Raw genomic sequence first — 65,058 nt, 5'->3', positions numbered from 1 at the left:
ATAGAAGGCCTCTCTTTAAGTCAGGCCGGAGATAGTTAGTCCACCGGAGACGGCAGCTCTTTCCACAACGGCGGAGACCGGCCAGCTTCGGCAAAGCACGCCAGCAACAATGGCCGTTGGTGAGTATGAAGTTTATGAGCTTCTTGTCTTCCTCCGCCGTCCACGGCCCTTTCTTCACCCCTAGCTTGTCACAGCATGGCTGCCTCCCCATTAAATACTAAATGATATGTGTGATTGTATATTATGTTATATGGGGATGTGAAATAAAGAGTATAGAGAGATGGAAAACTAAAGTTATTGAGGATGGAAAATCTCAACTGCTTGCAAGTTATGTCAAAAGCCTACCAAAGCTCACCCACCTATATATAACCTTCTCACACCTTTCCCCCACAATTGTTTTCAGAAGAAAAAAAAAATTTACATCTCTATATTTTCAAAAGAGTTTAAATAATTCTTATTAAAAATGTAGTTGCATTATATTATGGCAAGACATTTTTACTAGTAGCGGTTGTAAAGGTATTATATATGGTCGGATTGGTTACACAAAACAATACAAAATATTTAGTGGTTAGTGGTATGTGAAAAGTTAAAAACAGTAAAAATAGCGAATAAAATCAATACAAAAAGCTAAAACTATTTTTTTGTATCCTTTTTGGTATTGTATATGTGAATGATAACAATGAAAGCTGTAAGAGATTATCAATCATACTCAAAATATTGCCACTTGTTGATCTCTTGATGTAGTGGTTGAATTCTAACTAGTTTAATTTATCGACGGAAATACAATTAATAAATATTTTTAAATAGTTTAAAATTTATTCAAATTTTTTTTAACAAAGTACTCCCTCTGTCCCAATATACAAGATATTTTACACCTTTTCATTTGTTCCATTATATAAGATTTTCTCTAATTTCAATGCATGATTTATATTAATTTAATAATTTTTCAGTATTTTAATTATGCAGTATCTTCTTCTATTAGTTGAATTTAAATAAATGAGAAAAAATTTATTGTTTTTTAATCTATATATTTTTAGTCCAAACATCTAATAAAATGGAACAGAATGAGTATTTTAGTATATATACCCGTATTCACTACTTTATCATTGATTATAGAAGAAGAATATATGATCTAAATAAGTATTATGGATTACTCGTTCATACAAAAGTACATATAGATCAGAATTATTTTTAAGGTACCTATACAGATGTCATGATGGGGAAATGACAACAGTTTCAAAGAAGATCTTTTGTATCTGACTTTATACATACTACGGTTTATTTACTTTTATATTGAATGGTTCATTTTAATTAGGAGTTATAGTCAGCTAAAGAATTAAGGTTTCTGTAAAATAAGGTTACTTTAATAAATAATGATTCAGGTTTTTTTTGGTCAGAAATGATTAGGGTTAAGAAATATAATTTTTCCTACTTTGTCAAATCTGTCACTAATATGATCATAGAAAGGAGTATTGGAGATGTTGCATTTGTTTTGTGAAAATGACTTTGGAACTAATGTGAAAGGATAGGATGCGTGCAAAGGTACGCAATCACACGTGCGACTCATACATCTTTTACCCAAATATACTTGTTAAGTTTCAAATAAATATATAGTTTGTATTTTTACCATGAATGCTATAAAGTATAAGCTTATAGATTTATACAAATATCATATCAGTAAAATTAAATAGAAAAGAAAGTTGACCAGCAGTTCTCTCCAAAATCACATCAATAAATTAAAGTAATGTATCAATTTTAACATTAAAAGGATTTTGATAACTATAAGACTAGTGCAATTTTAAATTGTTAGTCACTTAAATTTGTCACCAAAACTGTTGATAAATCACCGACTCTAAAACGAACAAACAATAGTTGTTGTCACTATCGCTATCTATTGTGATATAAACACGAATAAAAATCATGATCCAGTCTTCACAAAACCGATTTTACATAGATTAGTCAGAATTTGTCCAATATTCTTTTTTTTTTCAAAATCTCAAATAATCGGCTTGGTCCGGTTTAAAATGTATGGCAAATTAGTTTGAGATCTTCAGTCCATACTCCATTGCGAATTTGCGATAAACCATTTTTTTGGCAACCGTAACAAACCTAATAAGTATATACGTGTCTCTATTTTTGGTAAGATTTTTTTTTACATAACATAGAAGAAACTTAAAAGCTTCAATAATGAATTGCCGCAAAAAAATTGTTGTCGCCGATACGAAAATTAAGTATAGACGAATATCCATTTGACACATAGGTGTACACGTAAAGACCACTGTATCAATATATTTTTGATGATTCTAATCTTTGCGACTTGTGGGTGACTTGCAATTTTGGTTCATGGTTTGGTTACAAACTAGTCTATCTTTCAATATTAATTTAAAATTCTTCGTCTTATCATAGTATAGTATATACATTTTTTTCAGAATGTGATTTTGTGACACGATCAGTTCTTTGTTTAATCGGATCAGGAATGTTTCAAAAATCTTCCATGAAAGAATGTATGCTAAGATATGATATTAATGCTGGTAATTGTTATTATATATATATATATATATATATATATATATATATATTTGGTAAAATTGGAATTAATTACGGATTTTGTCCTTTTTATAATGACATTTGTGGATTTTGTACTTTTTGAATAGTTTATGGATTTTGCTCCTTTTCATGTTCCAAAAATATGATTTCACATACGTTCCACTCGTTATGTTTGGGTTTAGTCGGTTCCATTTGTTCTTAGGGTTTAGTATTTGATATAAAGTACGTATTTTTACCAAAAAATCATAAATACGTATACTTTCAAGTGTTAAAAAAGGGAAAATCCGTAAACTATTAAAAAAATGATATTTTTATAAGTTTTTTTTTTTAAATGGCATTTTAGGTAATAATCCCGTAAAATTGTTATTGTAAATATTGATATCCTAAATGATGAAATAGGCGGATATAGTAGCGAGAAAGTCTTTAGCATACCGAAATAAGGGATGTGACCAGATTCTAAATATGTACACATTTTTAGGTTTTGGGAGTTTATATGTTACATTTTAAAACTCAATTCGGGACATTCAAGAGAAATGCCATTTTTTAAAAAGAAAGTTTGTTGACTTTCATTCGAATGGATTCGGATAATCAAAATGGATATTTTACACTATTATTTCTTTTAAAACCTCTCTATGTTCATATGGTATGGAATCAGAAGTTTTGTTTTTCTGCTCAATGATGAATTTCGGTTCAACGAAATTAGTTTGTAATTAATGCTTTAGCATTATTTTTCTTGATTCCGATTTCTTTGACTTGTGTTTTAGTACTACTACTCTACTGCTCAAAATAAAACAATATTTTTTCTAATTACGATTTGTCCACCCCAAATATATATGTTCCCACTTCTTGGCCACGAAAATTTTCCTGGCCCCAGACACAATGTGATTCTTTGTCTCTTGTCTTCTTTGTTAATCATGGCGCTAGAAAAAATGTAACACACACAAGTCGCAAGTGTATGTTTGCGTGTGATTAAGACTAATCCATAAGGCCATAAGACAGAGAAAATAAGATAAAATAGGAGAAAATATTTCACAGAGTATTTAATGTGATAACAAAAATATTCTAAACAAGATTAAAACAAATTGGACTATGGGAGGTCGTCCTCCCCTCATCTACATAAAAAAGATCTCGAAATGAGAATATATATTGTATTAAATGTCTAAAACTCAATAAACACAATTATAAAAATCTAAAACTCAATAAACACAATTATAAAAGTGACATTTCAACACCTTAGGAATCGAGACTTCCGCTCTAAACCCCACCACTTTCTTCTATTTCTCTACAACTCTCATTTGCTAATTATTGATTAATTAAGATTCAAGACTCTAAATCATCGCTTGTTCCCTTAATCAAAAGTATAAATCAACGTCTTGCTTTAATCCCATTTTCAAGTCACCACTTACGTAACTTACGAGTAATGCCATCGTCATTATACTATGCATGCATATATATAATAAATTCGTCTGGCCGTCTGGGTATGTATGTACGGAACTGTAAATATAAAGATATGGCACTATTGTTAGTCAAGTCACTTTTGTTCCCTTTATGTAGACTACTTATTTATTTAAATACTACTCCCCTTTTTTTATAACTTTTGTTCCCTTTTTTTATAGATGATATTTTAGGAAAATACACACAAATTTAAAAATTATTTAATTTTTATTTATTTTTAAATAAAAATATCATTTATTATCTAATCAACCAATAAAAAAATAATCTACATAATATAAATCATCAAAACTACTAAAAAAACTAATTAATATTACATTAAAAATAAAAAACATCATCTATTTTAGAACAAAAATATAAGCTTAAAAGATCATTTATAAAAGAACAGAGGTAATAACTAACTAAAACCCTAATATTTACATCTTCTGTAATTATTCTTAAGAAATGTTATAATCTTTATCTGTTTAACATAATTATCTATTGTTCATATTCACATAAAAACTATATTTGTTTTTTTTAGCTATGTTACATGTTATAGAAAGTGTTAATATTGGTAACAGTCGTACATATTATATCCTTTGTCACTACATAGTTTGCAATTTGCATAAGATGTTGCATGCTCAAAAAGTCAAAATATTAGTCTAGTTTTGTGTTTAGAAAAATCGGTTATAAACCAAAATAAAATTAAAAATCCGGTTATAAATTAAACAACACATATACTATAGATTTGTTATAATGATATTTTTAAATCATAATTCAAATATACTTTTGTACTTAATTAATTGGCTGTATAAACGTTGAAACGAATAGCAAGTAATTAACTATTTTTAGATATTTGAAATAAAACATTGATGAGAATTTTTTTTAGTTATTACTGTTACAGTATTACTTAGATACTATTTGAGTATTTGAATCGAAATGATTTAAATATCTAACCGGACCTACTCAAGAAAATGTTTTCCAATGGGTTTGGCCTTTCTCGCTGGGCGAGCGCATCCGATTCAAAAGTCCTTTCCTAAACCACTTCCCGTTCAGTTGCTGAAAAATAAATGGGGATCTTCTTGTTGGGTCTTGTACGTACCGCGATGATCAAATGTTTTAGGGCCGAATTTATGAAATTATATTTAGGCCCATAATAGTTTCACTTAGTGCAATCAAGCCCACACCCGTGTTGATCAACGACATTTGAACCATCGTCGCTGCTTTTGACTTAAACAATTAACAACAAAAAATAGTGGTTTTGGACATTTGAACCAACCATCGTCGCTGCTTCGCCAATCAAGTTCCATTTTTCTTCACTAACTTGAATTTTATTTTTCTTCACTAACTTGAATTTTATTTTTCTTCAGGTTTTTTTTTTCAATTTGAAAATTCTCGGATTGTTTGATGTTTAATGTAAGATCCAATGGTTATAGCTTTCTAGTAAGAGCTATTAGGACATAATGTTCCACATCGGAAGTTGAAAGGGATCCTAAGTAATATATAAGGGATATATGCCTCTCCACTCATTGCCAATTGGTTTTGAGTTGGAAGCTCATATTCTAATATGGTAGCAGAGCCCGATCCACACATGTCCAACCCGATCCGACCCAAAGATGGTCTAATCATCGACAAGGCCCAAAATTGATGCCGTCGATCTAAGCCCGAACATTCCGAGATTAATGGCCAAAGAGCCATCATCTCGAGGGGGCGTATTAGGACATAATGTCCCACATCGGAAGTTGGAAGAGATCCTAAGTAATATATAAGGGATATGGACCTCTCCACTCATTGCCAATTGGTTTTGAGTTGGAAGTCCATATTCTAATAAGAGCATGATTATCAAGGGTCTCTTAATATTGGCTCTTAAGAGTATTTAATTATTAAATTTGTAAAAGTTATAGTTAAGATATTGTATTTTTGTTTTAAGATTTATGTGTCTCCAATGGTAGGCTCTTAACATGTGGTTCTTAGAAGAAAAAAATTAATATAAAAATTAATTTTGTAATTTTAGAAAACTTAATAATTGTTGCAAATTAAAAAATTTAAAACATACATGAGATACAATTTATAAGATACATAACATAAAGCACAAATGTTTTAAACTTGATTTCTAGAAAATTTTGTCTATATATGCTCGACCAAATCCTTCTTCAATTGTTGATGCATAGCTCGATCACGAAGTCGAGTTCTAGTGACCATTACGAAGTTGAATTTTTGGATTAAGTGGCAAAAATGAAATTTGGGATTAAGTAGAAAATATAAAACTTTTTGGATGAAGTAGAAAAGATTTGAATGTTTGGATTAAGTAGAAAAGATCAATTTTCTAATGAGTATAAACGTGTGTGGTATGAGTTTGTGAGAACAAGTGAATAAGTGACAAGAGTCAAAATCTATTAAAAGAGTTTTTGGAATCCCAAACATCATGCAAGAGTTGGGATCAAAGCTCAAAATAAACACAAATAATAGATTTCAACAAAATCAATCCCTACAATGTATCATGAGAAATGCAGAGATGGCATCACGTTCATTCTTATCTTTGACGTCAAGATACGTATCATGAATTCTTCTATCTTTCTTCTCTCAGTAAGTCAACATCGTTGCTTGCTATTTTCTTTTCAAGCAGCCATCCATCAACTGTTAAAAGTAACCGACTCCAATAACCCCAAGGCATATCATTCACCGGTAATTTTTAACACTGTCAAGTTCTGACTTAAGCGACTGAAAAATGATTTACAACAATGATCAAAAGAAGGCCTAATTTCAGAAGTGGAGAGTCACAATATACCACTAATACAAATGAAACCCATACCAAAGCTTTTACAACCTCAGGCACAGTTATATTACTTAAATTCTGCCCATCATTATGCCCAATATCAACCGTGGCATGAACATTCTCCTCCTTCTTCTTTGCAGGTTTATTTTTGCGCCGAGTTAAGAATGGCCGCCTTTTCCTGGAGTGTTCAGCTTTCTTTGTTTCCCCAAGTACTAGTTTCTTTTCTTCTAAAGCTCCCTGTCTCCACAACAAACATTTAAACTAGTGTATACACAAATTTTGATCTTAGCACTAGTGCTAGTAGGAACAAAAATATACCAGGGATTGAACAATTTGTGACGAACGTTTGCATTTTCTTGGACAGTTTGCACAAGGTCAAACTTTGCTTTGGAAATCTGTAGAGAGAAATACACATGTCATGAGCAGAAAACGTCTCCCAAATTCAAGCATATGCAGATCACCTAGTTGACAAACGGGATTTGTTTCTTCACCAACTCGATCAAGGTAACTTCATAATAAATTATATCACATAATCCAATTTAGTTTCATGAAGGAGCTTGACACCATATCATGTGGTTCCTTACCTCGTTATCCATCTGCTCATTATTTAGTGCCAAATTCAGTTCTTCAATGTTTACTTCTACCTCTTGGAAAAAAGGTTAATCCCTTGTAAATTGCAAAGGCTTCATCAAATTCTCCAATCTCTGCATTCAACTGCATGTATAGCTTTTAGAAAAAAGAGCACTTGATTCAAAGCTGCAAAATTTACAATGAAATTGAAAAAGATAACGATTTCCAGATTCAATTGAGAAAGACGAAGAATTGAGGAAAAAGTCGTCGGAGTAAGGATTACCTGAGAAGCGAATTGGATTGAGAAGAGCCGCCATCCGTTGAGATGATGAAGATGCCATCCTCCGATCACCAACTTAAACAATCAACGGAGGAGACGAAGATTTGAGACTGAGAAGATTTCTCTTTGGTTTCTCAGTCACAGAGAAAAGAGAGAGAGAGAAAAACGCGAAACAATTTTTTTCCTTCCTCGGGTTTTACCAAGCCCCATTCTGTGAACGATACTTGTCCGTCTCTTAGGTGAATAAACATTTCTTAACTAAGGAACGTTTTTTAAGTTTAACTCTCATTTTCCATTTAATTTTAATTATATAATCTCTAAGATTTATGTTAAGGAACTACCGTTAGTGGAAGCCCCCTTGCCCCATTGGTTGACTAAGGGTTGATTAATGCTTCTACACCAAGAGGTCTGGGGTTCGAGTCCCAGATATTGCGATTTATTAACAAATTTGCAGATTAATGAAGGCAAATGTGCAGGGGATCTCCAGCGATGTACAATTATAGCCGTTCGCCAGGATTCTACGCAGAGAAGGAAGTGTCGCCAGGTCGTGGATCATTGAAGGTATTCATCAAGATCATAAAGAAGGAAGTGTAGTCTATCGTAGATCTAGTAAGGGTCGGAAGGAATTGTCAGTTGTAGAATCGTCTATATAACAGTTCTCATAATTTGCAATTAATAATAAATCTAAACGACAAAAAAAAAACTACCGTTAATGATGCTCTAACCGTCATACACTAAGTTAATAGATATATACAAAAGAAAGACTTTAAATAGGAGAAGAATAAGTAATGAATGATCAGAATATGTCCACGAAAGCTTTGTGTTCTTGGTCTCACTCTCATAATCGTGTTAAGGTCTCACGCACGTAACTTTCACAAGAGTAATTACACCACTCCAACGATTTGAAAAGTCTTTAAAGAAATATCAAAGTGGCACTTTCGTAATTATGTAGATTTCACAATTTGGCTTTAGCTTTACCTAACCAAAATGCCATGGCATTATGAGAGCTCGTAAATAGCCTTTTAGCCTTTTCAGCATTTTTGTTAACTCATGCATTCAATCTTAAACACTCACATCTACCTAACTACACTATTTCAAGTAAAACACAACCAAGCCGATCTCTAATAAAAACTAAGCAAGTTTTAATGAAACGCGAATTTTGCAAAAACTCGAACCTAACAAAACCAAATTCGAACCATACTAACTGAAATATCGACCCCTAATTAATTCTGCTTTTTGTCCAAAAAAAAAATAAATTAATTCTGCTAAAGTTGGCTGCATAATGGTGTTTTGTAGTTCTTGTATTAGAAAATTAGAATCAGTTGCTTTTGTAATTTAAAATAGTTGTTATGTTGGAATGAAATTGAGCTAGATCCGGTAGATTATAGCCGCCGGTCTTCACAAGTAACAACCGACATAAGAAAATAAATATTTGGACAAAAGAGTTGCAAATATTGAAGTCTTGTTTTTTTTTCTTTTAACGTACTTAAAAATTACCTAAAGTAAACGTATAAAATCAGCACATGCAATAAAATAAGTCAAATTCAACGTATTACGACTACTGTTGATTAAAATGGATAATAAGGTTTTGAATATCGACAAGTGGAGTGATGTGTTAGTACACTTTTTTTTCGCGGCTGCGTTAGATTCATGGTCCATCACTTACTTCTGAATTTATTTTGTCTCATTTCCTCTCTTTTAATAATTGAATGAGATTTCAACACTGGTGGCGACTTGGTCAAGATTGGCGTTGTATTTTTACATGTTTTATTATATTATTTTTTTGTCCAATAATGTTATCACATATTTATGTTAGTATATGGTACTAGTACAAAATAAGAGATATAGTTTTAAACAAATCCTTCATTACGACGCTCTACTATCATTTGTCTTTAGCTTATGAACTTCAAATTTTTTTTTTTTTTTTGTGATTTAGAAGATAAAATGTCACCTGTTTTTACTCAAATATCTCATTTATGTAATAAAATGATTACTCTTGCTATTTTTTCTGCATGTCTTTGTAACTACTACCACTTTCAACGCCGTCTCAAAACTTTCACTAGTTTTTGTTTTGGATATGAAGGAACCTGAGAAATTTCATATAAGTTGATCTTATAATATAATAAAAATAATAAAATAGTGTAATAATTCTCCCTGAGCCTACAATATATATGTCCACACTCCCTTTGTTCTATCTTCACCACCACACAACACAAAACCTCCAAACCAATAAACAGAACAAAGTGAGATCTTTCTCTCTGAAGACAAAGATGGAAACGGTGTCGGCTAACTTCTCTCTCTCGCAGATCCTCAACACGGAGGAACCGTATAGCTCCGTGATGCTCGGTGTCGCCGCTCTCTTGGCCGTTGTTTGCTACTTCTGGATACAGGGGAAGTCCAAATCCAAGAACGGACCACCGTTGCCTCCGGGACCTTGGCCACTTCCCATCGTCGGAAACCTCCCGTTCCTAAACTCTGAGATCCTCCACACGCAGTTCCAAGCCCTAACCCTAAAACATGGCCCTCTTATGAAGATCCACCTCGGTTCCAAACTCGCGATCGTCGTCTCTTCCCCGGATATGGCTCGCGAGGTTCTCAAAACCCACGACATCACTTTCGCCAACCACGATCTTCCCGAAGTTGGAAAGATCAACACTTACGGTGGAGAAGATATCCTCTGGTCTCCTTACGGCACCCATTGGAGGAGACTCCGTAAGCTCTGCGTCATGAAGATGTTCACTACGCCCACACTCGAAGCTTCTTACTCCACTCGCCGCGAGGAAACCAGACAAACCGTTGTCTACATGTCCGAAATGGCTCGTGACGGATCACCAGTCAACCTCGGAGAACAAATCTTTCTTTCCATTTTCAACGTCGTGACAAGAATGATGTGGGGCGCGACTGTTGAAGGAGACGAGAGAACAAGCCTAGGAAACGAGCTTAAAACCCTAATCTCCGATATCTCCGACATCGAAGGGATACAAAACTACTCAGATTTCTTTCCTTTGTTCTCAAGATTCGATTTCCAGGGATTGGTTAAGCAGATGAAAGGCCATGTGAAGAAGCTTGATCTCTTGTTCGATAGAGTAATGGAGAGTCATGTCAAGATGGTGGGAAAGAAGAGCGAAGAAGAAGAAGATTTCTTACAATACTTGCTTAGAGTTAAAGATGATGATGAGAAAGCTCCTCTGTCCATGACTCATGTCAAGTCTCTCCTCATGGATATGGTTCTTGGTGGTGTTGACACATCGGTTAACGCATCCGAATTCGCCATGGCGGAGATCGTAAGCAGACCGGAAGTGTTAAATAAGATCCGACAAGAACTTGACCAAGTTGTTGGGGAAGACAACATCGTTGAAGAATCACATTTACCTAAGCTTCCTTATCTACAAGCGGTTATGAAAGAGACTCTTAGACTTCACCCTACGCTTCCTCTTCTTGTGCCTCACAGAAACAGCGAAACCTCGGTGGTTGCGGGATACACTGTGCCTAAAGATTCCAAGATTTTCATCAACGTTTGGGCGATTCATAGAGATCCTAAGCATTGGGATGAACCAAACGAGTTTAAACCAGAGAGGTTTCTGGAGAACTCGCTAGATTTCAATGGAGGTGATTTCAAGTACTTGCCTTTTGGATCAGGAAGGAGGATTTGTGCGGCGATTAACATGGCTGAGAGACTTGTTCTGTTCAACATTGCTTCACTTCTTCACTCTTTTGATTGGAAAGCTCCTCAAGGACAGAAGTTTGAGGTTGAAGAGAAGTTTGGTCTTGTTCTTAAGTTGAAGTCTCCACTTGTGGCTATTCCTGTTCCAAGGTTGTCTGATCCAAAACTCTACACAGCTTAAGTAAGGATGAAGGAAAGTTTGGTTTGAGCCTTTGAGGAAGTTGAATTGATTTTTCTTGTTTGTAGTTTACTTTTCTTTATGTTGTGGTTGGAGTTTTGATGTTTTGTAAAAGGGGATGTGTGTCTGTCGAGTCACATTTCTGATTATATTTAAATATAATAAAGTTTTATTTCCAATAATAATGCCTTATTTTGGTATCCAAATAGTCGATGCCATATCCTACAGAATGGTACTCTAGTTACAATTTTGGTAGTTCGATTCAAATTCTTGGGTCAAAAAATTATGCATATATATAACTATAAAAATTTTGGATGGTTTAACACTCGTTTGAATTAAAAAGAAATTGGAAGGAGATGCATCGATTGAAAACCATTGGATACAACCATTCGCCCAACTGATGCAACAGATGAATCATTACAATCCATACCATGTTAATAAATGAAACTCAGTGGTAGCATTTGTATCCACTGTAACAAAAGATACACTAATTAATTAAAACAATACATATTATAAAATTTACTGTGAATATTTGATATATATATCAATTAAGTAGAATGAATCACCACAAACTATTGATTGTTGATATAAATCACACTTAAAAACATGTTAAATGATATAAAACATAATCATTGGATAAGATATAGAAAAGAAACTCTTAACCCGATATCAAAAGATTTATAATTAAAATAAATAAAAAAATTTACTAAAATAAATATCTAAAGTTTGGTTTAGCAATATATATAAAGTTTACAAACTATATTATTATTTATTTAATTAAACTTTATATATATTATTAGCAATATATATAAAGTTTGGTTTAGCAATATATATAAAGTTTTATGAAATCTCGATTTCTGTTGTTTGTATTTAAACACGCTTCCATTGATCGATATGTAACTAAAATTGCATTTATTTTTGTTGTTCCTCTAATAAAATTAAAAAGATAAATGATCAAATCTGTGTGCAATAGAAAAACTAATAAAATACAAATATCTTATTTGAAACTAATTAAAATTAAAGTACAATACGTTAGTAGGAAATAAAACTTGACATAATTAATGTATGACAATTTGAAAAAAAATTTTAATTCACCATAAAAGATGATATTATCTTGCCAAAATAGATGTATCGCCCATAGTCAAACAATTACTCTTATCTATCTACAAATAAATAAGTCAAACTTTCGATATTTATTGGACATTGTTATCTTACCTAAAATCAGTGATAGAAAACTTTGAATCATGTTTTAAGACATGACTATAAAACTACGATTACTTTCGTCATTATAGACATCTCTCACATTAACTCCATTTTCATTTCTTTATGATATAGACTCTTTTACATTTTAATCAAGGTATGCTACGATTTCAGTTTATCTACTTCTTATTTATATAATTTCACGTGTATTTTTTGTGATCTCCGTATACCTACTAATTAAAATGAAGTTTTTAATCTATCATTAATTGATAATAGTTTTTCACATATATTTTATATATATATAAAATAAATTATATATATATATATATATTTTAATCTATCATTAATTGATAATAGTTTTATATATGTATCACTCACGTTTTATTACACCATGTTATATACAATACATTTCTACATAAAAATAAATGATTTTACGTAGATTTGACTATGAAATCTTTCCCGAGAATTTTTTTTTGTATGGTCTTGTTTATGATTTATAATTTAAATATGTACAATTATATATATATATATATATATTAAAGATTTTTAATATTTTGTTAATATATATCAAATGTGCATATATTTAAAATTTTATTGATGATTTTATTCTCATACAATTTTTTTAATTTAGAAGTTAAAGGAGAAAACAAAACAAGAAGAATGGCTTCCAAACGTTGTGCTGTCTGCAAGATCTTGAAAGAAACTTGTGCTCCAGGGTGCATCTCCGCACCACATTTTCCATCGGACGATACGAGATTCGATGATGTTCATCAAGTTTTTGGAGCCGTGAACGTCCGCAACATCCTCAATAATCTTGAATCCCCAGAACAGCGTGCGATTGCTGCCAACTGTTTGCGTTATGCGGCTGAAGCTCGTAGACGTGACCCTATTTCTGGTTGTCATGGCATGATCTTACACTACAAGAATATTCTCAATAATGTTGAACAAGATATTAAATCTGCAATGAATGAGCTCGAAACCTATGTGGGACACGATCAAGTGCCAAAATTTTATGATCTTCCAATGCCAGATGATTTCCTCATTACACCAGGCTCTTCAGATTCCTTTATTGAAAAAATAAAGAGTCTAAACGATGTTCAAAAGAATCAACTTATGCAACTCCAAACAGCTGCTGATGTGCAAATGATAATGAGTAACATATTTTGGAAGAGAGAAGATCAAAAGATGGATGATGGTCATGGTCATGGAGCTGATGGCGCATCAACATCTGCTAGTCAGTGATACTCAAGAGTTCCTCCAATACCTAAAAACCAGATATCTCCGTTACCTAAAAATCAAAGCCAACAATAATTTTAATAATGTATTTTGTGTGTGTTTTCCTTCTAATTCTAGTCTCATAATAACTTTGTGTCTTTTCCTTTATTTATTACCATTTTGTCATAAATCTATGTAGTTCTTTTAATGGATATATGTGTTGTTTGATCTATTCTCATATAATGTTTTATTTTATTTGGATTAGACATCAATAACCAAAAATACATATAAAAATCGTTTTAATCGATCCAAACCTAGATTTGTTCTTTGATAATAATAGAAAAATAATTGTTTTAAGAAAAAAACATGTGAATAAGTCTTAAATGAGTAAGGTTAGATTTGTATAGATACTTATATTACAAATACAAATATGTGATCTATAAAATTGGTAATCTGTATAAAATTTATCAAGTATAGATGTACAAACTAGTAATTCTTAATTTGTTCAGTAATCAGTGAATTAATTCTATTTTATTGTGGATAATTATATTAATTAGTATATATATTTATATCACAAATACAAATACGTAATTTATAATATCAATAATATCCTATAAAAGGTCATCGAGTAGAGATGTCAATATACAAACTATGATTTTTTAATTAGTTCGCCATTCAATGAGTTCACTCTATTTATCAAGGATGGTCATATTAATTAATATATATTAAAAATAAATTATTCCAGATTAAAATTTAGACAAAAATAAAAATTAATAATTTAAAATAAAGGTAATAAACAATAAACAAATCCTTCGACGAAATTTTCTTTCATGGAAATCCCTATTAAATTCTTATGGTATTTTCAACTCCAAACCAACTTTAAACGTCTAGTTTAGGGCTGGGCATTCGGGTATCCGTTCGGGTTCGGTTCTTTTTTTTCGGGTATCGGGTCTATTCGGGTAGGGGGTCGAGACCCATTCGGTTATTATAAATTATCGGTTCGGGTTCGGTTCGGTTCTAATTGGGTTCGGGTCGGGTCCTCTATTAAATTTAAGAACCGTTGAATACCCGAAAAGTTTCGATTATTTTCGGGTTCGGGTATAATTCGGGTAATTAGTAACCAAAAATAACCAAAAGTAACCAAAAATAACCAAACATACAAAACCTGATTATACTTATGCAAAAATAACTCAATTTGTCTAAATTATGAAACCAAAGACAGACATATAGATAAACTGATGCATTGTCTAAATTGAAACCAAACAAAAAGCAAACATAAGCTGATTAATTGTCTAAATTCAAAAGAGAACAAAACACAAACATTTCAATTGTTGTTAAAGTTACCAGAAACATACAACTACAGTCTACAAGCATCAGAAAGACATCATGTTCCTGTTACATTGAAAAGAAGATTCATCAATACCAAAAACAGTTCAGACAGAGAAAAAACAGTTTAGATTATTACCCAAAAGCCGAGTATGAGTCTTGTAGAGCTACTCGTTTACTCCTAATGCTCCAAACTCTGAAAATCATTTAGAGAACACAATTTCAGTAGGTAAAAGCATACAATGCTACAAGTATAATTGAGAAATAAAGTAAAACCAACCTTTCTCCAGCTCATCTTGTGTCACAAAGTCAGCATATATATAAGACAGAGTCATAGCAGCTTGCTCCTTTAACTTCATCTCTGACTTCATCCATTGGTCTGTGCACATCAAAACCTCAATGGTGTAATGACTAAGACAACTCCTACTTGGTTCCAGCATGCGTCCACTTGTACTAAAGGCAGATTCTGATGCGACTGATGACACTTGCATAGCAAAAACATCTCTTGCTATTTCTGATAATATAGGGAACTTACCAGAATTGCGCCTCCACCAATCCATGACATCATACTCATCACCAAACATATTACTCTTTGGATGCTCAGCCTTTTCTTTCAAATACATGTCTAATTCGTCATGTGCATCATGAACTCCTAACTCATCAACCATCTCATCATAAACACACTGCATTCTTTCAAATCCACCACCAAGAGAAGCATCTGTATTTTCTAACTCCTCTTCAGCATATCCAGTAGCTTGTTCATGGCTAGCACTAGCAGAATTGCTCCCAACAGTATTAGACGATGATGCATCAGTAGAGACTTTGGGAAACATGCTACTATACTCCTTAAAAAGACTAGTCAACACAGAATATGTAGAATCATACATCTCTTTAGAATCTACACTATATTTCCCATAGACCTTATCAAAGCAAAGCTGAGCAAATTGCATTTTCTTTGTCGGATCAAAGACAGTAGCCACAATCAAAAGCTTATTGATGTTTTTAAAACCCTCCCAATACTTATCAAACTTCTCTTTCATGTCCTTAGCCCTAGTCCTCATTTCCGGATCATTGCTCTGACTCAATAGTATCATATTCTTCTCTATTGTAACTATCTCTCCATAACACTTGTATGAGTTAACCGATGTAGAAGCAGAGACAATTAAAGTAGCAGTATAAAAGAAGTTCAGAAACTTTACCATTCTCTCTATCTCCACCCAATCCAAATAAGTAGGAGGACCAACCCTTTTCTTGCCTTTTTCCATCTCTAAGAAGTAGTTGTTGTAGATCTTATCTTCAGCTTCCATCCGATCAAAAGCTTCTCTGAATCTTTGCGCTTTTATGAGCATCAAATAGGTTGAATTCCACCTGGTTTCGACATCTAGAGGCAAGCTTCCTCTACTCAGATTAGATGCATCAACCCTTTGATCAAATGAGATCAATCTCTTTGTAGAAGATCTCACAAAAGTCACTGCATTCCGAACTGCTTCCACATGGGAATTGATCTCATGCAATCCATCTTTGACTATCAAATTGATGATGTGAGCTGAACACCTCATATGCATCATCTCAGCATCTAATATGAATGCATTATTCCCATTCTTTGCCCTGAAGGCTCTTTCAAATTTCTGAAGTGCAGAAGTATTGGCTGTTGCATTATCAACAGTGATAGTGAAGATCTTCTCTATACCCCATTCATCCAAGAAAGAACTCAAAACAGCTGCAATTGTTGCCCCTTTATGATCTGCCACATACTTAAACTCTATGATCAGCTTTCTTAAATGCCAATTTGTATCAACAAAATGGCAAGTTATTACCATATAACTTGCACCAGTTACGTGAGCTGTCCATATATCAGTAGTGAGAGAGACCCGCTGCTTAGTTGCACGCATCCATTTCCTCATTTCTTCTTTCCGCTTCACAAACATCTCATAGATGTCTCTTGTTGCAGTTCTTCTAGAAACTGGCTTGTACAAGTTGCATTTGGTAGTGAAATGTCTCCAAGCTATACTTTCAATGAATGAAAGTGGCATCTGTCCTAATACAAGTATTTCATTTGTTGCTTCTCTAACCACTTCAATTGAAACCTTACCAGCCATTAGATGACTACCATCTGGATTCAGAATCTTCTGCATTTCACTGTCTTGCCAAACTTTGAATTGCTTGCACGCAAAAGTCAGATGCTTCTGCAGATTTGAAGTCCATGATGTTGTAGGACAGGCGAGTGTCTTCCCACAATAGTGACATGAGCATTTGTTAATATTATCCTTCAATCTGGTAAAATGCTCCCACACATACGACCTTTCTCTTTCTTCTTTGCTCTTTGCTTTGCCCTTACCCTTAGAACTTTTTCCTGAAGCTTCTTTTGATTCTTTTCTTTTCTTTCGATTCTCAGGAATCCTCGAATCATCTTCTGTATCTTGAGTTTCAGCATTCGTATCCAAATCAACATCTTCTTCTGGAAGTGATGATGAACCCATCTAATAAGAAGAGTCAAAACGAAAATAAAAATCAAATCGAGCAGTAGAGAGTAAATTGAAAACGAAATACAGTAATCAACAATTGAAAACGAAATACATAATCAACAAAACCCTAAAACACTAAAATCATCAAAAAACACAATCGAGAAGTAGAGAGTAGAGAGTAGAGAGTTAGAGATTATCTAATCGACAAAACCCTAATCAAACAACAATCAAATAGAGAAGAACAGACGAATCGGAGGAGAGAAGACTTACGGCGGATCGATTTCTCGATGAAGATTCCAGATTGAATATCGATTAGCGACTTAGGTTTTTTTAAGAGAAGAGGACTTAGGTATTTGTCGGGAAAGGGGAAGAACCGATGGTATAGGTTAATATCTGGGGTGTAATTAGAGTAGATTAGTTATAATCGGGTATTAATTTCGGGTCAAGAAAGTAACCATTCGGTTCTCGGTTTTTACCCGAACCGAAGACAGACCCGAATTATTTCTATATGGAGAACCGATCGGTTATAACTGAATCCAAATACCCGAACCGAATTGCAAAATTTCGGTTCGGTTCGGTTCGGGTATTCGGTTCCGGTTATTATGCCCAGGACTACTCTAGTTGTCATCTCTTTGACCGCTTTTTGGGTAAGAAAAAATTCATATGGTATTTAGAACTTATGTTTCTTGGGTTACTCATGTCTATGTTTCACTGTACACACGAGTTTGGAGAATACAAACGTCGTGGTTTTCTTTACACCATAAAATATGCGTTAATGGGCTTGGCCCATTTATATAAAACTAATAATTGAGACGACTTTTGATTTGTTTCTCATAAGGCGACGCCGTATTACAGCCTAGAAACTCAAACGTCGTCGTTTCTCTTCCCGGCGACTTTATCACCGCCGTCTTCTTCTTCTCATGCTCTTTGGCTAATTTCGTTTTGCTTTGAGCTTGTGAGCTACTTCTGATTCCGACCATCACGCAGCTTCAAGGTTAGTTTTTGATTTAATTCAAACAAAACTACATGGGTTCAATGTGTTGTGTCTCCAATGGAATTGGTTTCTGGGTTTAGATTGATAAATTTTCTAGGGTTTATGGCTCTTTTATCAGAAACGTAACTTAGGTTATACGAATCTCTTGTTGGGTCTCTTTCAATACCAATACCAATCCACGAAAGGATTCATTTTGTTCACTATCTTCGACGTCTAAGTTGTGATTAGTGTTAGTTCGAATTGATTCAGAGTAAAGTTTGGGTTTTTACTTCACCTAGTCCTGAATTTGTTGTTCTCTGTGTAGAAAGTTTCTGTTTTTAAATCAAAGAAATGAAGAAGAAGATGATAGCCATTGGTTTCGAGGGTTCAGCTAACAAGATTGGTGTTGGAATTGTTACATTAGACGGTACAATCTTAGCGAATCCTCGGCATACGTATATAACACCGCCTGGTCACGGTTTTCTTCCTAGAGAGACTGCACATCACCATCTTGACCATGTTCTTCCTTTAGTCAAATCAGCTTTAGAGACTTCTCAAGTTACTCCTGAAGAAATCGACTGCCTTTGTTATACGAAAGGTCCTGGGATGGGAGCGCCATTGCAGGTTTCAGCTATTGTTGTTAGGGTATTGTCGCAGCTTTGGAAAAAGCCGATTGTTGCTGTGAATCATTGTGTGGCTCACATTGAGATGGGGAGAGTAGTTACTGGTGCTGATGATCCTGTTGTATTGTATGTGAGTGGTGGGAACACTCAGGTGATTGCTTATAGTGAAGGTAGATACCGGATTTTCGGTGAGACTATTGATATTGCTGTTGGTAATTGTTTGGATCGGTTTGCTAGAGTGTTGAAGCTTTCTAATGATCCAAGCCCTGGTTATAACATTGAACAGGTAAATTTCATTTGAAAGTAAAGTAAATTTGAATTCTTAAAAGATTCAAGAACAATGTTAACACGGTTTTTGGTGTTTTTATTAGCTTGCTAAGAAAGGAGAAAACTTTATTGATCTTCCGTATGCTGTTAAAGGTATGGATGTATCGTTCAGTGGAATCTTGAGTTATATAGAAACTACCGCGGAGGAGAAGCTCAAGAATAACGAGTGCACACCAGCAGACTTGTGTTATTCCCTTCAAGTAAGGCTATCACTTGGTTCTTAATTGATGAATATTTTGTCAAATTTTGGACTGTTAAGAGAAGTATCATGAATTCATGTTTGTTAATCTTGCAGGAGACGGTGTTTGCAATGTTGGTTGAGATCACGGAAAGAGCGATGGCGCATTGTGACAAGAAAGACGTTTTGATTGTTGGCGGTGTTGGTTGTAATGAGCGATTACAGGACATGATGAGGACTATGTGCTCTGAACGTGATGGTAAGTTGTTTGCGACGGATGACCGTTACTGCATCGATAATGGAGCGATGATCGCCTACACGGGTCTACTCGCGTTTGTTAATGGTATTGAAACACCGATCGAAGACTCTACCTTTACACAGCGATTTCGCACAGACGAGGTTCATGCGGTATGGCGAGAGAAAGAAGCTTTGGTACTTGGGGACAAGAACGTTGCTGCTAATTGATTATGTGCCCATTTTTGTTCATTGTTCATCCAATTTGAGATTGAATCTCTCTCTACTCATAATTTTTTTTTGATAAGTAGTTAAGATATTTAAATGTGTTTCATTTGTCAAAATTATATGATTTTTTTCTTTTGATTTGAATAATTTCTTGATGGGTGTAATAAATTTTCAAATTTCAAAGTGAGCTTTGTAAAAGTTCATATTTTTGTGTTACATTTCGATTTTTGTTTTCTTTTTGTTATATTGCTTTAATAGAATATGTAATCTAAAAAGTCGACATTTCTACCGATAATGGTGGAGAGATTAGTGGATTAGTCTTTCCTTAATCATACAAAAACAACTGTGAAAATACTGCACTACTAAAAAGTAAGAACTTTTTTTTTTTTTTTTTTCATCATGTAAGAACTTTTTAATGTATAACGTATGAGATGGTTCAATCAAAATACACTTTTGTGGAAAATATCATTTTTTCATTTGTGTATGTATCATTTTTTTCAATATCGATCAAGTAATTAGAGGAAAGATAAAACATTTTTTTCATTTATATATGTATCATTTTCTCATCATCTAGAACTCACATGCGGCTACAAAAGTTTCGATATCCTTCTAGTGACTAGAGTTCTAGATATATAAACAAACATTCACACATGTAAGCATGTATACTAAATATAAAAATTTCAAAACTTTTAAAAGATATCATCATCATGTAGATTTAAACAAGACGAGCGAAAAAAGAGAGAGTAGAAAATGACAAAAGTTATTTGACAAAGGTCAAAGTAATTAAAAGAAAAGATAAAGTATCTCAAAAGTCTTCCTTCCTCCATCTTCAAATGCCAAAAATAAAAGACGAATGATTGAATATAAATGAAATGAAAGTTCTCTTATTGGTATTCATTCATCTAAAAACCTCGAAGTAATCAAAATCTGAATGATAGCCGTTGATAAGGTTTTATGCTTTCACATTGCACTCGATCGTCGTCAAATTAATAGTCTTCGTTTTCTAGTTTTAACTTTTAACCTGCTTTTAATTACTTCACTAATTTATTTTTGTTATTATTTCCACCAATTTTATTCATTGTGAATTCACTAGTTGTCCACATAAATAAGATTCATTGGTATTAATAGTACATATGATAAAAGTTTGTATAAAATCAAAGAGCATACTATTACCTAAGAATATTTAATTAGATGAATGTTGAAGTCCACATTGGATTCTATTAATAGTCAAACTGTCATGTTCTTAACCCAAGTTAGGTTTACATGTACTAACAGATCACCATTTCTTTAACTAATCTTTATAAGCTCAAATCTTTTATAAGTTTACTTTATTACAATTAATTAGAAGAAAAAAAGAGAGCCAGTGGAATGATTGTCTTCTAAATCTCGTATTATCATTGACTTTATAGACCGTATATATTATTAATCAACTAATCATATTAGAGCATTGTAAGAAATATGGTACTAAGCAAAACATTCTTTACTCAGTACTATACTCATCCAAAAACTTAATCGTTTTAAGAGACTAAATATGGATATGTGTATATTTGTGTTATGTGTATGTGTGTGTTATGTGTATGTGTATGCAGGAGTAGACACGTGCACGTGGCACATGCAGAGAATGCGAAGGTGGAGTGTTGACAAAGAAGAAGAGGATGATCCAAGTTTCGAAATGATTCCAAAAGTTATGAACTATAAGCCAAAGTGCCCAATCGCCAAACATTAACTTAAACTTCACTCGTTAGATCGTTTTCTCACATTAAAGCCGCTCTACACTTTTACCCATTTTACCATATATAACTACGCATAGATGTTAGATATTATAGATTTTATTCATAAACTTAAGTTATGATAAACATAAACTTAAGTTATGACAAAATAGCTAAATGATTTTGCGATTTTGACACTAGTGAAATGTATGTCTATCACTTGAATTCTATCTCATAGTTTTAAAGATGTATCCTTAGGGCAGGTTATCCAAAAAGCATATTTTTGTTTTGAATCGAAATTTGTGATACAGAAATATACCAAAAATGTGTCTAAATCATATACCGATGCAAAGAAAGTGATATAAACCAAGATCTTTAGCAATAGACATAAATAAACAAACACCTAATTCGGACATGTACGGATCGGGCTCTGATACCATATTAGAATATGGGCTTCCAACTCAAAACCAATTGGCAATGAGTGGAGAGGCCCATATATCTTATATACTAATCAAGATCCCTTGTCCTTTCCAATGTGGGATAATATTATCCCTAATAATTCCAACACAAATGTGAACATTAACTGTTAAAAATGACCAAAAAAGTCATCAAGATTTGGCTTTCCTTTTCAAAAGCAGTACACGTCTCTGTCTCACACAGACAGTGTATTCAATGCGTTTGTGTTGTCTTCCCACTTTTCACCAGCTAAGGCTCTGCTTCTTCCTCTTCCTCTTCTCTCCAAAACAAGACAAAATTCTCAAAGAATAACTTTTTTCATTCACGAGAGTGGAAGATTAGAGTTTTCCAAATCCGAGTAAAAGACACAAAATCTCCGGCTTAGATTCTCAAGTTAGGTCCCTTTCCCAAAAGTTTCTATCTTCTCTTCGTCTAACAAAGAGATAGCTCCAAATCCTGAACAAAACAGAGTACTCTCTGCTCTATAAACTTCATTACCTTTATTACTCTGCTCTTTAAAACAGAGTACTCTGCTTTATAGAGATAAATGAGCTAAAGATCAGTAATTTCTATACAGAGAGACAAGACCAATTCAAGAATGGTTTCCTTAAGTGCCACGTTACTTATCCTTCTCTCAATCTTTTTTTCAACTCCGTCCAATGTTCGAGGCAATGCAGAGCTAAAAGCTTTAATGGAGCTCAAATCATCGCTTGACCCTGAAAACAAGCTTCTCCGATCATGGACGTTTAACGGAGATCCATGCGACGGATCTTTCGAAGGAATTGCCTGTAACCAGCATCTAAAAGTTGCAAACATATCGTTACAAGGGAAACGTTTAGCCGGAAAACTGTCTCCGGCGGTTGCAGAGCTCAAATGTTTGTCAGGTCTTTACTTACATTATAATAGTCTCTCTGGAGAGATACCTCAAGAGATCACAAATCTTACTGAATTATCAGATCTTTATCTCAATGTTAATAACTTCTCCGGCGAGATTCCGGCAGATATCGGCTCCATGGATGGCTTGCAAGGTTAGCATCTTACAATGTTTTGATATACCGGTAGATTCCAAACCGGTTTAGATTAACCGGGATTTACTTGGAGCTTGAAACATAGTTGAATTTCCTTAAACCACACTTCACAGATCTTTCATTTGAATGTTTTGTGTTGTCTTTTGTTGCAGTTATGGATCTTTGTTGCAACAGTTTAACAGGGAAGATACCAAAGAACATTGGTACTTTGAAGAAACTAAATGTGTTGTCTCTGCAACACAACCAACTAACCGGAGAGGTTCCTTGGAGTTTAGGAAACTTAAGTATGTTAAGCAGAATTGATTTGAGCTTCAACAATCTGTTAGGTTTAATCCCAAAAACCCTAGCCAACATTCCTCAGTTGGAAACTCTTGACTTGCGCAACAATACTCTCTCTGGCTTTGTACCTTCTGGTGAGTTTCGATTCCTAAAATGTCTTTTTAAAGCTTATCTCTCTGTTTCTTGACTCTGCTTTTTCTTCGATATGTTTCTTGAAAGGTCTCAAGAAGTTGAATGGGAGCTTCCAGTTTGAGAACAATACCGGGTTATGTGGTATGGATTTTCCTTCTTTGAGAGCTTGTTCTGCTTTCGATAATGCGAACATCGAACAATTCAAGCAGCCTCCTGGTGAAATAGACACTGATAAATCAGCTCTTCACAACATTTCCGAGTCTGTATATCTCCAAAAGCATTGCAACAAAACACAATGCAAGAAATCCTCATCGAAACTCCCACAAGTTGCGTTGATTTCAAGCGTGATTACCGTGACTATAACACTGCTTGGTGCCGGCATATTGACCTTCTTTCGCTACAGAAGACGGAAGCAAAAGATTAGTAACACACCTGAGTTTTCCGAGGGAAGACTGAGCACAGATCTACAAAAAGATTTCCGCGCATCGCCTCTCGTGAGTCTTGCCTACACTAAAGAATGGGATCCGCTCGGCGATAGCAGAAACGGAGCTGAGTTCTCACAAGAGCCTCATCTCTTTGTTGTTAATAGTAGCTTCAGGTTTAACTTAGAAGACATTGAATCAGCAACGCAATGCTTCTCAGAAGCTAACTTACTAAGCCGAAACAGCTTCACCTCGGTGTTCAAAGGAGTCCTTAGAGATGGTTCTCCGGTAGCTATCAGAAGCATCAACATAAGCAGTTGCAAGAACGAAGAAGTCGAATTCATGAACGGTTTAAAGCTTTTATCTTCGCTGTCACATGAAAACTTAATGAAGCTACGCGGATTCTGCTGTTCTAGAGGCAGAGGAGAGTGTTTCCTCATCTATGATTTTGCTTCAAAAGGAAAGCTCTCGAATTTTCTTGATATACAAGAACATGAAACGAATCAGGTTCTTGATTGGCCCGCAAGAATCTCCATCATCAAAGGGATTGCAAAAGGTTAAGTCTTTAAGAAATCACTTCTTCGAGTTGCAACAAAATGTATCTAACACACAAACTTCTTGCAGGTATTGCTTACTTACATGGAAGTGATCAACAGAAGAAGCCTACAATAGTTCATCGAAACATCTCTGTCGAGAAAATCCTACTCGATGAGCAATTCAACCCTTTGATCGCTGATTCGGGTCTTCACAACCTTCTAGCAGACGATATGGTCTTCTCAGCACTCAAAACAAGTGCAGCAATGGGATATTTAGCTCCAGAATATGTCACAACCGGAAAATTCACCGAGAAAACCGACATTTTTGCCTTTGGAGTCATCATTCTCCAGATACTCTCTGGCAAGCTCATGCTTACTAGCTCACTGAGAATTGCAGCTGAGAATGGAGAACATAGCGGGTTCATCGATGAATATCTTCGTGAAGAGTTCGATAAACCAGAGGCGATTGCAATGGCGAGGATCGGGATAAGCTGTACACAGGAGATTCCAAACAATAGGCCTAATATAGAGACATTGCTTGAGGATATAAACTGTATGAAGAGTGAATGAGTCTGTTTTGATTAGTAACTCTGTTTCAACATTGTGCAAGTATGATTCTCCGGTTAAGCAGTATCACACCAATTGGTTTTCTTTGTTTTGTTTTTCTCCGGCAAGAACCGGTCCGGTTTATATTTTATTTAGATTTGTAGCTGAGAATTAAAACCTAAATTTAGGTAAATAAATAAGATATTAACACAAAAATTGAAATCAGAGTCAGAGCTTAAAGTGCAGACCCAGAACATCAAAAGTATGTATCTTTAATCATATTCATGACTAATTTACTCAGAGTGATTATTGAATAAGAGACATTGTGTTGTTGCCTATAGATTTCTTTATGATGATAGTTGTACAGTGATAATGCAATTTCACTGTTTAGTATTTCTTCAATTTCAGGTCATCAATGTAGCAAAGAAAGATCAAATCAAGTTCCTTTGCTCAATCTGACCAATGAGCAGGTTTGTTTAATTGTTTTGTTTGTTGGTCTTTGTGGTTAAAGCTCTGTGATGTGAAATTTTGAAGCTTATCCTATGTATAAGTTTCCTCATTGTTCGATTATAGGGAAGGAGTTATATCTTTGAGTTTCCTCATTGCCGTGATTTCATCAGTAAGCACAATGTGCCGTGGTTTGCTTTTATTGAGGAGCCTAAGGAATCAGCTGAGCAACTTAGTATAGCAGACTTGGAGCAATGCTTCAAGCTTCTTAGAGAAAATAGGTATGTGAAGAGAACATGAAGTTGTTATCCGGTTTATGAATTGATCTTAGCTTATTTCTCTGTCAGGTTCTTGATGCTCCGTTCCAACACTACGAAGCCGACTTGTAGAGAAGAACCACTAAGAGCGTTAGAGGAATCTCCCATTAGAAGAAATTGAAATTTTAAAGATATTTTAACAGTTCGAAGATTCCATAATATCTCATTATAATATATATTTCTACGCAAAATATAATGATAAACAAAATATCAAATTGTATCAAAGTAGGTATATATATATTTCTACGCAATGTTTTAACATAACACAAAAACTTCTGAATTTCTTTTTAAGAAGTACTACAATATAGAATGAGAACAATTACATCTGATAACCAAAAAAAGAATGCGTACAAGTAGGTAGTGATATGACTTAAAGTCGTTTAAGTCACTCACATGAAAGTCGAGTTCGAGTTGCCAAAAACAAATAATTCTAAAAAGATTAGTTTGCCAGTGGAACACATATATTTGACTAAGCTTGACATCGTGAGTCGAATTTGCCTGGACACGACGTTAAAGCCTGAGAGTGAGAGGTAGGTTAGTGTGTCATCATCACTTTTCAGTTCTCATTTCCAATTTGTAAAATGTTTTTATTCTTTATAAGATAGACATTACGGAAAGTGTAACTGCAAAAAAATTATGTACGAAGTCGATCAAAATTAATTGTGTGAACATAATTACATAAACCTTTCAATATAACAACCAAATAGTTGTCTTCAATTTAACTTTTGAGACGAGAGAGAAAATGAGAGTCCAAAAAGTCATGAGTCACTTATAATTTGTCCATGCATAATTTGACTTTGCAACGTACGAGGAATAAATATATCCGACTTGTAAAATATGTGATCCACTATATATCTAGCTACAGACAGACCTATGGTTTTACACGGATCATCTATTTAAATTTTTAAATAGATACAACAATTGGATGATACTCACAATCATTTTTTTTTTTCTTTTTTTCAATTATTCTAATTTGTATCTAACAAAAAATTTATTCTAATTAGTTTTATTGCATTCACATTATCTATTCTTGCGTTCTTTTCATTTTTCTCACGGGTTGGAAGAAAATTGTTAAAATTTGTACATTCATTGGTGTTGGTCCTTCTGGTTCTGTAAAGTTTAATTTCTATAAATACTAAAAAGAAAAACAAGAAGAAACAATATTTTGTACTTTACGAAAACGTACGTCATGACTCCACCGAGAATCAATCTCGAGTTGCCAAAAACAGGTTATTCGAAGAAAGAAAAGTGACAGTAGACGCAAACATTTTGTATGCTACATATTTTCAATTCTCATTTTTCACAATCACAAAAAATGAATTTTGACAAGTGGATGGCTTCGTCGTTTCTTCACTTTGCCAAATATAATTGAAGTGTAATCGTATCAAGACGTGCTAACCTAGAAACATCATAACAAGATATATGATCGTTCTACCTATCTCTAAATCATATAGTTTCATGTATATTATTTGATCCCGCATATATATTATTTGTAATTCATCTAATGTATATTATACTTCGATTATCCCTTGACTCAAGGAAAACAGTCTCAAAATATTATTTTCTGTTTTATTTTCTTTAAAAAATTAATGTGGAATCCGTTAAAATGTTGCACATCAATATTTATATATTGATTATTATGAATTAAAAAGTTTGCAAAAGATATATAGTCCAAAAGGTTTCGATTAAATTTTAATATTCTTAGCACCATGCTATCATTAACATTTGATGCCAATAATATGCATGATGGACGACATCTAGACAATTACATATGAATGTTAATTGGTACTCATTCTGTCATTCATACTCTTAAATAGATGTTTTTAAAATGATTTGTAACATATGTAAACAGAAAAATATAAACTCATGAGTATTTCCTAGGAATATCTCTCTAACGAAAATTATAAAACTAGTGTTAACCACTTTTTAAAAATGGAAAGATGTCTAACCTCAGAACTCTTTTACAAATATTAAAAATAAATTACATAATTGTAAAATAATAGTATTATTGTAGCACTACGTAACATTTCAAGAGGTGTCCGTACCAAATAGCTTCTATATATATACATAGACATACACCCACCAGAGACTCATTCTCATTACTTTCATAATTTCTTCCCTAGAGCCAGAGGCTGAGATAAAGAGGTCACAAATCAGTCTCTTTTCTTTTAATTTCGCCTTTCATATATATGTTTTATTAAGTCTCTCCTCTCATATCTATAGATTGTTCTTGATTTTTGCCTTTATATAATAATAACATATTTGAATCTTTTTAGGAAAACAATGGCAAAGAAAGTGGAAATTTACGGTGGTTTTGGAGAAGAATTTGATGATGGTGTTTACGACAGTGTGAGGAAAGTGTGTGTTGGAGTAGAAGAAAAATCTTGCTTCAAGGTCAAATAGAGATTGAAGAAAAAGAAGAAGAAGTCGATCAAGTAATCAAGGAATCAAAGATGAATTGGATCAATGCTCTGATACCATGACAAGTTATGAATTGCTGAATGTCGACTTGTGTTATTAGGCTCTAAGGCCATAGTATTTATACAAGATGAGATTAACCCTAAACCTAGTACAATAGGAAATCTCGTAGATATGGTAAAATCTAAACAAGAGAATATACATACTGTATAAGACTAGAGATATAGAATATATCCTAATAGATGCTTAAGTTCAAGACAAACAAGGCTACATATCAAGTGTTAGGAGCCGAGACAGAAGGTTATGAGTATGTGGGCACATCGTTCGTGTTGGGGGAGACTGATCACAAGATTGTTGGGTTCCATGGCAATTCTTTATATGGTGGTCTCGTGCAAATTGGTGTTTATGTTTCGCCAATCAATAACGCTTAAGCTTACTATCTTTTCTAAGTAGAAGAATAATAAAGAGAAAAGCTGTCTATGCTTTTACTCACGTACTCTCCTATTACTATTATCTCATAAGTTGATCTTATGTTGCCTTCGTAGTTGTTGTTTATACTCTCTTTAACTACAAATGCCTTTATAAAGTGGTATTTCTTCAATTTATTCGATTTTGAGATGATCGCATTCGCACCAATGTTTCTTTTACTTTTTCCTTCTATTTAGTATTTTGTGGAAAATGTTTAGTTTTCAAAGCTGTTGGACCATCAACAATTATGGAATCTCGCATTAAAATATTGAAAATCGTGAGAAGATACAAAATTAACAGATGGAAGAGTTAAACAAATATAGTAAGTTGAAAACTTTTTTCATTCAGTTGAAAATAAGATCATCAGCCACCTACAACTTTATCAGTTTCTTCACTAACTCCAATGGAAAAAGCAATTCACAATTCACAAGCCTAACTTTATTCATCAAGTATCCATGTTAAATGTTGTATCTATTTAATGTATGAGTTTCAAAAAGTTTGTAGAATATTTTTTTAAAAATCAGCCATAAAATTTATGTCGATCAAGTACACAATCATAACTATATCTATGAATTTTGCAAGACTTAAAGATAACCCTTTTAGATTATAAGCAACTAAAGAACTGATAAATATAGCAAAGATATATTTAATCAGTTTTTACTTTTCCACAATCTTAAAAACAAACAATACAAGATGAACAAATAGCTCTTTGGTGACTTGGCTATATTACATATGAATGTTGGTACTCATTTATACTCTTAAATAGATGTTTTAAAAATCATTTGTAACATGTAAACAGAAAAATATAAAAACTAGTGTTAACCACTTTTTTGAGAAATCAAAAGTAAAAAAAAGTTCTACAACTACTTCCTTAGAAGTTATAAATGGAAAGATGTCTAATCTCATAACTCTTTTACCAATATTAAAAATATATTACATAATTGTAAAATAATAGTATTATTGTACCAAATAGCTTCAATATATATACATACACCCACCAGAGACTCATTCTCATCACTTTCATAACTTCTTCCCTAGAGTCAGAGGCTGAGATAAAGAGGTCCCAAATCAATCTCTCTTCTTTTAATTTCGCCTTTCATATATATGTTATATTAAGTCTCTCCTCTCATCTCTATATATATATTGTTCTTGATTTTGCCTTTTAATAATAATAACATATTTGAATCTTGTAGGAAAACAATGGCAAAGAAAGTGGGAATTTACGGTGGTATTGGAGAAGAATTTGATGATGGTGTTTACGACAGTGTGAGGAAAGTGTGTGTTGGAGTAGATGGTGACCGTGTAAGCTCTGTTGAATTCGAGTATGGTAAGGGAGACCAAACGATAACTCTTTCTCACGGCAAAAAATCATCACAAGAACGTAAAGAGGTATATATATCTTGATCATTTCTTGCATCCATTTTCTCTTATCTTTTTGTTCGCTTTGTTTAATGAATCCGGTTCTATTTTGCAGTTTGTTCTTGACCATGATGAATATATAAAATCGGTGGAGGGAACTTTCCATCAAGATTATTTCATCTCGTCGTTAACGTTCATAACATCAGTGGAGAGAGACCGTGAGGTATTTGGGAAAGAGGTTGGTACCAAATTTGTCCTCAAAGCAAAAGGGTTTGATAAGCTTGTCGGCTTCCGAGGAAGGTCTTCCCTTGACCGTCTCAATGCTCTCGGAGCACATTTTGCGGTGGTGCTAACTCCTCCGGTCAAAAAGCTAGAAGCAAAAGGTGGGAACTTTGGGGACGTGTGGGATGACGGTGTCCATGACAATGTTCGTAAGATAACAATCAGACGCAGCGAAGAATCTGTGGGAATGGTCAAGTTTAAGTACGTCAATGGAACGGAGATTGTATTGGGAGACGCTCGTGGGCATACTTCACAGCTTCCGTTGGTAAAAGAAAAGGTATATTTGCACTCTCTCCTCAAATTTATTATTACCCAATAACTAAAGTTACATATATGTAATTTTATTTTGTTTATGTTTTATCATATTGTAGTTCGTGCTTTCTGAAGATGAATACATCACATCTGTTCATGGACACTATGGTCAAAAGTTTCCAGTTGGACAATCCGTTAATTTGCATGGTCGCTTTTGCGACGGTATAACGATGCTTAAGTTCAAGACAAACAAAGATACATATCAAGTGTTAGGAGCCGAAACAGAAGGTTATGAGTATGTGGGCACATCGTTCGTGTTGGGGGAGACTGGTCACAAGATTGTTGGGTTCCATGGCAAGTCATCTAGATTTTCTCTTGCACAAATTGGTGTTTATGTTTCGCCAATTAATAACGCTTAAGCTTTATTATCTTTTCTTAGTAGAATAATTAAGAGAAAAGCTATCTATGCTTGTAGTTCTCACTCTCCTATTACTATTATCTCATAAGTTGATCTTATGTTGTCTTCGTAGTTGTTGTTTACACTCTCTTTAACTATAAATGCCTTAATAAAGTGGTATCTCTTCAATTTATTCGATTGTGAGATGATCGAATCAATGTTTCTTTTACTTTTCCTTCTATTTAGTATTTTATGGTATATGTTTAGTTTTCAATGTTGAAGGACCATCAACAATTATAGAATCTTGCATTAAAAAAGTTGAAAATCTTTAGAAGATACAAAATTAACAGTAGGAAAGAGTTTAACAAATATAGTAAGTTGAAAACTTTTTTCGTTCAGTTGAAAATAAAGATCATCAGCCACCTACAACTTTATCAGTTTCTTCACTAACTCCAAATGAAAAAGCAATTCACAAATCACAAGCCTAACTTTACTCATCAAGTATCCATGTTAAACGTTGTATCTATTTTATGTATGATTTTCAAAAAGTTTGTAGTATATTTTTAAAAAAATCAGCCATAAAATTTATGTCGATTAAGTACACAACTAACTATATCTAAGAATTTTGCAAAACTTAAAGATAACCCTTTTAGATTATAAGCAACTAAAGAACTGATAAATATAGCAAAGATATATTTATCATTAAAGAGCAGTATTTAAAATCCTCAAATTCATCATACAGTTACAATAATGATGCAACCTAAGTAAAGTAATTAGTCTTTGGTTACATTCACTAAAGATTTTAGAAACCATACATGTCGTCAGAGATTAGTTTCTACCAGGTCCTCTAACATTCATTGCAGCTTTCGGTCTTCTGGATGATTCTGCTCGTGCATGAGAAGGACTTGGATCAGTCGAGGGAAGTAACATTGGTTGCTCTCTGTTTACAAGACCACCTGTAAGAATATCAAAGACATGATTTCTTTTTGTTCACAGAGAAACGTACAACACGGGAGATTTGACGGCGTAATTTGACTACTTACTTCCAAATGAACCAGACCGACCGGGTAACTGCATTTGCCTTCTAGCATTTCCACTCCAAGACTGTTCAAAATTAGCCAATTCATCTGCAGAATTTTGCATTGAAAGCAAACGGTATATAAGGATCTCTCATCCACAATTGAATCTTTCTGCAGCTTAACGAGAAAAGTATTACTTACCTTCATTTAAATTGTGCAAGGTCTGTGTTGTATCAACACGGCCATCTGAGTTAAGTTTACGTGCAACCGTGTGGCCCTGCAAGTATAAGAACATAACTTATAGTTAATCCAACAACAGAAGATAAAAGATTTATTATCCTCAAGGTTAAGGTTGTATGTATAAACTACCTTGTTATGAAGGCCCCTTGAAATCCTATGCGCTGCCTCCCGCGTTGCAGTGTTGGCTTCTCTGCTTTCTTCAAGAGTTAACTGTTCCACAGTAAGACCAGTTTTAGTAGTAAGCATAAGCTAACATCCTTACACACACACACACACACAAATACATTACCAATATAACTCACCCCATCACTTCCTGTCCTTCTGGTTTTCGATGAAGTATAGTAGTTGCCGTTCTGACCCCCGTATGTAACAGTCGAGCTCTGAAAACTATAACTACCTGTTTGAGGTTGCCACTGTCCATTGTTCACCATGGCATTCACATTCATGTTCTGCATTTGTGGGTTCCTTCTCTCTGCATTTACATTCATGTTTTGCATTTGCCGGTTCCTTCTCTCTGCATTTACATAAAACACAATCAGTTCCAAAGAAACAAACGATTTCCTTCCGTTAAATAACTAAGGTAGAAACGAAACAAAATATCACCTTCCACTCTAGCATCTTCATTTTCAGCCTCACTGCTTGACCTGCCATGTTTCCCTAGCCTTCCTTTCTTCTCTTTATCTCCTTCTCCTTCTTTCTCATCATCTGATTCAATCTCTTCAATAACCGGTCCACGTGATCTACTCGGTCCTGGTGGCTGATTATTCTCAATAAAACCCGGCGGAAGACGACGCATTTCTGCAAAAGGATTCATGCTAGGACCAAAGAAGTTGGACTGAAACATGCCACCACCAAAAGGCTGAGTGAAAAAAGGATCATCAAACGGATCTCTTCCTCCGAAAAAATTATCCATGAGATTTGGAGGACCATTAGGGCCACCAAAACCACCAAAGGAACCGCCTCCAAAACCACCAAAAGGGCCGCCTCCAAAACCACCAAAAGGACCACCAAAACCACCACCAAAAGGATCTCTACCACCTCCTTGCATCTTCCTGATAAACTATCATCAAACACAAGAAGATCACATAGTTTTTCCAGAAATCTGAAATTTGCAATTCAACAAAATCTCTAGTAAGATAACAACTCTCTAACTACAAAGCAAATTCAACAGTAAGAATCACAATCCCAGAATTCTGGGAGATTACATAAATCGATCACAATCAAGTCAGAAACAACTCCGGAACGTAAAAATCATGGAGCAAAAACAGAGACCTGAAGCAAACAGCCCTAACGCAAACCCTAACGAAGAACTTGAAATTGAAATCAATCACAAATCAAAATCAAACAACAGAATTCTCCATGATCGAATCCGAAGTTCATACCTCGAAACAACGATTCTGATTTTCCAAAAATCTCAGAGAGATATTTGTTGGAATTGAGAATTTTCTCTTAAGCCTTTTTATTGCAATTTAAGATTCTTCTCGAACTGTGTTTTTACAGAAGTCGCGATGTGATTGGCTGATGGGTTAACTCAGACACCGTTTCTGTAATTTTTCTTTTGCTCATTGTCATAATTTGATGGATTTTCTTCTAAACATGACATAATTTAAAATTTCTACAGGTTTTTTTAGTCCATTTTTTCTATAATCCATATTTTTATTAGTTGAATCTAGTTTTCTCGTTGTTCAAAATGAGTTCCCGCGCGATTTCGTACTGTTTTACATTATTGTTCTAATTGATCGTTGAAGGTGGATTTAACGATTTTACGGAGTTAAATCGAAGATTAATAATTATTGAACCTTAAAACAACTACCAAAGTCTAGGAAAAAAAAGCTACCACCAAACATGGAAAATGAAGGTCACACTCGCAATCAACTAATTGCGCGAAAAAAAACAGCAGATGCGGAATCACAAAGCTCACAAGTAGCCGCGAATGAAAGAAAAACAGCGAAGAAAAACCTGAAATAAGACGAGTAACAAGAACAAAGACCCACAAATGAGAATCACAAATTCTACCCACACAATCTTCATCTTAGAGAGTCTAAATTTAGAACTTTGCATCCTCACAAAAAGTTAGTCTTACAAGAACAGACCAAGGAAGACCACATGAAAAAACTGCTTATTCAACTAAACTAAGGGCGGTGAAAGGAACTAAAGAAACATACACAAAACCATGAGAAAGGACTCACTTCAAGGGCTGCTCAGAAAACCCAAGCGGGGAAACATACATATAGTATATGCTACTATGAACTTTTCTTTTGAAAATCCCAAAAATGCAATCATTGGTTAAGACTTTTTTCATAATGCTCTCAATCTAGAAGAGGTTATGACCACTACTCACTGTTGAGTGTTGAGTGTAGATTAATAGCCATATGTTGAAGTGGAAGATGTTCTACACATGCTGCTTAAATATACAAAGCTAGACTATGATGCTTAGGTACCAACCAGTCTCTCTCACACCATAGAACACTGAGTGATTTATAGGCGAAAAGTCTGAGGATCCCGTTTTTTCGTTTTTGTATTTTAGTTGATTACTATATAACAAGAGGGATTCATGTAGTTGTGACATAACAAAAAGAGAAGAAAAGATCATCCTTCATTAGAACATAAATATCCAATCAGAGTCAAAGAGATGGGTTTAGATAACATTCTAAAGAAAGAAGTCCAACCTTAATCCCTCATTAAAAGACTAGACCAGCTAGAACCTAGATAGAGATCACTCCTAGAACAACTTCAACATCATAAGAAGCTTCGAGACTCGGAAGCGCTTTGTAGCTCAATCAATTACTTCCCTTGGATGTCTTGGGGGTCCTGTCAGATATTATACCATTCGGGACAGTCTCTTCCATCACCTTTGGGACTGTGAAATTGAAGTCGCCAAGCAGTGCATACTTGTAATCCTGATTGGCATCGATGAAGGCTGCGATTTCATTGCGAGACTTGAGCTTCTTCCCAGTAGGAGTTATGTAGTACGCATCCATTTTCGAGTAGTCCTTCCTCAGAATTAAGCTCCTCTTGAACCCTCTTGGTGTCTTGGGCAAGCCAGGCTTGTCGATGACCCATGTTCTGGAGGAATCATAGTTTAAGTCTCCAGCATCTTCACAGGATATACCTTCTTTCTTCTCGCACACATACGGGTCCTCTTGTATTCTACTTCTGATCTCTTCGTATTCATCTTGAGTACCAATCTGCCTCCACTTCAGGCATTTTTCACACTGTACAGCAAAGACATCGATCGACCTCCCTGGAGTACCGGCTTTTTTCTACACAATACAAATATGGAATCTCGGTGAAAAGAAGAACAGTCACTCACATACACACAAGATACTTGGATAAATAGAATCAGATAAAAACCATACTACAACAAATCCAGTTCCAGAATCACGCAACTCGTTTAATCTATAGGCAAGGCGAGAAAATTTGCCTAGAGAAACACAAAGTGTCACACTTTAAGCTTCTATAGAAGAGAGAACACACAATAGAAATCAAAGAAGTACTATTATATATAGCCTGCATGTTAGAAACAAAATTCAATCTACAGAGACACCATCAAAAGAGTGAAACTTAGAACAGATAGATAAACCATATTTGACGAAATAAAGTAATACCCTTTTTAAAATGTCTGCATCAAATAAGAAAGTTTTCGAGACAGAGAACTTGTAAAAACCCTAATGATTCTTAAACCAAAATCACAAGTAATAGATAGAATTGAATGTGTAAAACATAAATGATAAGATCTGTGTGGTAAAAGGAGACACAAACGCAAAAATTGAATGTGGTTTTGGTTAATGAGGTAACCTTAAGGATTGGTTTGGCTAATTTCTCGGTCTGACTCTGATCGTCCATCTCACTTCCCCTGATGACTTTGTTCAAATTCACTGCCAAAAAAAGGAAACCTTCAATTTCAAGCCCTAACGAGAGAAACCCAGAATTGAGTTTTCAATTACTGATCAAACATCTAACAGCAAATTCAAGGAGAATTGAGTTCATACCTCGAACAACGATTCAGATTTCCAAAAATCTCAGAGCTTTTTTTTGTTTTTGTTGGAATTGAGAAGTTTTCTTTTAACCCTTTTTATGCAATTTTGGCCCCCGCAGAAGAAATGTGATAAAAAATCTTCTCCAACTGTATATACAGATGTCGAGATATGATTGGATGAATGTTACACGCAGACCTTCTTTTTGTGTAATTTGTAATGGATTTTCTACTAAACATGGCATTATTAATTAAATTTCCATTGTTAATTAATTTTTATGTGGCATGGAAACTCTCTATGTGGTGCGTTTTTTTTTTGTTTTTGGAACGTTTCGGAAACGGAAACTTTTGAAAACACGAAAAAAATGTTATGGAAATACGTTACTTTTGTTTGAAAACGCCATGAAAACTCACGCTTTCGTTTCGGAAACGTGACAAAATCTTTTTTTTTTCTAAATTTGGAAACTTAATAAATAAAGAGTTTAGAAATATTAAATTTATAATACATATAACTAATTTTGTAAGATTCCAGTTTTAAGATTTTTCTTTCGACGAACTAGATTTGTAAGCATGTTTACCTTTTAGAGTTTTGGTTAAACTATTAAATATTTATGGTTTAGACTTATGTTGTTTTAAACACTTTTTCTTTAACATAGTTCTTAATTTTATTTTTTGACAACATATAGTTCTTAAATTCTTATGTTTAGTGCTACATACATATTTATATATATATATATATATTTATGTGTATATATACGTTTCTAAAACGTTTCTATTTCTTAATTTAAGAGAAAAATCATTTCCCATTTTTGAAACATTTCACTTTCGCGTTTCCGTTTTCATGTAATATTTGGCCAAAGTAATTTAGTTAGAGTGATTTAGTATTTTAGTTACTCATAACCAGTGTTCTAAAAAGCGGTCTAGGCGGTCGCCTAGGCCCCGACTAGGCGCTAGGCTCTCATGCGACGCCTAGATAACCGTATTGACCGCCTAAAGTTACATAGATCTTGTTTAATGTATTTTTTTCAATTTTAATTAGAGTTTTATTTATATATATAGTTATACATATTTATATATTGTTTAATATAAATATAAATAAATTTTTTATCTAGTTTTGTTTATAATTTCATAATTTTTAGTTTTATATAGACATTTTATATAACTTTTATATATAATATCATATTTATAATATTTTATGTTATAAACGTCTAAACCGCCTAAAAAATCGCCTAGGCCCCGATTAGACGTTCTAGGCGCTAGGCACTGGATCACCGCCCGCTTAGCGCCTAGCGCTTTCTTGAACACTGCTCATAACAATATAGAAATTTACTTTGGCCAAAAAAAGAAGAAAATAAATTTATTTTAGTAAAATATTGCATTATAAAATAAATAAAGAAACATTTAAAAAGGGCAAAAAAGTAATTATTTTTTATTCCATCCATAAACATACACAAAGTATGTGCTACGTGACATCTTTGATAGTTACAATACATCATTCACGTGTCGTCGTGATATCTTTTATCATAAATAACATGTTATTATTATCAATAGTGAAAACAAGGAAATGGTATATTTAAGCAAATGTGAAAAAAAAAAAAAATTTATAAATAAAATTGTTGGCTGTGTAAAGAAGCTTGAGAAAATTCATTTCACAAAAATGAAACATTCCACAAAAGGCACTAATCTTTAATACACAAGACAAGATATATATTGATACATACACAAAGCAGACACACACACTTCCAAAATTTCGAGTTTTAAGGTCATAGAGACTGAAGTGGCTCTGTCTCGGACTCCGACCTGCTCGTAAAGTCTAACCCTCCAAGTGCTGGCAACTTCTTCTTATCGTCTTCGGTGTACAATGGCACGAACCAGTACATTTTATCGCTTCCAAAAACCTGATTCAACAAAGGAATAGAGACCAAACTTTTAAAAGCTTTCATTGTGTTTATGTGATGTCCAAGGTTTCATCTAAAGAAGCCTGAGACTACTTTCATTTAACCCAAGAATCGACAATTGAAGAACTAGTTTTGAGACAGACAAAGAATATGGAGAGAGAACCTGTTCAAAGTTTGTCTTACGACCAACGTTGTATGGCCAGTTAACTGTATGCTTCTCATACGCCTGCGATAAATAAACCATTAGTTTGGTCAGTGAGTTTATACTTTATAGTCATGGAGATCCCTGAGAAACCCCAAGAAGTTAAGAGCAAAACCAAAGTGATGACTGATGAGAGTTGTTTACCTCAATAGTTGTGGTGTTACGAGCGACTAACATTATGTGCATAATTAGGAAGCCTAGGACACTTAGCGCAAATGCTATGTTCAATACTGGAAAGCAAGAAAAGGAAGATTTTGAATCAGATGGTAACCTTAAGGTGTTCTGAAACAAACAAGCAAACGAAAACGAAAACTGAGATATATATATATCTTTGAGCTCACCAAATGCAACAAAGCTGGCTGCTAGGCTTCCTGGTGATACGGTTATATCACCATCTCCATCGGTGAAGAATACGAGGAAAACTGGCAATAGTGATATTGCAACCACCGTGGTCTCAAGAAATGTGTAAAACTGCATTTTGACATATTGGGAATGCAATAAGACCATGGCAACACTAATGAACAGAACATATCAGAAAACAACTTCATTCAGCGATGCTATGATAAGTAGACATACCAAGAATAGGAGAAAAGACTTGTAATTCATTGCCCCAACACAATTTACAACCCAAACACAGTGATGGTCCATCTTTAATATGCATCTTCCACCTGAAAACCCCAAGATGAAAACTTTTTCACAACTAAAAAAAAAAGATACACCACCGGATTCAAAGAAAAGAATCACTCAATGAAAAGACTTACACACTGAACAATGGTGAGACCGAGGCGGTTTATATTGATTGCACTTTCGACAGTATCTTACACCATGAGACGAGGAATCTCCAACCGAAAGTGATGAGTTAGCTTCTCCAATCAAAGCTTGGTTTCCATCGCTTTTCTCTACGTCTAATTCTGGCCTCCAACCCGTTGGAACACCACCAGGGTCCGTCACAACAACAGAGAAATAACTCCACAATAGCATTATAAGCTGCACACAAAACAACAGTCATGAAAAAAGCAGTCCTTTGCTTCTTTTTTTACTCTTTCTTCTGAGAGTTCAAATGTTGATAATCTATTACAAGACATGAGAAATCAACAGCTTCAAATGTAAATCCACACACCAACCATGTCAAGCTTCAAACTAGTGCAACAAAGCAACAAGCTTTGACTCAATTCAAGTTGAAACTGGTGTATCTAAAAGATATTCAATTCGTAAGTAACTAAGGCATAATCCAAACCAGCTTATCACGTAATTAGCAGAGATCTAGAGGGTACTAAACGCAAAGATCTCAAAAGGGTCAGAAAAAGATTCAAAATTTAAGATTGACCTAGAAGAAAGAATTGAGTTTACCAGAAAGTGGAACAGAGCTAAAACAAGAAGAGCTAGTAATGAATCGACACCACCGATCAATAGAGCTGGTCCGTAATTCACGACGACAACGGCGTAGTATGTGAATCCGATGATCCCGATAACAATTAAGATCATGATCGAACCCAAGGCGCGAAGTGCTGTGCAGAACTTGAACACGTTCCACGCCATTGTCGGGGTTCTTTCAAAAACCCAGAATTTCTTGGTCGGAGAAATATAATTGAAGCAAGCCCCAATTGAATTGAAGAAGAAATTTTATAAATTTCGATGAAATCGAGCTGAAATTTTTATTGTTTTCATGGATAATTTTCCTTTCTTTTTTTTTTGGTTTAACAATTTATTATTATATAAGTTAACTCCCTCTGTTTTTTAAAAGTTGTCGTTTTAACTGTATTTAGACAAATTAAGAAAAGGTATACAATGACTATATTAACCTCATAAAAATGACAAGTAATTATTTACAAATAATTTGTTTTCAATAAAATAAGGGTAATTTGGGTAGTTATTGGAATAAATTACATTATTACCTTAAAACGACAACTAATTTAAAACAAGAAAAAAGCTCTAAAACGACAACTATTCGAAAACGGAGGGAGTAGTTCCTAAACTCCTAATCTTGTCCATGTCAGGCTAAAGAAACGATTAATTGTGCTAATTTTAAGAATTGGAATTTTATTTTTTTAAGAATTACAAAATTGAAATTAACCCATACGGTAACTAGTAACACGCATGGTAAATTAAATAATTCAAGTGAAGAAATAATTTTTTTTTCTTTGAATTATTTTTCGTCACATTATTGCAGGAACTACTTATATGGATCATTATTGTTTTGCTCTTGCTAATCTCATTTTCAACCAATGAGAATAAAAGTCAAAATTTTCGGACATATTAGGTTAGAAAAAGAGTAAATCCATATCATAATAGTAACAATTTATTCCTCTTTTTTTTTTTTTTTTTTCAGCCACATTTTTACTCTCTCTCTCTTCTTCGATTCCCCTTGAAGTAGGGGGTTTCAGTGGGAACGAGATCAATCAATGAAGGGTCAAGAGAAAGAAGAAAAGAAGAATGGCGCTGCGGAAAAAAGAAAAGTCACTGAGGATTTGCCTTCTACTCCAATCCAACCCTTAAATCTTATCAATGAATTGAAAATATATAAACCCTGTACGAATTTATTACTAATCGTATTTCGTTCCTCCCTTCTCTTCAGCTTCCTCTTTAATCTACAAACGTATAAGATAAACCACAAAAACAAACATTTCATAAACAAACTAATTTATGGAGAGGGCCACATATCATATATGAAGCTAATAATCTGAAGTTTTAAATATTAACCTGTTGATGAAGAAGCTTCTTATGGATTCGATAGCCCTTATATAATGACAGAAAAAAATATAACAACAACATTGGTCAATGTTTTAATATAATCCAGAGAATTAGTTTAAACGCTAACGGACAAAGAGTAAGGAGCAAGAATTTATTTGATTGAAGTTTGATCAACACTCACTTTGTCAGTTCCATAAATGTAATCGCAGTAAGTGAAAACTGAAGCAAAGTTGCTTTGGCTTTGTCCTCCAACGTAGTGATGGTAGTCATGATACTCAGCTCCACCGTAAAATGGAATAAATTTTGTCAGACTCCATGGAAAATCATATCTGCAAACAAAATCAACAAGTGCATTTTTCTTTTTTTGTTTGATAAAAACCACATTGCTTCAATAGTGATATTTTAGCGTCTTAGTTTCATATATATGTAAATATTTATGCTTTTTTTTTCCGCGTTTCGCATTTGTAATAGCAATTTTTGAATGGTATTCGCTTAAAACACTAAACCTTTCTTTTGTATATATGTAAATGTAACCGCTAATTTTACCCGCTGTGAGTCTCAATCGCTTCGATTTGGCGTAAAGATATCCATAACCAAAATGTCATTATGTGGCCAGGAGCAATAGCCGGTCCAAGAAACGTCGGAATTCCTAGAATCAAAATCTCGCCCCAATGTGCGTACGGCGACGCATATCCGATCGGAGATGTGTACTCGTGATGGATTCGATGAATCTTCTCATACCCCCATTTGCAATGCATCCATCTATGGATCCAGTAGTTAGTGTAATCTTCTATCAAGAAGTAAACCACTAATTGTGCTACTATCTCCGTTAACGATGGTAATGGCAAACCACTTCGAATCCCAATCATCTGTCAATCAACACATATATAATCTCCCTTTTTAGTATATTTCAAGAACATCACAAATTAACAAAAAGTGTTGCAAGAAAGAAAAAAAAACTCAAAAAGGGGAATATACATGTATACAATAATATAACGTTTCAATTTACAATTTTAAATGGGAATTTGCTCTGAATAACCAAAAAAAAAATCAGCAAAAAATTGTATAACAGCCACACACATACAAAAAATGTTGGAAAACTAACACTTAAAATAGGGGAATATACATATATAATAAAATATTTGGTTGTTTGTTTTAAAGAATAAACGAAAATATAAAAATGAATAATAATAACCTGGATGGAAGGATAAGAGACGATTTGCAATGTGCCGACGACGAGAAGGAACAACTTCATGACTTGTTTATAACATCGGAACATATCAGACAACGAATACTTAACCTTCTTTTGAATCTTAAACTGATCGAACCAACCGGTCAATTCCACAACCACGAGAGGGAAAGGAGCTAATGAAAAGACAAGGAAGAGAAGCAAAATGGTGTGGCAATATACATAGAAATTGGATTTGGTGGCTGAGTAATCGAACCAAACCGTCTCAAACCAAGTCAGGTTTCGGCCTAACGCCAAGGACGCCTCTTCAACGGTTGGATAAGGGATCATATCGTGAGACTCTTGTGAGTGTCTGGATTAATATGTGTGGTTTATGTTATAGCATTGTTTTTGAAGTTATATGAGTATATATGACTATGCTTGAAAAACTATATAAAAATACACAAATGTCGAAACATGGTACCGACTTAATTTTTTCGGTCATTTCTTTTTTTGATTTTTCCAAATTTTGGTAAATTTTTCCCTTTGAGAAGTCCGCAAAATTGGGTCCTCAATCTTTCTGTTTTTAACTTTTTAGTAGAACACAAAAAAACATATCTTATCTCTTTACGTCTAAATTTCATATGAAGGGTCACATTTTCGTTAGATAATATGAAAATTAAAAGTTTACTAAGGTTGTTATTTTTTAGGCCATTAGTTATTTAGGTTGGAAGATATTCTAAAATGGTATTTTCAAAAATATCTAATGGAAATTTCATTTGATAGACCTGTTATCGGAAGTAATTTTATTTTTAGCAAATGATTTTGAATAGCCTTTCTTCATTATTTTCTGAAAATCTACGAAATGAAATAATTTTCTTTTGTTGGCGAACAGTGATACATACGTCAAGAAAAGAAAAACTCGTTGACACACAAGATATGAGTGGACAAACTTAATTTTAGCTTATTAAAACTCTTTCTTGAATTAATTAGTTTAAGAGTATAGTGTATAGATAAACTCATTGAAGTAGTTTACAATATAGCCTCACACAGCTAGCTACTACCCCATGCTTGAAGTTATTATCACGCGTTGAATAGTATTTGATTTAGATTCTAGCACAAAATTTTCAAATTCTAAGCATATTTATTCACTCTGTGTCCATGGTAAAATCTAAGACGACGAGAACAAGAAAATGTGTGTTGTTAGGTTATAACTGGAAGGAAGAGAGTGTTTCAATTTTGAAGTCAGAAGGTGGTTGGTAACAACTAAACAAGTTATGTACCTACTACTAGTACTTAAATGATTGCTACTTAAAACTGTTTTGAAGTTTGGTGAGTAAGCTTTAGTAAATGCGTGTGTTTCGCTTGTTTTGGCCTTCTTTGATTAGATTTGTTTTTCCTAAAGTCAATTCAGCACCCATCAATGCAACTATCAGATATAGTCCATGTTCTAAAAATCGGCCGCCTAGCCGTCTAGGCGCTGATCGAAGGAGAACCGCGGCGATTTTGTCTAAATCGGTAAGAAAAATCGTTGGTCCGATTTTTTGTCCGCCTAGACGGCGCCTAGCCCTTTTTTTTTTTTTACTTCCTTTTTTTGGATCTAAAATTTAAAACGTCCTACTTATATTCGTAATTTGTATAAAAATAATAAATTTGAGTTTAAAATCTTGTTTTCATGTGTTTAATGCAATTTTAAAAACAATATTATATAAATTTCTTAATTATAATGGATTAATATGTTTTTAAAACATTAAATAGCCCTAAAACTAATCCCCGATTAATCCCCATTTTTCTTCCTAGGCGCTAGGCCCACCCTCACCGCCCGACTAGCGCCTAGCGATTTTTTGAACACGGGATATTGTTAAGATTGTGGTGCGTTGCAGCGAGTTAAAAAATTCTCTGAGAGAGCTCCAAAAATACGTGAAAAGAAACGCCCACCGTGGGGCTCGAACCCACGACCACAAGGTTAAGAGCCTTGCGCTCTACCAACTGAGCTAGACGGGCCTTGTTGATAATGTCAACTGCTAAATTTATAGTATCAGATAATGAACTTGTTAAAATATGCGAAAACTCATTAACCTCTAAATAAACAAAAAGGATTTAGGGTCTGACTGGTTTAAACGCAGCGGTTGCAGTTGCGGTTGCGGGAGTTTGCGGAAGCGGGCGGTTGCGGTTTCAAGCGTTACCAAGCGTTTTGAACGACTGGTTTAGCGTTTGAAAATGGATGCGTTTGCGGGAGTTTTATGACTGGTAAATCAGCGGTTGCGGTAGCAGTTAAATAAAAAAATGACCAAAAAAATAAAAAATATTACAAAAAAAGAAATAAAAATACTAATATATTATTATGATAATATTAGAAAAATTGAACATGCTTAATAATTAAAACCATAAATAAAGTACTAAATAGTTATTCAAAAATAAAGAAATTTTGTAAAAAGATAGTATTTTATACTGGGTTAACACTAAAAATTGCATCAAGTAATGAGGCAAACTGTAAATAACGTTGAATTCAATCAAAAAGCAAGTGATTTTCTATTCGAGAAAATAAATCGAAACATATATTCAATCAAAAAGCAAAGCAATACATAATGAAAAGAAAAAAAAGATGCTAAGAAAAATATTCAAAGAGTTACACATGAGGTGATGAATGAATAAAATGATATATGATACTTACGTTTGGTTCTTGATTTTCATCAGTTTGGGTGGAAGACATTGAGAAAATAAAATTTTAGAATATTGATTAGGGTTTATGATGAGAACGTGATACAAAGATGAAAGATACATATAGGATAAATATATTTTATAATAATTATAAGTAAAGGTTTGTTTGTTTTTTTTTTTTTTTTTTTTTTTTTAAATCCAATCGCTACCACCCGCAACCGCAAACGCTTGCGGGAAGGAGCTTTTGAAATTCAGCGATTTCGAGCGGTTTAAAGCGGTATGGAGCGGTTTCTATGATTGGTACCAACCGCTAACAACTCCAACCGACCGCTAGCAACCGCTAGGAGGGTGCTAGCGGGAGAACCAATCAAGCTCTTATTCACACACACCAATTAAAAAAAAAGACCTTCAGATCGGAAAATGTCATAAGGAGCATTTTCATGTGACACAGGGAAGACCGGAAAAGAGAAAACTAACTACCCTCTCATTTGTAAGTCTTGACAAGATTAGTAGAATGCTTGGAAACTTACGGTACGTAATCTGTGTCTGCTTCTGCTTCATTACCTTCTCGAAACTTCAACCTTGCGAGGAGTTTTAGGTTTACTACTCGAATTTCTCTCCGTCATTAACCTGCTTGTTGCTCTTCCTGGACTCCTCCTTCATCTGCAACTCATAAGATACAACATCAAGAAATATATCATCAATATGATACTAGAGACCACATATATTGTTATGTGAGCTTGCAAATTGATAGCTTATGCCTAGAGATGAGCTAGTCTCAGTTTTGCGAGTATTTATTTACCTGCTGAAGAAGCTTCTTCTGGAATCGGTAACCCTGATGATGAAAGTAAGATTATATTATAACCACATTGTCAATGTTTTATCTAGAATTGGTAGACAACTAACAGGAAAGGAACTGAAGTTTCATTACTCACTTTATCAGTTCCATAGATGTAATCGCAGTAAGTAAAAACTGAAGCAAAGTTACTCTGGCTTTGTCCTCCAACGTAGTGATGGTAATCATGATACTCAGCTCCACCATAAAATGGAATGTATTTTGTCAGAGTCCATGGGAAATCATACCTTCAAAAGCATTAAAAAAAACAAGTCAATCTATCCCCAGAGAAACATGCACCAAGCAATCATCATATTGTCCAAATACTTCTTTGAACAAGAGGAGATGCTTATCATCAGAAAGATGTTTTCTTCCTCAGTCAATGAGAAATGTTAATCACCAAAGATTAACTAAGCAGTCTCTAAACAACCACCAAGAGCTAATTAGGGTCTACAAGAACGTCTTCCTTACCCGCTATGAGTTTCGATAGCCTCAATCTGTCGTAAAGCAATCCACAACCAAAAGGTAATCATATGACCAGGAGCAATAGCCGGTCCAAGAAACGTCGGAATCCCGAGAAGCAAAACCTCAGCCCAATGAGCATAAGGAGCAGCATATCCAATAGGAGCTGTATACTCATGATGAATATGATGAAACTTCTCATAACCCCATTTACAATGAAAGAATCTATGAACCCAGTAATTTGTATAATCCTCTACCAAGAAGTAAACCACTAACTGAGCTACAATCTCCAAACACGATGGTAATGGCAATCCACTTCGAATCTCAATCATCTGTTTCAATTGCCAACCACATAGCATCAATTTCAAATTAAGAACAGTCTCTAGCCAAATTCCAGAAACTACGTACCTGAATCGAAGGATAAGAAACGAGTTGCAATGGACCAACGACGAGGAGGAACATCTTCATGACGGCTTTGTAACATTTGAACATATCGGAGAATGAGTTCTTCGCTTTGGGTTGGATTTTGTAGCGATTGAACCAATCTGAGGTAGATTGAGATGATTCTATGAAGACGAGAGGGAGAGGGACGAAGGAGAAGATGAGGAAGAGGAAGAGAATGTTGTGGCAGTAGAGGTTGTAATCGGATTTGGTGGCGGAGTAATCGAACCAGAGAGTCTCCAGCCTTGTGAGGTTTCGGGATAACGCAATCGACGCTTCTTCGACTGTGGCGTAAGGGATCATTGTTCCTTCCGGCGACGGCGACGGCGAGATTGAGATTGAGATCGAGAGAGTGGAGAAGAGAGAGTGTCGTCGTTGAGGCTGCTGGATTTTTTCTGTTATAGACTGATCTGGCGAATATTCAGAGTGTTGACGTGGCATTAACGTTTGGTAACAAATGTGTGTGAACCGGATTAAACCAAGATCACTAACATTGTCTCAAGATCTCGACTACAACATAAAAAGAAGGGAAACAATGGGCCCTACTAAAAGCCCATTTGAAATGCGGCCTATTCTACTACACTAAACTAATAGTGAGGTGTTAATTTTAGCTCAATAAAAATGACTACATCTAAATGTGTGTTTGATCTATGGGTGTCAAAATAGGTCAAGATTCATGGGTCAACTTTGATCCCTTAGTTTTTTTTTTTTTTTTTAATTATTATTCCCTTAGTTTATGTCTTGTATGTGAACTTTTAGATAAAATTATTGTTAACAAAACTTTACTTTTAGCTCTATAAATGTGAACTAAATCCTTGTGTTATTTGTTTTTTTATGACTTAATAAAACAAAACAAAATTTACATAGAATAATAATTATTTGCGGATCAAAATTCATATATCTTCTCGAACTAAGGATCGTAACATGGCGTTGAAAATTTCGGAATGGATTTAGTTACCAAAACTCAACTAAAGTTTCTCCGACTGAGGATCATAACACGATGTTGAAAATTTTGGATCGAAATTCATACATCTTCTCGGACTGAGGATCATAACATGGTATAAACACCAACTCCATATCACATAGCCTTTTCTTTGTTTGAATTGGGTTTTCTTTCTTTAATTGTCTTAATGGTTACACAAATTTCTTTTAAGTCTTTTAGAAAGAAACTTTACTTTATACTTGGTCAAAAACCTTAAGATAAATCAGTATTTGAGGGAAAATTCACGGATAGACACAGCTTTTGTGGAATATGTCTATGAATTTTAAGATAGCATTAAATTATTGTACAATACACATAGCAAAACGTTGAAATAAATTGCGGCTGTTGGCCAATTGTATTTAAGTAATAGAATGGTACCTCACGAAACGTGACGTTACCTTTGAAATTATAAAGTCTTACTATTTTTTCGTCATGACAATAAATGATATTTAAATGTTAATACATATGTTTTAACTATACATAAAAAATGGTCACAAACGATCTTGGTGGTGGATAACAAGTGCGTTACGCGTGAAGATGAGTGCGTATGTCATAAGAGAAAGTCGACGTCTCTGCCCCTAGAGGTAAGGTAGACAAATGTCAAGGGTCCGTTTCATAAAAAATTTTTAAGAAAAAAAGTCCAAATTTTTTTTTTTTTTAATTACTAAGAGGGTTTTATTTTTTTTTTGGTTTGCCATAGATCTCATTATATATTAAAACGGTACTGACCACACCATTAATAACTTTAAATCAAGCCCAAACGTTCTTTCTTTTAACAGTGAATACAAACCTCGGACCAATCTCAGCCACACAAATACTCTTTCATGTTATGTTATTTTCTTGACGTTGATGAATCTTGTTTTTGTTTATAATTTTATATTATTTCCATCACTCAGCACTTTCGTAAATATAAATGAATTGATACTAACCCTTGTTTGAAAAATCGCTAGGCGCTAGTCGGGCGCTCGGCATGGGCCTAGCGATTAATCGGAAAATCGGATTAAAATCGGGGATTAATCGGGGATTAGTTTTAGGCTTATTTTAATATTTTTAAAATATATTAATCCAATATTGTAAAAATTTATGATTTTTATTACAAATTTATGATTTTTATTAAAATTTGAACACAAGTTATTGTAAAACATCACAAACTCTCCATTCAAATGATTGAATAACAAAAATAAAAAGTTTTTTTATACTTGCAATCTAAAAAATAATCGGGGTATATAAGATTAGGCGGAAAGTAATCGGATTAGGCGGAGAATAATCGGGTTACTGATTTTTTAGGGGATTAGTCATTAATCGAGGCGGATAGGGTGGGCCTAGCGATTAAGCGGAGAGTAATCGGGGCTAGGCGGGGATTTTTAGAACAGGGATACTAACTAGTTGAGTCCGTCTCCTCTCTCTATTTGTTTATGTTTTTCATTTGTTTTTAAAAAAAAACATTTCATTTGTTTATGTGCTTCTCACTATCACCTTAGATTTTGTTGTGAATTTCACGAAATTTGTTTGGGTTTCTCGTTTTCTTGTTTAACGTGTCAACTTTTCTACAAATCCTATAATTTTGCTTCCTTTACACTTTATAGGATTGTGAGTCTCTCAAGTAATCTTGTCAAAATGCATCAAGAAATTGATATTAATTTGTACAAGTATATTTTTGCCTTTTTCCAACACATTTTTTTTTATCAATAAGTAGTGCTACAATTTTTTATCTAATACAGTGCTACACAATTCAACGCATTTCTAATTAACTATAACAAAACACAAATACGTAAGAATCAGCATAAGATATCAAACTATAATAGAATAATGTCGACAGGAAAAATAAATATCATAGTACAAGAACCACGCCTATATTACTAGTACTATTTACCTTTAATCGTATTTTTTTTTTGGCCGGCTTGAATTAAAATGCTAAAAAGCCACAATACGTGAGAGAGAGAAGAAAAAAAGTTATTATTAGAAAAATATTTGAAAAATACAAATGAAAGAAAACAAGATAAAAGAGTAAAGCAAAGCAAAAGCAGAGAATAACTCTTATTCGCTTCTTTGCCAAGCAATCCCCCAAAACCTCTCAATTTCTTTCTTCTTTCTCCTCCTCAAGCAAAGATCATCATCTCACGAAATGTCAGATTCAATTCACCGGAGAAAAGTTCCGACTCCGGTCGGAAATGGAGGTCGGAGCTCCAGGACGAGACGAACAGCTTTCCGATATGTTTCCGACAAGAATAGTCTCTCTAAATCGAGTAATAAGGTTTTTGAACGAAGCTTCTCAGAACCGAGTCTAAATCGTCGCCGCGATGGAGACAGTAATCACTTGCGACGACCATCGCCGATGAGAGGTTTACCACTGGAAGAATCCGAACCGATCGTTTACTTGCCACGGATTCGCTCTGAGGTTTTCGCTTCTTCTCCGTCGTTGTTGAACTTCTCTTCGCCGTCGTCTTTATCTCCGATCAATCAAGAGGTCAGAGTCGTTTTCTACTATTTTTTCAAATCAACAAATCCATGATTTCAACTCTGTACAAGAATTCAACATTTAGTCCACGAATATTTTGAAAGTTTCTAATTTAAACCTAATATTTTAAAACATTTCAATCTAACCCTTATTTTTAACAGAGAGTTTAGGTAAGCTATAAATTCTATTAGTGTCAGTTCTTCAATTCACGAAATCAGATCCTGAGAAAGATACTAAAATTTGAACTTTCGAGTAAGTTCCAAAAACTATAAATTTATTTGACTTTAATTGGAAACAAAATCAGGGTAATACAAAAGAAGCACCAAAAGTAGTAATCAGTGTAGCAGTAGAAGGAAGTCCTGGACCTGTAAGAGCAATGGTTAAATTGAGTTGCAACGTCGAGGAAACGATCAAAATTGTCGTGGACAAATACTGCAAAGAAGGACGAACTCCAAAACTCGATCGAGATTCTGCTTTTGAATTGCATCAGTCACATTTTAGCATTCAGTGTAAGATATAACACAGCTCTATCCAACTTTCATTTTTTTTGGATATAGAAAAAAAAATTCCCAATGATATTCTGGTTAAAATTTGAATCAGTTGTTTTCAGTTTGATGTATATTAGATTTGATTAAATATCTATGCTATAGAATGATTATGGAAAATATCAAAAAATACTCATGGATCATGTGAAACAAAGAAACATCATATAATTCATGAGTTAATAACTTATAATAAAGAAAATGGTGACGTAACTGATGATTTACCTCTCTTTTTGTCACATAATTAAATGGTTAGACAATCAAATATACTTAAGTTGATGTAATTTTCAGGTTTGGAGAAAAGAGAAATAATAGGAGAAATAGGAAGTAGAAGCTTCTACATGAGAAAGAAAGCTCATGAAACCGAAGGTTCGTTTGTCGGGACTACTCCGGTGAGAACTACCCTAATTTCGTCGTCGAATTTGATCGGATCGTACATTGCTCAGTTAATAGGGAAAATCATGAGGAGAACAAGACAGATATGGAACATATTGGTCTGTGTGCAATGAGATAGAGACCAAAGTACACTTTTGAGCGTGGGACATAATATTTTTAGTTTGTATTTGCTCCAAATCTCATCAAATAAGGCCTTACTTTATGAAAGTATAATTTATAGATGATCAAGTACATTTTTTTTTTTTCGGTAAGAGAGGGGGAGACAATTGTCTCCCACATTTGATTAAGAATAAACTATAAAAGAATTACAAACGAACATGATGTGGCATTCTGTCCCAACCGCATCCACTAGCATAATCGAATGGACTACCCTAAGACAAGAATAAAAAGAATGAAAACTTAACTGCAAAAAAAACACATAGTTCGCTAATCCGTCTGCTAGACGATTAGTCTCCCTATACACATGAGTAACCCGGACTATCCAGTCCCTTGAGAAAAAAGCCATGACACAATCATACCAGGAATGCCAGCAGATGAGCATCACTTATCCCTGACTTTAGAAAACCCCACCACCAACTCCGAATCCACCGCCAGTTCTATCCGCCTAAAGCCCCGCTCCTAGGCCAATAAGCAGGCCATAATAGACTCCCCACAATTTTGGCAATAGAACCGAGCAAATGCCAATATGGAGCGCAAATCCGCCCGACCAACACCCTGCTCCTTCTCGGATGACTCCTCCAGCCGACGCCGGGCCCGTTTTCCCCCAACTAGCTCCATTCGTAGAAACTTTGACCTAGTCTTCCTCCGGCTTCTTCCATGAAACTATTGTCTACACTCTCCATGCGGCATGTGTATCAACCAACACCAACATAGGAGCTTTCAAGACCTCCATAACTAAGTCCTTAAGAAAGAGCACTCGATCTTTACACTTACCGATCTCCCTAAACACATACCTACACCTCTAGTTCCACCCTACCACACCGCAATACTAAACAGTGTCGACCAATCCCCCGTACTTCAGCCCGACCTGCCCCCCCAAATTCTCGAACAACCATTCTAGTAGCGACTTTTCGAAGAAAGCTTGTCTTTCTTAAGGCGGTACTAAGCACATCCAAATACCCGCCCTTATCGGGCTGTATCTCAAGATATGTATTATGGACTCAAAATTTCCTTTACACACTTGACAAACCTCATTATCTCTGATATGTCGTATCACTCTCTCCACATTTGTCATTATCACCTGGTGACTCACAAGCCAAAAGAAAACCTGGATTCTCTCAAGTGCCACCACTTTTCATATCCACTTAAAGAAGCGCTCCATACATGGTTAAGGTTCATCCTCCTGCCTCAACAACGTGTATGCGGAGCTGACTGTAAACTCACCACTCGGGTTCCCTTGCCACGAAATCGTATCTCTCAAGCCCATCAATCCCTTAATTACCATTGCATTTAAACGGTGAGTAACATTCTCCGGTAAAACCTGACCCAGGTGTGCCAAAACCAGCTTGTACCCTCAGACCAATACTCCTCGACCCTTGTCTCCATATCAATCAAATCTAGTTGTCATGAAGCCCGTGACAACAACGGTTCTCCCAACGAATTTTTTTTTCCTTTTTTGGCAAATGGGTTTCAACTTTCAAGTTTTGTGAGAGCACCTCCATTAGTGATAAATGGAGTGTCTTCTTTTATTTTTTAATATTAGATTAAAGACACTCATCAAGAATGAGAAACAAAAACGTCTTTAACAAGACACTTAAGCCCTTATTGAAGACACTCTTAAATTTTGTGTCATATTTTGATTGGTTCTAATTTTTTTAGATTAATATTTAATAAATAAAATTAATTAAAGACATTTTTAATGGCGTTGTGTGATGAGGATGGTCTAAGGGATATTACGTTAAGGATTTTTTTTTGGTAAGTGGACGGGAGACTATGTCTCCCGTCCAGGATATTACGTTAAGGATATCCCTTATTTTCTAAGGGATATTACGTTAAAGATATTACGTTAAGGATTGAATGTAGTTAATTGTACCTGATCTGAATATCAGGAACTAATTTTTGTTTATTATCCGTATTCGCTCGTCTTTGATATCTTGTTTTCCGGATCGATCAGATCGTAGCAAATCCTAAATCATGTATATTAGCTCCATGGCTAGTTACAACACTACAATTATAGTTACAACACATTATTTCAAAGATTTGTTGTGGAATCTCTCCAGAAAGATCGAAGATTTTGAAACTATGGAAGTAGCCTAGGAAGTAAAGCTTGTGATCCTTGTAAACCATACCGAAACAATCTAGAGTTTGGGGGATTTGATTGCACGAGGTATCTCCTTTCTTGGAATAAAATACACACCAATCCATAAGTCCCCAAACAACAACATAATCTTTGGTTTTCTCGTTAATCCAAAACACAGGGTATCGTATATTCCTACCAACGTATGGTTTATACCTACAACCAGGGCCGGCTCAAAAAAATTAAGAACCCTGAGCTGAAAAAAACAGTTGGTCCTAATTTCTTATGTATATATATAAAAAAAAAAATTTGGACCCTAATTTTAATAAATTTAGTTGAAAAAAAAGACAAAAAAAATTTGGGACCCTGTGCATGAGCACTCCCCGCACATGGGGAGAGCCGGCACTGCCTACAACCGTACAATAGTTGGCATATTCATTTCATCATTTGGTAGGTAGATTTTCTATCGTTCCATGTGTTGCGAATTTTAGAATATGTTAACAAACTTTAGTGTTAGTAGAGGTTTTTTTTTTTTTTTTTTAATGACTAAGAGGTTCTCGGCCTAAGACCAGAGCATTTTATATGGTCCCCTCTCAAGTGCCACTCGAACCGACGATCTTTAGGTTTTGTCTAAAAGTTTTTACCACTTCAGCTATTGACACTTGGTAGATTTAATATCTTCATTTCAATCGTTTGCTTCCTCTATATTATATGGCCATGATCATGATCATCTCAACACGATCAAGTAATTTGGATATATTTATGTTTATCAAAGCATATAAATTAAGTTTTGATGTTGAAAGAATGTTAATGGGTTCGGAAAATTAGTGGAAACACGTATGTTAAAATCTTTTATTCAAAATCAGCACTGAAAGAACACATAATATTGAAGAGAAAAACGTAGTTGAGATCAACATCATGTAAGCGTGAAACTAGGTACGAACCATTGAGCTCTAGAGAATTGAAATGAAAAACTATCAAATGTGTGCAGCGGCTCCGTCTTACGTGTCTCAAGATTGAAGATAAACATGTCGGTTGCGTGCTTTTGATAAGCATTATTGAAATAGATGGAATTTCTAATGAATCCATTAGTGTCATTGGCGGACACAGTGATGCCTTGATCCAAAAGAATTGACTCATCTCCCAGAGAATTAATCCGTCTTCCTGAAGAAATATCGAAAACCTGGAAGCAGCAGTCCCTCTTCACTCTTTCAACCTTGAGGGATTTTCCTGTGAGTGTGACTACAAGTGTTGTGGCCCAAACGCCCCGTCCACGTAAGGAACTACGGTCTACGAAAACACTCCATTCAAAGATTTGTTGTGGAATCTCTCCAGAAAGATCGAAGATTTTGAAACTATGGAAGTAGCCTATGAAGTAAAGCTTGTGATCCTTGTAAACCATATCGAAACAATCTGGAGTTTGGGGGATTTGATTCCAAGAGGTATCTCCTTTCTTGGAATAAAATACACACCAATCTCTAAGTCCCCAAAGAACAACATAATCTTTGGTTTTCTCGTCAATCCAAAACACAGGAGATCGTACATACCCACCTCTGGACTTCATTCGTCCTTTGCGACTTGAAACGCCTAACTCATAACCTTCCCACAATAACTCCACGGGAAGTAGATTGATCCTCTCGCGGGTAAAGAGATTCACAATGTAGAGAGTAAACAGAGGATCTTGCATAAGGAGCCAACTTCCATAGGTTGCCCTACAAATACTCTTTGCAAATTCCTCACCAACATCTTGCGTTTTGTAAAGTTTGTCTTTTTCATCGGGATTGAACAACGTGCATGAATTGTTATCATTGTTTTCTTCGGGGAAGAGAATGAGCCAATGGATCTGATTTGTGGGCACGGATTGTCTCGAAGCAGAGTACCAAGACGAACACACGGACTTGGCTCGGTTGAAATTAGCAAAACTTAGGCATTCAAACACCGAACTCAAGAGATCTAGAGGAAGCTCCGACCAGGATTTGGGTGTAACTCGCCTGAGACGCTCATGAGAATTAGGGTTTTGCTTCTCCTCTATCTCCATGGAAAACTCAAAATTGAGAGATTTTTGTTACAAATAATCGAGATGATTGAATTGTTTTCTCTAAGCCTCAGAAGTTCCGTATTAATACAAAACAAAACCAGACCGTCATGTATTATATGGGCTTTGATTGGCCCAGTCCATATAACCCGCCGGTCACCCACTGTGCCATTAGAGGCACTTCACTAAGTTGACAAAAAAAAAAAAGATTGCATATAAAATAGTAAAGATGAGAAAAACGTTTCCAGGTTTCTCGGAATATGTGTTTATAATTAGAATTTAACCCGCGGGGCTATATTTTTTTTTAAAAATGTAATGATATTTTTTAAAATATTAACGGAAGATATATCATATTAGTTTGTATTTTTAAATGTAGATATCTATCTATGTATTATTTAGTGTATGATTACTATTGTTTAGGTTTCAATTTTTGAAGTATAGATACGAAAACATACATTTTTTTAAGTAACGATGTATGGTCAATTTTAAAATTTTGAATATTTTACTCCGCGGTATACTGTGGGTCGATTTTTTTTATAACTAAAATTTTAAATTTTAAGTTGTATTTGTTTTGTTAATATTGTATGTTTTGTTTTGTGTTTAAAGTTGTATAATTGTATTTTTATTGTTAATTTTAGGATTTCATCCGTGATATACCGTTCTTTATTAATATCGACTCAAACCTGTCATCCCATATAAACCCATCTATATTATCCCGTTAGCTAAATTATTAGTTTTATAAAATCCAAGAAAATAAATTATTATTGTTATAAAATCCAATAATTTCAAGATCTCACATGTGGTATACCGTTCCTTGAATGATTTTAAATTTATACTACTAATATATATTTTAAATTTATCATATAAATTATATGATTTTTCTATGTGAATATTTTGATTATTATAAATTAGTAGTTTTATTGTTATGCAAAATGTTAATATAAATATTTGCTATAAATCGGTTTTATGCATATTTTGTAGAGTAAAATTCACAGAATTTTTTTTGAAGATATATGGAAAGATTGTGTATAGATTTTTAGAAACAAATTAGGCAAGATATCGTTTGGTTAATATCTTTTATTTAAATTTTGTAAAACTAAATAATAAATGTTAATTACATGGACTCGTAAATTAGGTGGAATTTCAGGATTTATTTCATATTTGTACTTCAAAAATGTATATATAGATACTCCGAGAAATAAGTAAAATGAGAATAACGTTATCAAGTTTTCTTGGAGTACGCTTACTCATCTCTCTCCCGAATTATTAGACAACATATAATATAACGGAAAATAATGATAAAATACACAATCCTCGAAACTATAAAATTTACAAACATAAAAAATTATAATATAACAAAAATTTGATTTTCTTAAATAACTTCTTATGCTTTTTTTATTTATTTAGAAACGTTTATGAGTAGACATTATCAAAGGATCCATATGAAGCCCAATATAGTGTCTCATGTGTAGTCCAAAAGCCCATGTAATGGTCCATGTAACTAGGGTTCTTAGCAAGATAGTGACTCATATATATGGGAAAACGGCATTTTTTAACCTCAACTATTTGCTGGCGGATTTTTCCAACCTAAACTATGACCCCCAGTCGATTTCAACCCGAACCCAGAAATAATACAAAATCAAAACCTAAACTAATGTAAATGAGCCGATTTCAACACGACGTGAAACAATGTTAGTTGGGAAGTTAACAGTTTCAAAGTTATTTGATTTTATTTTCAAGGTTTGATGAATGTTGTAGAGAGAGAATTACCCAAGGTTGAGTAATCGTTAACTTCCGAACTAACACCGTTCCGCGTCGTGTTGAAATCGGCTCATTTGCATTAGTTCAGGTTTCGATTTTGAATTAATTTTGGGTTTGGGTTGAAATCGACTAGGGGTAATAGTTTGGGTTGGAAAAACCCGCCTGCAAATAGTTGAGGTTGAAAAAGGCCGTTTTCCCCTCATATATATAGTCATGTAATGAGAACTTTGTTAACTTTGAGAGTTGTCTCAAAACAACTCTCCTTCTCCATTTTTATAAAAGTATCAATCATTGAATCATTGTGTTCTTGGTGACAATCTAAAGTTTTTTCATTACATGACTATATATATGAGTCACTATCTTGCTAAGAACCCTAGTTACATGGACCATTACATGAGCTTTTGGACTACACATGAGACACTATATTGGTTTCATATGGATCCTTTAATAGACATAATAGTTTTTAAGATTTAAAATAGTTCAACTATCTATATTTAATTCGACCAAACTATTTGGCATGTCACTTTGTGGTGAACTCATGGCTCATGATCTTTTGCTCTTCACCATTTTAATTGCCCCAAGTCCCGGTTCAACTATTCATGTGTTCTTGAAACAGTTAGGTGATATATTGTTAAATTAGAGAGATAAAGAGATTGGTTTGTTAAACGTTTTCACCACTCCAACCACTATAACCATCACCATTCACCACTATCAAAACAACCACCACGCCGTTACCACTACCACCGCTATCACCAATTTTTGAAATAGTAAATTCTAATTTATATATACAATTTTTACACATATATATTAGGTTTGGGTATAATTTTTTTTTGGTTTAGCATTTAGTATATTAAAACTAAAATTGATTTACGAATGATTTATGAAAATAGTACAGTACAACATTTTATTCCTTATACATCATAGATAGTACAACATATTTTTACTTATAAATAATATTCACCGTTTATAAATTCACATACGATTTTAAAAATTCGACTTATGCCGTATGTAGAAAAAACCACACATTTCACAAATCAATAAACCCCTAGGTATTATTGATTTGTAAATCCATATAAAATTTGAAAAGTTTTATTAATTATGAAATATAGATATATGGATTTTGAAATAAATGTGAAGACTCATGGATTTGAATCCTTTGGATTTTTAATAGGATTTTCATTAGTAGTTAGTATAAATTATAGAACCAATAACGTATTATTTTAATCATGATTTTATAGACCCTTTCAAAAACCAAAGAAAATTAAATTTTGATTTACACAAATTAATATGATTCTTCGTCTTGTGCAGAGAAGTGGCCGTCGCTATCGCCGCCGACGCCTCACAGTCGGCGACCCGTAGTTCTCACAGTGTTTCACTCAAACTCCTCCGACTCCTCTCTCAATTTTTTTCCAAGCAAGCTTCTTCAATCTTCCTCGTGTGGTTTTTTCAAAGGTCTCTCTCCATCTCCGATTAGAACGGAGTGAGGTAGAAGATTCCTCTCATTCTCTTTTAGAAACCTTATCTATATTACTTGGTAGAGTGATTTCTTGGAATTTGGGTTTTTGGGTGAAATCAGTTGAATATAGAGTTGGTTTCTGAAATGTTGGATTCTAGGCTGAGATTCTTCCTTGAAAGATGTGTAGTGATTCAACAGGCAAAGCAAGTTCATGCACAGTTAGTAGTGAACCGTTATAACCATCTTGAACCCATCTTGGTTCACCAAACTCTTCACTTCACTAAAGAGTTCTCTAGAAATGTTGTCAACTATGTCAAAAGAATCCTCCACGGGTTTAAGAGTTCCAAAGGTATGGATTCTTTCTCTTGGGGATGTCTTGTTCGGTTCTTGAGTCAGCATAGGAAGTTTAAAGAAACGGTTGGCGTCTACATCGAAATGCATTATTCTGGGATTCCTCCTAGTTCACATGCTATAACCTCAGTGTTGAGAGCTTGTGGTAAGATGGAGGATATGGTTGATGGCAAACCGATTCATGCTCAGGCTCTTAAAAATGGATTGTGTGGTTGTGTTTATGTTCAGACAGGTCTGGTGGGTTTGTACTCTAGATTCGGTTACATTGAGATGGCAAAGAAGGTATTTGATGATATTGCAGAGAAGAACACAGTTTCGTGGAACTCGCTTTTACACGGGTATCTGGAAAGTGGGAATCTAGATGAAGCTCGCAGAGTCTTTGACAAGATTCCAGAGAAAGATGTTGTGTCATGGAATCTGATTATATCGAGCTATGCAAAAAAAGGTGACATGAGCAATGCATGCTCTTTGTTTCTGACGATGCCTTTGAAAAGCTCGGCTACTTGGAATATTTTGATTGGCGGGTATGTGAATTGCAGGGAAATGAAACTAGCAAGAACCTATTTCGATACAATGCCCCAGAAGAATAGTGTCTCTTGGATTACAATGATTTCAGGGTACACAAAATTGGGAGATGTTCAGTCTGCTGAAAAGCTCTTCAGACAGATGTCTAGGAAAGACAAACTCGTCTATGATGCCATGATTGCTTGTTATGCTCAAAACGGCAAGCCAAAGGATGCTCTGAAGCTATTCTCTCAGATGCTTGAAAGTAATTCAGATATTCAACCGGATGAGATCACACTCTCAAGTGTTGTATCAGCTAGTTCACAGTTGGGTGATACCAGTTTTGGTACATGGGTTGAGTCATATATAACCGAACATGGAATCAAGATCGATGATCTTTTAAGTACCTCTCTAATTGATCTTTACATGAAAGGCGGAGACTTTGCCAAGGCATTCAAATTGTTCAACGATCTAATCAAAAAGGACACAGTTTCTTACTCTGCTATGATCATGGGCTGTGGGATAAACGGCATGGCCACAGAAGCGAACTGTTTGTTTAGAGAGATGATCGAAAAGAAGATCCCTCCAAATCTAGTAACATTCACAGGACTATTATCAGCGTATAGCCATTCAGGTCTTGTTCAAGAAGGCTACAAATGCTTTAACTCCATGAAAGACCACAACCTAGAACCCTCCGCTGATCATTATGGGATAATGGTGGATATGTTGGGACGAGCCGGGAGGCTAGAGGAGGCATATGAACTGATCAAGAGTATGCCGATGCAGCCAAATGCTGGAGTTTGGGGAGCGTTGCTTTTAGCCAGTGGGTTACACAACAACGTGGAATTTGGAGAGATTGCGTGCAGTCACTGCGTTAAACTGGAGACCGATCCTACGGGTTATCTTTCGCATCTTGCTAATATATATACGTCTGTTGGTAGATGGGACGATGCAAGGAATGTTAGAGATAGTATGGAAGAGAAGAAACTGCGTAAGACACTTGGGTGTAGCTGGGTTGAGGGTTCATATCATTGAGATCTCGGGGAATACATATTTTGGTTTCAGGATATACAGATTTCGGTTTAGGATCATCAATCCACATCGGTCTGAAATCAACTTGCGCTGATTTGGGTAAACCAGAATGTGTAGCCGGTAAAGAGATTAGGGATCAGCTTCTACATCCAAGAGTAGAAGAAACCGAATAAAAATTTGGAAATATAACCTTACATGACAAACCTACATCAGACCTAAACCTTGAGAGTCTGCGTGTGGAACAGAGGATTGACGATTACTTTGAGAAAGAAAATCACGTTGATGTCATGAGAGGGCTTGTGTCGTGAATCAGAAGGTAAAGACGGTGTCCATGTACTGACTGGGAGAGAAGACGGTGTGGGACAGATGGTTTGATGCTCAACAACATTCGAAGAGGTTGGCCTTGGAGAAGACATGATTAGCGTGTCATTGGCTAGCCCTGATGGACGTGTAGTAGGCAGTGGTGTCGCTGGCCTGCTGGTTGCAGCCTCTCCTATTCATGTGGTTGTATGAAGTTTTATAGCCGGCAGCAAGATCAGAGACCGAAGCAGCAGAATCACAACATGTCGTCTCCAATGCCAACCACAATTGCAGCATGTAAACTGAAAACAGTACCTTATGTTAATAGCTTCCTTGAACTGTCCTTTCAGCTTAAAGACCCCACTTAACCATTAGATTATAGCACAGATACGACTGAAGAAGAAAAACAAAATCTAGCCACTATGAAAGATACAGTGCACTACTACAGTGGCTTCTTTAAAATTGAAATCAAGTCCAAAGCAGTCACCGATGATCACTCTAATGCTTCACTAGACTGGTGATAGGTGATTCGGATGGTGTCAATCTCCCACATAACGACCATCCAGGCATCCACCACATCCAAAGCAATAAACTATATTTATTTATAAGTATTAAAATAATAACTAAACAAATACGAAGCATGGGCGGTGATAAATGAGTTTTTATGTGTTTTAGATATTATTCTGATAACTATAACTATAAAATATAATTTCTCAGTTTATTAATTAGGATGTGGTGGATGGTTGTGAAGTACCTCTCTGATCGATCTTTAAAAATGAAAGGCAGAGACTTTGCCCAAGAGAATGTGTAGCTGGCCGGTTAAGAGATTGGGGAACAGGATTCACTTTCTAAAGAGCTGAAGAAACCGAATAGAAAAGTTGGAATAACAATCCTAAGTTACAGACCAACATAACACCTAAACCTTGAGAGTCTGACATGTAGAGCCCTAATCTGGAAACCAAAATACAGAGGATCTACGGGTTCTTTAAGGAAGAAATCACGTCAAAGTGATGTTAAAGTCATGAGAGAGCTTGTGTCTTGGATCAGAAGGAAAAGACGGTGTCCATGTACGGATCGGGAGACTAGATGGCATGGGACGGATGGTTCGATGATCAGCTACATTCGAAGAAGTTGGCATTAATGGAGAAGACATGAAGTTGTGGTTCTGCTGCTTCGGTCTCTGATCTTGTTGGTTTGTTCCGGCTAAGAAACTTCCTACAACCACCTGAATAGGAGTAGCTGCAACCAGCAAGCCAGCAACACCACCACCTACTACACGTCCATCAGGGCTAGCCAATGACACGCTCATCCCGCCTGTTCTACTTCGTGTCCCATCCGAGTCACTAGGCATGAATGTTCCGGACAGTGACAATATCTCAAACCGACCCTTTAAAAACAGCATAAGCATTCGTCAAGATCAACAAAGAATTACATGAAAACAAAAAGCAAGGAAGAGGCATTCCTGTTCGATTGTTTCAATTTATGGTTACAATTAATAAAATTTGGTTTGATTTTGGTTTGGTTGTTTGGTTACAGTCATTTTCATCTATCCAACAAGAGAGATTGAGATTGAAACCATACCTCATAGGTCAATGTACCACCAGATGAATGAGGCTGACGAAGTGTAACACTAGAAACGACACCGTTTGCGCATAAAACGCAAATAGCTAGAGACCCTTGTTGAGAAAATGATATTATCCTCTTCGTTACGTCCTATAAAACCAAATTGCCCACTACTAAATCATTAAGTACTACTCTTAAAATAAACACATTCTTAATCTGTGTATACATATTGTCATATTGTCCTAATTACCTCGCCTGCGTTGACCGTAATAATATGCGGCGTGAAATTAGCGGCAGCAGAGGAAGGAGCCCATTCACCTTCACAAGCACAACAATTACACCACCAAAAATCTCCCCAATAAACATGCAATTATTATTATACCGTATATATATATATATATTTATACGTATAATTGACCGTATATGTACGGACAAAAAGTTGTAATAAGAGGTCCCACTTGGAAGTAGAAGCTTTTTCTTTCTTTGCATGTTTTAACTTAAGACCCAGAAAGATCCCAAAAATCTCTTTTAAACAATTTTTTTAAGTCACGCGAGAACTCAAGATTCAGTCTAAACGAAACATAGATTTTGACAAAAGATTAACCAAAAAATGAAAAAAAAATTATTACCTAAATTCTCGACCTGGTACTTTGGTCTGATGAAGGAGCTTGGAGTTGCTGGTTTCATTTTGCCACGTTTCTCCGCTGTCGTCGAGAAATCGATGACATGAGAAGTCGTTGGTGCGGCTGTTGATATCGGATTCGGTGAAAGCGTCACCGCTGCTCCGTCGTGTCTGTACTTCCTAGGGCGTCCACGCCTCTTCTTTATCGGTCCGCTTGAGAAACCATCCATCGCCGCCGGCGGAGTAAAGGATTTTTGCGGCGGTGGAGGAGGAGGAGGAGCGACGGAGGTGGGAGGTGGGTTTGAAGTTTCTGATCTTGGAGCCATGTGGAAGTCTGACGGCGCGTTGGATCTCACCACCGTAACGCCACCGTCGCTCCCGGTGGTTGTTTTCACAACTTCTCCGGTAGACTCCATATCTTTAGCGATTTAAAAAAAAAAAAAAAAAAAACTTTTTGACAAACCTAAAATAGATTTTGGAAGAAGAAGACTTAATTTTTCCAAATCCAAAGCTTAAACCAAAAGAAGAACAAAAATATTATTTATAAAAAGGTTGAAAATCAGATTAAAAATCAAAGAGGAAGAAGAAATACATGAGACTATGAGAGTATATTTTCTTGTATATATTATTTCTTAGAATTAAAGCTAGGAAAATTATTAAGATGGAATTAGGAAATGTTTGATAGGAAAGTGAGGAAATTTAGATTTATTTATGCTGTGTGGTTTAGATGAAAAAAGAAAATAAATATTTTTTTTGACAGCAATGAATATTTGATTTTGAATTTGGAAATTAAAAAAAAAAAGACGTTTCCTTATATATTTTAATATTATTTCAGGCTTTTAGTTCATTTCCTTCCTAACTTTTTCCTTGTCTGTCCGTTTAAATTTAATATTGAATAAAGTAATACGAAAAGAAAATGTATTGTTTTCGTGAAAAGGAAATGTATTTAATAGGGGCGTTATAATACAACTCACAATAATTTATATTTTACTTCGAGAAAATAATATCTTTTTGTCATATATAGAAATTGGAATTCGTGTTTTTGCTGGAATCCGATGGAGAAAATTAATAAATTAAAAGAGAGAATAAATAATAAATAGTAAGTAGAAGAAAAGAAAAACGGAAAGTGGGTGATACTAATTTCTTTGTTTTTAATTATTTTTTTAGTCTTTTCTGTTTTTTAAAATAAAAAGGTGGCCTGCAGATAAGACTTGTTTTTTTTTTTGTCATTCTTTTGCGGTGTTTTTATATCATTGTTGTTTTAGAAAATGATTTTTGCAAAAAAGTAACGTAAAATACTAGACGACACAACTAAGGTAAATATTGGCTTCTAAGTAAGTAATTTCACTTCTAAGCTAACCAAAAAAAAGAGCGATTTGCATTTCCTCCAAAGTTATATGTTGGTTAAGAAAGCCACAGTATTCCTTTTTAAAATCTACTTCAGCAAATTGTGTCGATTAACAAACAACTCTACTCGGAATTGTGTCTATTTTGAAACTAAATCTTGAACTCAAAAAAATAAATCTAAATACAAACATTAAAACTCATCTCAAACTCTGAATAACATGTTATAATGTGCACATCTTTCAGAGTCATAATATTATGTCAAAGAGTTACATAAAATGTGATTAGGTAATTGTGCAACATGCAAGAATTACTAGTTGACTAGATTTTGTTTCTTAAATATAAGACTATGAGTTAATGGAAAGGGCCCAAATATTATTAGTTTGGGCCTCATAAGCCTTATATAAAAGTCCACTTACACTATTAATTTACTTTCATGTGTGTATGTATATATAATGCGAAGTTGCGAACCCAACTTTAACCGGCGGGTATATGGCAACATGTCAGAGAAAACCGGGTTGGTGCATAATTCAGATTCAGAAGTCACGTGTTTTGCTTTTATTGGTCAATAATGCTTAGCTGTTTGATTTTGGTTTTAAAGCCAACAGTAAAGTTTGATT

The 65,058-nt window shown here is 34.6% G+C and overlaps 16 protein-coding genes and 1 non-coding gene across 20 annotated transcripts in view; 7 read left to right on the top strand and 10 right to left on the bottom strand.

The window, feature by feature from the left end:
* The window catches only part of LOC9303829 (protein ODORANT1), a 1,857-nt gene extending 1,402 nt beyond the window's left edge, over positions 1 to 455 (bottom strand). The window contains exon 1 of the mRNA XM_021018013.1: positions 1 to 455. This exon is cut by the window's left edge and continues 52 nt beyond it. Within this exon, the coding sequence (XP_020873672.1) occupies positions 1 to 211 (211 nt within the window). The 5' untranslated portion in view covers positions 212 to 455.
* A 6,181-nt stretch (positions 456 to 6,636) lies between these two features.
* LOC110226416 lies at positions 6,637 to 7,790 on the bottom strand. 2 transcript variants are annotated; one of them, XM_021018170.1, is made up of 5 exons: positions 7,608 to 7,790; positions 7,339 to 7,510; positions 7,073 to 7,149; positions 6,791 to 6,981; positions 6,637 to 6,699 (listed from the first exon to the last, which is right to left on the bottom strand). In XM_021018170.1, exons 2-5 carry the CDS (start codon positions 7,356 to 7,358, stop codon positions 6,658 to 6,660), a joined length of 330 nt encoding a protein of 109 aa, XP_020873829.1. In that variant the 5' UTR covers positions 7,359 to 7,510; positions 7,608 to 7,790; the 3' UTR covers positions 6,637 to 6,657. The 2 variants fall into 2 exon arrangements, 1 of the variants encoding a protein (XP_020873829.1); XR_002330439.1 differs by having other exon boundaries at positions 6,685 to 6,699; positions 6,791 to 6,991; positions 7,608 to 7,787.
* A 1,818-nt stretch (positions 7,791 to 9,608) lies between these two features.
* LOC9305883 (geraniol 8-hydroxylase) lies at positions 9,609 to 11,652 on the top strand. Its single transcript, XM_002869766.2, has one exon. It carries the CDS (start codon positions 9,776 to 9,778, stop codon positions 11,447 to 11,449), a length of 1,674 nt encoding a protein of 557 aa, XP_002869812.2. The 5' UTR covers positions 9,609 to 9,775; the 3' UTR covers positions 11,450 to 11,652.
* Positions 11,653 to 13,292: 1,640 nt separating this feature from the next.
* Positions 13,293 to 14,011, top strand: LOC9305882 (LOB domain-containing protein 32). Its single transcript, XM_002869765.2, has one exon. It carries the CDS (start codon positions 13,307 to 13,309, stop codon positions 13,886 to 13,888), a length of 582 nt encoding a protein of 193 aa, XP_002869811.1. The 5' UTR covers positions 13,293 to 13,306; the 3' UTR covers positions 13,889 to 14,011.
* Positions 14,012 to 18,484: 4,473 nt separating this feature from the next.
* On the top strand, positions 18,485 to 20,431 carry LOC9305881 (probable tRNA N6-adenosine threonylcarbamoyltransferase). 2 transcript variants are annotated; one of them, XM_002869764.2, is made up of 4 exons: positions 18,485 to 18,646; positions 18,955 to 19,534; positions 19,620 to 19,775; positions 19,871 to 20,431. In XM_002869764.2, exons 2-4 carry the CDS (start codon positions 18,977 to 18,979, stop codon positions 20,216 to 20,218), a joined length of 1,062 nt encoding a protein of 353 aa, XP_002869810.1. In that variant the 5' UTR covers positions 18,485 to 18,646; positions 18,955 to 18,976; the 3' UTR covers positions 20,219 to 20,431. The 2 variants fall into 2 exon arrangements, with proteins under 2 accessions (XP_002869810.1, XP_020873587.1); XM_021017928.1 differs by having other exon boundaries at positions 18,951 to 19,534.
* A 2,135-nt stretch (positions 20,432 to 22,566) lies between these two features.
* LOC9305880 (probable leucine-rich repeat receptor-like protein kinase At5g63930) lies at positions 22,567 to 25,430 on the top strand. 2 transcript variants are annotated; one of them, XM_021017681.1, is made up of 5 exons: positions 22,569 to 22,850; positions 22,958 to 23,408; positions 23,561 to 23,821; positions 23,907 to 24,797; positions 24,866 to 25,430. In XM_021017681.1, the coding sequence occupies exons 2-5, from the start codon at positions 22,979 to 22,981 to the stop codon at positions 25,345 to 25,347; spliced, it is 2,064 nt and encodes a 687-aa protein (XP_020873340.1). In that variant the 5' UTR covers positions 22,569 to 22,850; positions 22,958 to 22,978; the 3' UTR covers positions 25,348 to 25,430. The 2 variants fall into 2 exon arrangements, with proteins under 2 accessions (XP_020873339.1, XP_020873340.1); XM_021017680.1 differs by having other exon boundaries at positions 22,567 to 23,408.
* A 4,530-nt stretch (positions 25,431 to 29,960) lies between these two features.
* On the top strand, positions 29,961 to 31,468 carry LOC9303828 (jacalin-related lectin 45). Its single transcript, XM_002869761.2, has 3 exons — positions 29,961 to 30,362; positions 30,448 to 30,891; positions 30,986 to 31,468. The coding sequence occupies exons 1-3, from the start codon at positions 30,174 to 30,176 to the stop codon at positions 31,283 to 31,285; spliced, it is 933 nt and encodes a 310-aa protein (XP_002869807.1). The 5' UTR covers positions 29,961 to 30,173; the 3' UTR covers positions 31,286 to 31,468.
* Positions 31,469 to 31,941: 473 nt separating this feature from the next.
* On the bottom strand, positions 31,942 to 34,022 carry LOC9303827. The gene is made up of 7 exons (XM_021017945.1): positions 33,905 to 34,022; positions 33,126 to 33,582; positions 32,825 to 33,036; positions 32,652 to 32,732; positions 32,484 to 32,559; positions 32,307 to 32,390; positions 31,942 to 32,219 (listed from the first exon to the last, which is right to left on the bottom strand). The coding sequence occupies exons 2-7, from the start codon at positions 33,568 to 33,570 to the stop codon at positions 32,092 to 32,094; spliced, it is 1,026 nt and encodes a 341-aa protein (XP_020873604.1). The 5' UTR covers positions 33,571 to 33,582; positions 33,905 to 34,022; the 3' UTR covers positions 31,942 to 32,091.
* A 1,076-nt stretch (positions 34,023 to 35,098) lies between these two features.
* Positions 35,099 to 36,594, bottom strand: LOC9303826 (methyl-CpG-binding domain-containing protein 1). The gene is made up of 3 exons (XM_002867708.2): positions 36,515 to 36,594; positions 36,321 to 36,400; positions 35,099 to 35,785 (listed from the first exon to the last, which is right to left on the bottom strand). The coding sequence occupies exons 2-3, from the start codon at positions 36,366 to 36,368 to the stop codon at positions 35,303 to 35,305; spliced, it is 531 nt and encodes a 176-aa protein (XP_002867754.1). The 5' UTR covers positions 36,369 to 36,400; positions 36,515 to 36,594; the 3' UTR covers positions 35,099 to 35,302.
* Positions 36,595 to 38,129: 1,535 nt separating this feature from the next.
* Positions 38,130 to 40,238, bottom strand: LOC9305878 (probable protein S-acyltransferase 13). Its single transcript, XM_021017978.1, has 7 exons — positions 39,949 to 40,238; positions 39,360 to 39,585; positions 39,175 to 39,266; positions 38,940 to 39,069; positions 38,743 to 38,828; positions 38,560 to 38,622; positions 38,130 to 38,396 (listed from the first exon to the last, which is right to left on the bottom strand). Exons 1-7 carry the CDS (start codon positions 40,135 to 40,137, stop codon positions 38,262 to 38,264), a joined length of 921 nt encoding a protein of 306 aa, XP_020873637.1. The 5' UTR covers positions 40,138 to 40,238; the 3' UTR covers positions 38,130 to 38,261.
* Positions 40,239 to 40,906: 668 nt separating this feature from the next.
* On the bottom strand, positions 40,907 to 42,941 carry LOC110226382 (methylsterol monooxygenase 1-3). Its single transcript, XM_021017995.1, has 5 exons — positions 42,485 to 42,941; positions 41,836 to 42,158; positions 41,471 to 41,618; positions 41,299 to 41,334; positions 40,907 to 41,186 (listed from the first exon to the last, which is right to left on the bottom strand). Exons 1-5 carry the CDS (start codon positions 42,806 to 42,808, stop codon positions 41,142 to 41,144), a joined length of 876 nt encoding a protein of 291 aa, XP_020873654.1. The 5' UTR covers positions 42,809 to 42,941; the 3' UTR covers positions 40,907 to 41,141.
* Positions 42,942 to 44,388: 1,447 nt separating this feature from the next.
* TRNAK-CUU lies at positions 44,389 to 44,461 on the bottom strand. Its single transcript has one exon. It is a non-coding gene; the product is annotated as a tRNA-Lys (tRNA).
* A 1,049-nt stretch (positions 44,462 to 45,510) lies between these two features.
* LOC110226378 (methylsterol monooxygenase 1-2) lies at positions 45,511 to 47,263 on the bottom strand. The gene is made up of 5 exons (XM_021017941.1): positions 46,824 to 47,263; positions 46,425 to 46,747; positions 46,054 to 46,201; positions 45,921 to 45,953; positions 45,511 to 45,781 (listed from the first exon to the last, which is right to left on the bottom strand). Exons 1-5 carry the CDS (start codon positions 47,157 to 47,159, stop codon positions 45,722 to 45,724), a joined length of 900 nt encoding a protein of 299 aa, XP_020873600.1. The 5' UTR covers positions 47,160 to 47,263; the 3' UTR covers positions 45,511 to 45,721.
* A 2,354-nt stretch (positions 47,264 to 49,617) lies between these two features.
* LOC9303825 (uncharacterized protein At4g22758) lies at positions 49,618 to 51,476 on the top strand. The gene is made up of 3 exons (XM_021018027.1): positions 49,618 to 50,305; positions 50,601 to 50,805; positions 51,130 to 51,476. Exons 1-3 carry the CDS (start codon positions 49,964 to 49,966, stop codon positions 51,345 to 51,347), a joined length of 765 nt encoding a protein of 254 aa, XP_020873686.1. The 5' UTR covers positions 49,618 to 49,963; the 3' UTR covers positions 51,348 to 51,476.
* A 2,834-nt stretch (positions 51,477 to 54,310) lies between these two features.
* LOC110226374 (putative F-box protein At4g22170) lies at positions 54,311 to 55,537 on the bottom strand. The gene has a single exon (XM_021017906.1). It carries the CDS (start codon positions 55,506 to 55,508, stop codon positions 54,387 to 54,389), a length of 1,122 nt encoding a protein of 373 aa, XP_020873565.1. The 5' UTR covers positions 55,509 to 55,537; the 3' UTR covers positions 54,311 to 54,386.
* A 2,991-nt stretch (positions 55,538 to 58,528) lies between these two features.
* Positions 58,529 to 61,351, top strand: LOC110226356 (pentatricopeptide repeat-containing protein At4g22760). Its single transcript, XM_021017741.1, has one exon. The coding sequence runs from the start codon at positions 58,867 to 58,869 to the stop codon at positions 60,610 to 60,612; it is 1,746 nt and encodes a 581-aa protein (XP_020873400.1). The 5' UTR covers positions 58,529 to 58,866; the 3' UTR covers positions 60,613 to 61,351.
* A 377-nt stretch (positions 61,352 to 61,728) lies between these two features.
* On the bottom strand, positions 61,729 to 63,542 carry LOC9303824 (AT-hook motif nuclear-localized protein 2). The gene is made up of 4 exons (XM_002867706.2): positions 63,102 to 63,542; positions 62,723 to 62,790; positions 62,491 to 62,622; positions 61,729 to 62,296 (listed from the first exon to the last, which is right to left on the bottom strand). Exons 1-4 carry the CDS (start codon positions 63,508 to 63,510, stop codon positions 61,907 to 61,909), a joined length of 999 nt encoding a protein of 332 aa, XP_002867752.1. The 5' UTR covers positions 63,511 to 63,542; the 3' UTR covers positions 61,729 to 61,906.
* Positions 63,543 to 65,058: the final 1,516 nt, after the last annotated feature.

Source organism: Arabidopsis lyrata (genome assembly GCF_000004255.2).
Source record: "Arabidopsis lyrata subsp. lyrata unplaced genomic scaffold ARALYscaffold_7, whole genome shotgun sequence".
NCBI classification, from domain to species: Eukaryota; Viridiplantae; Streptophyta; class Magnoliopsida; order Brassicales; family Brassicaceae; genus Arabidopsis; species Arabidopsis lyrata.
Note: the sequence above shows the minus strand (reverse complement) of the source record. Positions and strands in the feature narration are given on the sequence as shown.

What these genes read in the sequence shown, in the direction of transcription:
- LOC110226416 (XM_021018170.1), bottom strand. Translation starts at nt 7,358, where the DNA reads ATGAGCAGATGGATAACGAG. An exon ending in ATGAGCAGATGGATAACGAG is followed by an intron (nt 7,150 to 7,338) that starts GTAAGGAACCAC and finishes TTCTCTCTACAG; the next exon opens with ATTTCCAAAGCAAAGTTTGA. An exon ending in CACAAATTGTTCAATCCCTG is followed by an intron (nt 6,982 to 7,072) that starts GTATATTTTTGT and finishes AGGGAGCTTTAG; the next exon opens with AAGAAAAGAAACTAGTACTT.
- LOC9305883 (XM_002869766.2), top strand. Translation starts at nt 9,776, where the DNA reads ATGTCCACACTCCCTTTGTTCTATCTTCACCACCACACAACACAAAAC.
- LOC9305882 (XM_002869765.2), top strand. Translation starts at nt 13,307, where the DNA reads ATGGCTTCCAAACGTTGTGCTGTCTGCAAGATCTTGAAAGAAACTTGT.
- LOC9305881 (XM_002869764.2), top strand. Translation starts at nt 18,977, where the DNA reads ATGAAGAAGAAGATGATAGCCATTGGTTTCGAGGGTTCAGCTAACAAG. An exon ending in CTGGTTATAACATTGAACAG is followed by an intron (nt 19,535 to 19,619) that starts GTAAATTTCATT and finishes TGTTTTTATTAG; the next exon opens with CTTGCTAAGAAAGGAGAAAA. An exon ending in ACTTGTGTTATTCCCTTCAA is followed by an intron (nt 19,776 to 19,870) that starts GTAAGGCTATCA and finishes TTAATCTTGCAG; the next exon opens with GAGACGGTGTTTGCAATGTT.
- LOC9305880 (XM_021017680.1), top strand. Translation starts at nt 22,979, where the DNA reads ATGGTTTCCTTAAGTGCCACGTTACTTATCCTTCTCTCAATCTTTTTT. An exon ending in CTCCATGGATGGCTTGCAAG is followed by an intron (nt 23,409 to 23,560) that starts GTTAGCATCTTA and finishes CTTTTGTTGCAG; the next exon opens with TTATGGATCTTTGTTGCAAC. An exon ending in CATCAAAGGGATTGCAAAAG is followed by an intron (nt 24,798 to 24,865) that starts GTTAAGTCTTTA and finishes AACTTCTTGCAG; the next exon opens with GTATTGCTTACTTACATGGA.
- LOC9303828 (XM_002869761.2), top strand. Translation starts at nt 30,174, where the DNA reads ATGGCAAAGAAAGTGGGAATTTACGGTGGTATTGGAGAAGAATTTGAT. An exon ending in CATCACAAGAACGTAAAGAG is followed by an intron (nt 30,363 to 30,447) that starts GTATATATATCT and finishes TCTATTTTGCAG; the next exon opens with TTTGTTCTTGACCATGATGA. An exon ending in TTCCGTTGGTAAAAGAAAAG is followed by an intron (nt 30,892 to 30,985) that starts GTATATTTGCAC and finishes ATCATATTGTAG; the next exon opens with TTCGTGCTTTCTGAAGATGA.
- LOC9303827 (XM_021017945.1), bottom strand. Translation starts at nt 33,570, where the DNA reads ATGCAAGGAGGTGGTAGAGATCCTTTTGGTGGTGGTTTTGGTGGTCCT. An exon ending in CTTGCACAATTTAAATGAAG is followed by an intron (nt 32,391 to 32,483) that starts GTAAGTAATACT and finishes AAAATTCTGCAG; the next exon opens with ATGAATTGGCTAATTTTGAA. An exon ending in TCGGTCTGGTTCATTTGGAA is followed by an intron (nt 32,220 to 32,306) that starts GTAAGTAGTCAA and finishes ATATTCTTACAG; the next exon opens with GTGGTCTTGTAAACAGAGAG.
- LOC9303826 (XM_002867708.2), bottom strand. Translation starts at nt 36,368, where the DNA reads ATGGACGATCAGAGTCAGACCGAGAAATTAGCCAAACCAATCCTTAAG. An exon ending in TAGCCAAACCAATCCTTAAG is followed by an intron (nt 35,786 to 36,320) that starts GTTACCTCATTA and finishes TGTATTGTGTAG; the next exon opens with AAAAAAGCCGGTACTCCAGG.
- LOC9305878 (XM_021017978.1), bottom strand. Translation starts at nt 40,137, where the DNA reads ATGGCGTGGAACGTGTTCAAGTTCTGCACAGCACTTCGCGCCTTGGGT. An exon ending in AGCCAGCTTTGTTGCATTTG is followed by an intron (nt 38,829 to 38,939) that starts GTGAGCTCAAAG and finishes CTTGCTTTCCAG; the next exon opens with TATTGAACATAGCATTTGCG. An exon ending in GTAAGACAAACTTTGAACAG is followed by an intron (nt 38,397 to 38,559) that starts GTTCTCTCTCCA and finishes TTGTTGAATCAG; the next exon opens with GTTTTTGGAAGCGATAAAAT.
- LOC110226382 (XM_021017995.1), bottom strand. Translation starts at nt 42,808, where the DNA reads ATGATCCCTTATCCAACCGTTGAAGAGGCGTCCTTGGCGTTAGGCCGA. An exon ending in TCTCTTATCCTTCCATCCAG is followed by an intron (nt 42,159 to 42,484) that starts GTTATTATTATT and finishes GTTGATTGACAG; the next exon opens with ATGATTGGGATTCGAAGTGG. An exon ending in AGAAGCTTCTTCATCAACAG is followed by an intron (nt 41,187 to 41,298) that starts GTTAATATTTAA and finishes ATACGTTTGTAG; the next exon opens with ATTAAAGAGGAAGCTGAAGA.
- LOC110226378 (XM_021017941.1), bottom strand. Translation starts at nt 47,159, where the DNA reads ATGATCCCTTACGCCACAGTCGAAGAAGCGTCGATTGCGTTATCCCGA. An exon ending in TTTCTTATCCTTCGATTCAG is followed by an intron (nt 46,748 to 46,823) that starts GTACGTAGTTTC and finishes CAATTGAAACAG; the next exon opens with ATGATTGAGATTCGAAGTGG. An exon ending in ACATCTATGGAACTGATAAA is followed by an intron (nt 45,954 to 46,053) that starts GTGAGTAATGAA and finishes TTTCATCATCAG; the next exon opens with GGTTACCGATTCCAGAAGAA.
- LOC9303825 (XM_021018027.1), top strand. Translation starts at nt 49,964, where the DNA reads ATGTCAGATTCAATTCACCGGAGAAAAGTTCCGACTCCGGTCGGAAAT. An exon ending in TATCTCCGATCAATCAAGAG is followed by an intron (nt 50,306 to 50,600) that starts GTCAGAGTCGTT and finishes AAACAAAATCAG; the next exon opens with GGTAATACAAAAGAAGCACC. An exon ending in GTCACATTTTAGCATTCAGT is followed by an intron (nt 50,806 to 51,129) that starts GTAAGATATAAC and finishes TGTAATTTTCAG; the next exon opens with GTTTGGAGAAAAGAGAAATA.
- LOC110226374 (XM_021017906.1), bottom strand. Translation starts at nt 55,508, where the DNA reads ATGGAGATAGAGGAGAAGCAAAACCCTAATTCTCATGAGCGTCTCAGG.
- LOC110226356 (XM_021017741.1), top strand. Translation starts at nt 58,867, where the DNA reads ATGTTGGATTCTAGGCTGAGATTCTTCCTTGAAAGATGTGTAGTGATT.
- LOC9303824 (XM_002867706.2), bottom strand. Translation starts at nt 63,510, where the DNA reads ATGGAGTCTACCGGAGAAGTTGTGAAAACAACCACCGGGAGCGACGGT. An exon ending in GTACCAGGTCGAGAATTTAG is followed by an intron (nt 62,791 to 63,101) that starts GTAATAATTTTT and finishes GTGCTTGTGAAG; the next exon opens with GTGAATGGGCTCCTTCCTCT. An exon ending in TTACGGTCAACGCAGGCGAG is followed by an intron (nt 62,623 to 62,722) that starts GTAATTAGGACA and finishes TTGGTTTTATAG; the next exon opens with GACGTAACGAAGAGGATAAT.